General features: G+C 32.1%; 5 protein-coding genes and 1 non-coding gene across 9 annotated transcripts; 4 read left to right on the forward strand and 2 right to left on the reverse strand.

Annotated features, from left to right (window-relative positions):
• The first annotated feature begins 3,325 nt into the window (after positions 1–3,325).
• LOC112728458 (piezo-type mechanosensitive ion channel homolog) lies at positions 3,326–24,903 on the forward strand. Of its 3 annotated transcripts, none has more exons than XM_025778595.3 (21): positions 3,326–3,717; positions 4,610–4,690; positions 5,315–5,474; positions 5,574–5,731; positions 7,358–7,514; positions 7,628–7,814; positions 9,541–9,656; positions 11,401–11,485; positions 12,393–12,608; positions 12,692–12,869; positions 13,947–14,075; positions 14,232–14,405; positions 14,524–14,757; positions 14,956–16,494; positions 17,152–19,634; positions 20,055–20,450; positions 21,644–21,802; positions 22,838–23,344; positions 23,646–23,793; positions 23,904–24,048; positions 24,330–24,903. In XM_025778595.3, exons 1-21 carry the CDS (start codon positions 3,669–3,671, stop codon positions 24,463–24,465), a joined length of 7,437 nt encoding a protein of 2,478 aa, XP_025634380.1. In that variant the 5' UTR covers positions 3,326–3,668; the 3' UTR covers positions 24,466–24,903. The 3 variants fall into 3 exon arrangements, with proteins under 3 accessions (XP_025634380.1, XP_025634381.1, XP_072065946.1); XM_025778596.3 differs by having other exon boundaries at positions 3,407–3,717; positions 11,354–11,485; XM_072209845.1 differs by lacking the exon at positions 11,401–11,485 and having other exon boundaries at positions 3,425–3,717.
• A 904-nt stretch (positions 24,904–25,807) lies between these two features.
• Positions 25,808–27,742, reverse strand: LOC112728459 (methyl-CpG-binding domain-containing protein 4). The gene is made up of 2 exons (XM_025778597.3): positions 27,509–27,742; positions 25,808–26,407 (listed from the first exon to the last, which is right to left on the reverse strand). Exons 1-2 carry the CDS (start codon positions 27,560–27,562, stop codon positions 25,916–25,918), a joined length of 546 nt encoding a protein of 181 aa, XP_025634382.1. The 5' UTR covers positions 27,563–27,742; the 3' UTR covers positions 25,808–25,915.
• Positions 27,743–34,777: 7,035 nt separating this feature from the next.
• LOC112730627 (putative E3 ubiquitin-protein ligase RF4) lies at positions 34,778–39,383 on the forward strand. Its single transcript, XM_029290887.2, has 4 exons — positions 34,778–35,027; positions 35,426–35,468; positions 35,707–37,680; positions 38,531–39,383. The coding sequence occupies exons 3-4, from the start codon at positions 35,764–35,766 to the stop codon at positions 39,080–39,082; spliced, it is 2,469 nt and encodes an 822-aa protein (XP_029146720.1). The 5' UTR covers positions 34,778–35,027; positions 35,426–35,468; positions 35,707–35,763; the 3' UTR covers positions 39,083–39,383.
• Positions 39,384–39,898: 515 nt separating this feature from the next.
• Positions 39,899–39,980, forward strand: TRNAS-UGA (transfer RNA serine (anticodon UGA)). Its single transcript has one exon. It is a non-coding gene; the product is annotated as a tRNA-Ser (tRNA).
• A 6,143-nt stretch (positions 39,981–46,123) lies between these two features.
• Positions 46,124–50,717, forward strand: LOC112728461 (uncharacterized). 2 transcript variants are annotated; one of them, XM_025778599.3, is made up of 5 exons: positions 46,124–46,928; positions 47,467–47,726; positions 49,441–49,648; positions 50,021–50,150; positions 50,266–50,717. In XM_025778599.3, the coding sequence occupies exons 1-5, from the start codon at positions 46,344–46,346 to the stop codon at positions 50,544–50,546; spliced, it is 1,464 nt and encodes a 487-aa protein (XP_025634384.1). In that variant the 5' UTR covers positions 46,124–46,343; the 3' UTR covers positions 50,547–50,717. The 2 variants fall into 2 exon arrangements, with proteins under 2 accessions (XP_025634384.1, XP_025634385.1); XM_025778600.3 differs by having other exon boundaries at positions 46,125–46,922.
• Positions 50,718–66,356: 15,639 nt separating this feature from the next.
• On the reverse strand, positions 66,357–68,804 carry LOC112728463 (probable LRR receptor-like serine/threonine-protein kinase RKF3). Its single transcript, XM_025778601.3, has one exon. The coding sequence runs from the start codon at positions 68,651–68,653 to the stop codon at positions 66,638–66,640; it is 2,016 nt and encodes a 671-aa protein (XP_025634386.1). The 5' UTR covers positions 68,654–68,804; the 3' UTR covers positions 66,357–66,637.
• Between the last annotated feature and the right edge of the window lie 3,285 nt (positions 68,805–72,089).

Genomic DNA, 72,089 nt, shown 5'->3' on the forward strand with positions numbered 1-72,089 from the left:
GAGCCTATGACAAGTGTCTCCCAGCGACAGAACGACTTCGCTCGCTCTCCCGCTGCGGGGGCAACTGTTACGGATCCGACCCACGGATCCCGCATACCCGGTTACCCGGGGACGACCCGCTTCAACACGAAGGCCCAACACCGGCCCTTCAAAGCCTCCAACCCAAATATCTCTCTTATCTTAACCAAATAAGATAAGATAAGATATCCACCGTCACCTATAAATAAGAGGACCCAGGTCCCCCCAGGTATTCACCCATTCCACATACTTTCTGCCTCTTAGATCCATTCTGACTTGAGCGTCGGAGTGTCTTTGCAGGTACCCCCCATCGTTCCAGTCAAGCAATCCGGTCCCAGTTTCGCCCGCGGGTTCCCGATCCACCCTTCAAACTGTATCAGAGACTTCTCGTGAGCAAGAAGCGCCAACGTCATCGCTATCTACTGCCCTCCCATACAAACTCTCTTTTTTTAGTGCATCATCCCTTATTCCGTCGCCAATAACTTCTTCGTCCTTCCCAGTATAGCCAACGTCTCTTTTTGCAATGGATCACTGCTTATCCACATAATTAATGGTTAATTTTGGTTATTAAATTTTTTTATTAAAAAAACATATCTTTATTTAATTACGTGATGGAACATATATTTATATGTAAAATATAATATAAATCTATTCAAAGTATTTAAAAGTATAATTAAAATCATGAACATACAAATATAATAATAAAATTTGTACTCCAAACAAATAAACATATTTTTTTATCATACATATATTATTTAAAAAATAAATATATTATTAAAATTAATAACAGAAATTTAAAATGATAAAATTCAACTTTCTTACCGTATTTTTTATAGTATTTTATTTTTTTAATTTTTAATTTATTAGTACTTTATTATTTAATTAATAATTAAACATATTATTTTTATGAAAAATTATTTTTTGTATTATATTAGAGAATAGACTAATATAACAGTTTAAAAAATAAATTGTATAAATATTTAAGAGATATATATGAAATACATACCTAAAATAAATAAAACAGACAAAATAGAAGTACTCTTGAAAAATAGAGAATTATTTTTGTCTGTTTTATTTATTTTAGGCATGTATTTCATATTTATCTCTTAAATATCTATTTATATAATTTACTTTTATTTTAAAAATTTTAATATTATCTATTTTTATTTAAAAATCATTTTTACATTATTTTTTAAACTGTTATATTGGTCTCTTCTTTAAGATAATACAAAAAATAATTTCTCACGAAGATAATTTATTTAATTATTAATTAAATAATAAAGTACGAATAAATTAAAAATTAAAAGAATAAAAATACTATAAAAAATACTTATAAGAAAGTTAGATTTTATCATTTTAAACTTGTGTTATTAATTTTAACAATTTATTTTTTTAAAAATAATTTATGTACGATAAAAAATATGTTTTTTTATTTTAATTATGCTTTTAAATACTCTAAATAGAATTATTATATTATATTTTACATATGAATATATGTTCTATCGTGTAATTAAATAAAGATTTGTTTTAATAAAAAAATTTAATAACCAAACTAAACATTACTTAGGTATGTATTTCATATTTATCTCTTAAATATTTATACAATTTATTTTTTAAACTGTTATATTGGTCTCTTCTCTAATATAATACAAAAAATAAATTTTCATAAAAATAATATGTTTAATTATTAATTAAATAATAAAGTACTAATAAATTAAAATAAAAAAAATAAAAATACTATAAAAAATACAATAAAAAAGTTGAATTTTATCATTTTAAATTTCTGTTATTAATTTTAATAATATATTTATTTTTTAAATAATATATGTATGATAAAAAAATATGTTTATTTGTTCGGAGTACAAATTTTATTATTATATTTGTATGTTCATGATTTTAATTATACTTTTAAATACTTTGAATAGATTTATTATATTATATTTTACATATAAATATATGTTCCATCACGTAATTAAATAAAGATATATTTTTTAATAAAAAATTTAATAACCAAATTAACCATTAATTATGTGGGTAAGAAGTGATCCATGGTAAAAAGAGGCGCTAGCTATACTGGGAAGAGAGGTTGTGTGGGACAGTGGGAGGGCAGTAGATGGCGATGACGTTAACGCTTCTTGTCCCAACTATGTTAAGATAAGGACCAATTATAATGTGACACATAATAAAGGATAACTTACATGTTATTTTAGAGGGGGTTGGGTAGCATTCACCTATATATATATATATATATATATATATATATATATATATATATATATATATAAGGACTAATTTGATTAATTTTTAAAATTTTAGGGATGAAAATGACTTACGTCTGGACTTTCAATGACTGTTTTGATTATAAATAACTTTTTTACATGTCAAGTGGCACGTGGCATGCCACGTGTCACTCACTTGACACCTGACATGCCAAGTATCACCGATCTGACATGTCAACCAATCATCTTCTGAAACGTGGTGTTAGCCCTCCACGTCATCATATGCCACGTGGCACTTAACGTGACACGTCATCATCCAACTGACGGAAGGACTAACGTGACCAATCGTGTATCTTTCGGAACGATTTTGATTATCTTTATTTTTCGAGGACCAAAATGGAGATCGGAGTATCTTTCAGGGATGATTTTGGCTATTTACTCTAATTAAATAATTATATAAAATTTTATTTTATTTTTTATAATAAATATCTTTTTTCTAGTCTTATTTTTTTTCTATAATAAATGTTTTTTTTAAGTTTTATCTTGTATTCAAGAAATAGATTTTGTATTTTTCGTCAAACTCTAAATCATATTATGCATTTACAACAAAATTTATAACGATATAATAAGTGAGGAGTAATGTATTTGTTTTTTTTTTTTTTAATTTCCGTAGCACCAAAATGAAAAGAAAGACCGGTAGGTTAACTAACAAACTAAACGCTTATTGGGAAATATTTGGTGTTCATTTTCCAAAAATTAAAATCCATAAAACGCAAATAATTATTTAATGACTTAATGTCTTAATATATGGGAGCGCCACGAGTTAGATTTTCAAAAGCGATTGGCACCAAAATATAAATACCTAACCAAATGACCATTTTACCCCTTCATCAAACGCGCCACGTGAGCCACCTTAAAATCTTTGGCCACAAGGAACGCAATCACGAAGCCACAAAATTGGAAAACCAACACGATGTCGCATTCACTTTAATACTAAATATTAAAATATAATAATATCAGAAAAAATTAAAAAAATTCAACCATTGGACAAACGCAGCATAAGAACAGGATATATTTAAAAATTAAAATATTTTTTCCATAATTTATTTTATTTTATATTTTATTTATTTTTGTTGATGATGTTAACTTTTGTTATTGGCTTTTACGGATGAAACTGAAACTGAAACTGAAACTGAAACTGAAAGTGTGAAACCACCATTTTCGATTCTCAGGATTTGATAGCAGTTTCAGGAGATTTCTCTCTCTTTCTCAGTTCTCACTCTCTCTCCACTGGAAAGTCCTTTTCTTCTCGATTCAGAGAAAAAAATAAATCGGTTTTAAAGAGAAAGATAGAGGAATCCGAGTCTCCGAGCTGAATCTGTTTTTCGAATCTTCGATGTGATCGCCAGGTTTGTTTCCCTTCCGATTCCGATGGGGAAATTTCTCGCCGGTTTCCTTCTCCCTTCGCTGCTTCTAGCAGGTGATTTTATTTTATTTTATTTTATTTTTTGAATAATTTATTTTTCGATGTAATGCGCAATTCGTGTTTATGAACTCACAGTGAGGTGAGGTGCGAATTAGTTATATTTTTGCAATTCTTTTATGTTTTATGATATGTGCTTAGCTCGTAATGATTAGTTTCCTGTGTCACTGACGGATTTGAGATAAGGTTTTGTTAGTTTCGATGAAATGGAATTCAAAATTTACATTAGATTGCATTTGGAGAATTGTTCCTAGCGGAGCTGATATCCTTAAACAAATTCTTTGAAGTTAGAGACTTATAAGAGAGAGTTATTTGTCATTGGTTTTCGTCTTTCCAAGTGAGTGTGAGTAGAAACTAGGTAGAGTAACTATTATTGAGAATATGCATCTGTATACTGTGTGAATTCTGATACATTACTATCAACTTCTAAAAAGAATAAAGAATGACTTATATGATAAAATGCAAAAGTAGAAGCAGCCAGTTATCTACAACTTCAGAAGTTTTTTTATTGTTTTTTGAAGATGGATTTATTTATATAACATGGTTATTTTAGAAGCTTACTCAAGCATGCTACAGAAGGTTCAGAAATATATAATAACTTCTAAGTCCAGGGAAAAATTTATTGAATTTTATTGCCATAATCGAAGCGAAGCAAATACACCCTTTATTGGTGAGAATCATAAGATTAAGATTGAACATGATTATTAGAGTGGCTAACAGTGGAAGGAAGAATGTTAGATGTGTTTTTGCTCTCGAATTCTGTTGTTTGTTACCCTCTGACACTTATGTTTGCCTTCTAGTTTCTATATAATATATATAGACATGTATGGATGACTGTACTCCATTTTCGAAGTATGTGCTGATTTTTATGTGCTATGTTTTATTGCAGCTGCTCTAATCAACTGGAGTTTGATATCACTTGTTGATTTGATAGCGTTTCTTGTTATTCTGTACAATGTATCGCAATTAGGTAAGTGACTTAGTTCTTTTGTTGGCATTAAACTGCAATTTGCTGTTTCATCACAATGTGCAAATAATGTGCCTGCTCTGGGAATTCTGTATGAAATGGAACTCTTTCTCCTTTTGATTGGGTTAATAATTGCTTAACGTTCGGTTTCAGTTTTTGATGTATAATACAAGTTATGGAGTCCATATACCATTTTTTAGTGGATTTAAGGAGGAACAAAAGAAAATGAAGAATAAGATTTTTTTACTCCGGATGTATGATTGTGACAATCTATTGAGCTGCATCTGTTAAATTGTCGCTAAAACACAAAACTCTGAGAGATTCAAAGTTGCTTCTATTTGATGGAAGAGTTGGTAGATTTGTTTATCAGCTTGGATTTGGAAACTTTTTCCCTATGTATTTGTTTATCATGTTGGATGTTAAAACTTTGTCCTCATGAAAAATATTATTCTATAATCCATGGACATATCAGTTAAGTGCTATGACCATGTGTGCAGCATGTGTCGGTGTTAGACCTTGTATGATACACATGCAATAGGCATGTATGTGATGTTTATACTCTGATTTAGCTCAATATATTCATATTGTCTCAATGTTTGATCACTAGATATGTTGCTTTTTTTGTAGGATTTCATTTCCGTAGGAGGCTTTTGTTGCTGTGGCCAGTTGTTATCTTTTCTGTAGTTGCAATACTTTCTCAAGTGACTTATCTGTTAATATGGGCTGCTGAGCCAGTTTCCTGGAGTATACCTGATGCCTGGTGGGCAAAGCTCATTGGGTTTATGATGTGAGATTGATTTATTTATTTTCTTTTCAATTATTGTATGGTTCATCATTTTCGTTCCCAGATGTACTGATTAGTTCTTTTCCTGATGTACTTTTGCAGAGTTCAGTCTTGGAGATCTCCTTATGCAATTTATTTCTTGGTTATACAACTACTTGCACTTATTGTTGCTTTGATTGATATATACTGGAAAAGGTGTCTTCAGGATACATGGCAAGATTCATCCCGGGGTCATTTGTTATCAATTATTGAACATTTAGGTTTGTAAGTAGTTTGTTTGACCCTCTTGTTTATGTTTTTCTCTTCCTTTTGAATGCTTTTGGTTTAGATACAGGATATAAATAAATGGGAGAGAGAGAGTTTGTGTCCTCTCCGTCCCAGGTTTAGATAAGTACACAAAAACTCAACATATGTCCTCGGGCACATTGTTATGTTCCTATCTGGCTATTTTCAGACCCCCTTGCATTCTTCTTTGAGGGAAGCAAAATTTTCTGTATCATGTTGAATGACATTAATTACTCTGGAGTCTTACATTTTTCACTTTTCAGTAAAATCTCTAAGTAACTCTATATTGCACAAAATTGTCTATATATAATACATATGTTTTTCAACCAAGTTCCTCAACTTGAAGCATTTTGTGGTAAAGTCCCTATACTCTAAGGTTTCCAGAAAATAATGATTATATCCAATATAAGGGCTTAGTCACAAAATTTTCAAATAGGAGGACCTAATTGAAAAATATTTGTACCGTATAGGAACTTGTTTTGAAATATTTAGTCTACAATAAACCTGATTGATAATTTTATACACTAGAGACTCAATGACTAACTTCTAAGCTACAGGTCTTAATTGAAAATTTAGTAAAAAACCTTTACTAAAATAAGCAAAATCGGTATGTCTCATTTTACTTTTATCTAGTTACTTGCTTTAGTGTTTATGTACATTCATTAAGTGAAATTACCGGAGTCTTCATCTACTTCTCTTATATATAAAAGCGATTGGGAGGAGTTTGGTGCCCAACATTCCTTTCCTAAAATAACCTTTACATATATATTCATAAAAAACTTTTGCTATTCCTAAGATTTGAAAATAAGACCATTTATTAAGATGACAAAGTACTTATGCTTTCACATTTGTTATTGTTACACATATTTAATCTTTTGATTTTGGCTCTTGATATAAATATTTTTTGTTTCTTTGAGTGAAAGATTCTTAAATACTGGTAGAATATTGTTGATTTTGTATGATTGTGACAACTAAGTATTAATATTTATATCCATGTATAAAATTAATGTACTGATGAGTTTGTGTAAGTATTAATATTTATATCCATATATAAATTATATCTATTGATGAGTTTGTGTAATGATTATTTGAAGATAGCTTTTTTTTGGGTTTCTTTTGGTTTTCGTCTCTCTCTTTTTCTTAGTTTTCGTTTTGTGTAAAAGCATTCATTACTTGGGAAATGTTACAGGGCTACAAAATTATTTGCTTGAAGCTCTATTATGTACAAGTTAATACTTAATAGTGTCATTTAACTAGTTGTATATTTCAATACAGAATAACATATACAGGCTTAGCTGTTACAGGAATTGGGCATTAGCCTGTTACTATATTCACTGTTTTTAAGCTTTCCTTAGGTTTCTCTATAACTTCTTCATCCTCACCTTCTCTGCAGTGTGTTTATTTGTAATTGTCATTCTGTTTTTTCTGATGCCTGCTGTTTTATGTAAATGATGCAATTCAAACCCCCATTGAAAAAGTATGTTCTTTCAATCAACGGAAGTATCTTTTATTCATTAAAAAAATAAAAGATAAAAACTCCCAATTAAAAGTTTGTTCCCTCTTTTAAATTTGATTTTATTATTTTTATGGTTTAATTGAAGGTTCTCATCTTCGGGTGGCATCATGCTTGCTGTTACCTGCAATTCAGCTAGTTGTTGGAATTAGCCATCCTTCCTGGGACTCCCTACCTTTTTTTATTGGTAGTTGTGTTGGTCTTGTGGATTGGTCTCTAACAAGCAACTTTCTTGGGCTTTTCAGGTGATTTTCACCGATGATGTTTCATGCTCTTACTCATCCCTTTCTTCCTTTTGGGTGTATTATAGTCTCTTTTAGTGTCCTTTGCACTTATGGCTGTGTTCATTGTTCTATAGGTGGTGGAGACCTCTTCATCTGTATGCAGGTGTTGATATTTTTCTGCTTTACATATATCAACTTCCTGTGGAATTTCCAACTGCAATTCATCGGATGGCTGATATAATTGGTCTTTACAAAATTTCTGCAAATTCTGAGTGGACCAAAATTTGTTCTAGCATTTCAATCATACTTTACTACACAATGGTATGTGTCTGTTTTGTAACTTTCAATTCAAATTTCATATGGTATTAGAGTTAATGCAGGTGTAACTGAATGTACAACTGTTAGTAATAAAATGTAACTACTGCTGGATGTAATTCCTATCTTACCTCAGCCGAAGCTTGCATTGCAAGTTTCTCAACCCCTCTATATAGACTTAATGTACAAAACATTCATCAGAAATCACATACACAAAAATAGGTCAGAATTCTCTCTCTTCGCTCCTCTTTCCCCCGCCCTCACTGCCTTTTATATTATTCAAGTGAATAATTAATTACATTATGGGTTTTCACTGCGGGACCACTGTCGTACTTCTTGTGATATATTTTGTTGTTAAATTAGGCTGCGTTTGTTTGTAGAGACAGGACACTGAGACAGGGACACTGAAATACAAAATCGTGTTTGGCAGAGGAGACATAGACAGAGAAAATGTGTCCAGAGACACTGAATTAGTGTATTTTGTGTCCATCCTGACAGGAAGGACACGGAGACACTAATAAGGGACACAACTTATTTTTTATTTTTTCTTTCATTATTCTTGTTAATTTTTTTATAATTATATTTTTTATTGTTATATTTTTCATCTCAAATTTTTTGAATGAAAAAAATGAGAATAAATTGAATTTTCATAATTTGTTCTAGTTTATCACCAAACAGAATACAAGAACACAAAATTTTGTGTCTCTGTCTATCAGTGTCTTGTCCTGTCCTGTTCTTAGAAACAAACGCAGCCTTAGTGAGCCTAACATGTTGAGTGTATCACAGGTTAACAAATAGTTAGCTTTATGATCTATCGTTGAAAGTATGTAGATTGCATTCTAACCAAATACTCCAGATAGTGGCATATATGGCTCATTGCCAAAAATATTTACCTCTTTCTTTCTCCCACAACCTGTAAACCTCATCAAAAGAAATTCTGAAATTAATCCAGTGATGCGGGGGACACCCAAGATTCTCCAAAAGTGCCAAACAAAGAATTCCACAAAGAAATGGCCCTGGGCTAGTGTAAAAACAAATGCGAGACCTGTTTCTGAGTCTCCCCAACACATAACACAGACATTTGGGGCAATGGCCCTTGTAATTGTCATTGGTGTTAATTCTGTTAACCATAATAGTCCAAATAAAGGATTTGGCTTTAGAAGGAGCTTTAGATTTCCAAATGAGTTTATTGAGGAGAAAAGGTGCTACCGTGGAGGATTGAGATAAAGACTGAAAATTTGACTTGCAGGTATACAGACCCATAGAATCAAAAGACCATAATCTTTTGCCAAGGTTAGAGGTAGAGGACAAAGGGGCATTATTAAGTAGACCTAAAAGGTTACCTAACTCAATGGATTCTCTATCATTAAGGTTTCTAAAAAAGTGAAAGTTCCAATAGTAGGAAGATTCCTGTATAGATAGAAATCCCTAATAGGAAAGTTATGCAAAGAGGATAGGCAATAAAGACGAGGAAAAGCCAAGTTAAAAGGAGCATCACCTAAGCAATGATCTTCCCAAAAGAGAAATTGAGAATGATTACCAACCTTTGAAGAAAGCAAAGGTCTGAAAGTAGCGTAACCACTGGAAATAAATTTCCAGGGGACAATATCTGTTTTATGCAAAATTATATGACTGTGAAATGTTTTTCCCTTTTTTAGCTATTTGTTCAATTTTTTAGTTTGATTTTGCTGTGTCTGACACTGTTTTGTCTTATTCTTTTTCTGTGATACAGCTGTCTTTCATTAGATCTGATTTGGAGGAGATGGATTTTATTGTTTCCAGATCAGATTGTAGCCTGACTGAACAACTTCTTCCCTCCAAGCATTCGTTCTTCATTCGTGAATCAAGGTAATCAAGTGAAATTCCTATGATTTATTTTGCTTTAGTTATATCTTTCAAGAACACATTTAAATATTTCTTTATCAGTGATCAGTATATGATCTGTATGAAGAAAAAACTTGTTACCCGATTCACTTGATTGAGAATCAGCCAGAATCCATGGAACTATATTATATAAATTGTCCTTTCAAATCAGTTTTAAATTCTAGTTGATCTACCTAGAGGTCTTTGTAACCGCTGCCTCAGCGCCTCTAGATACCATGTAAGTTGATATCTCATTTGAAAGACTACTCAAGATGCAGATATGTTTTGGTAAATCTCCTCATTACCTGTTGATTTGAATTGTCATTCAGAAAGAAACTTTTGGCATGGTAGGCTATAACATAAATTGACCTATCATGACAAGGATCTTCATGCTTGAAAGTAGACTGGGTTAACTAAAAAATGATGGCAAGCTTAATGCATATGAACCATATGTTTCAACTTGAGACAGAGTGCTGGGAATATTCAACAAACACTCTCAATTTAGGATGACTTTTCCTAAGATTGTGATATAGGAAATATCTCATGATCATTATTGTTGTCTGTTTAATAGTAGTTGTTAAAATGTACAGGCTATTTCAAATATATATTTTTTCGTGCTAGTTTAATGAAAGATTCATAGTCACAGAGGGTTTCTGTCTTCCTCTCTTTGGTTTCTTGTTACAAATTCAACAGGTAGTTCTATTACGTTGATTTCCTCATTTTCCTTTCTTTTAATAGTTAGCTTTCCCCTTCGTCTTAATGAATTGTTTCTTGTTATAAAAGCTAACTATGATGTCTATCAACTCAAAATAATCTAGAGTTCTACATTCAATTTCAGTGAACAATCTTCCATTTTCAGTTACCGGAAAACATTTCAAATATGCCTTGCCTTGCTTTCTTCATTGAATGACTTTGCTCATGTGTTTAGTTAGTTGCAGGCACTATGGTAATGGTGTTCAGCAACATATTTCTCATTTAATCACTCTAAACTATTGGCATCCCTATTGTATGAATCTGTTTTGTATTTTGCATACATTACGTAATAATTATGCATGGCAATGTAGGCTCAGATTTAGGCCACAAAGACCCACAAACATTTAACCACTACAATAACAAACTTTCATATACAAGCACGTACGTTCTATCATGTGAAACCATGTGCAAAATCTTTTGAGCTTGAATATTTGTTTTAGGTAAGGAGAAGATATTCAATCAGCCAAATCCCAACATGAGATTGGTCAAGGTAGTAGGTACCTAGGTTCCTTAACCACACCTCAGGTTCAAGCCCAAAGAATGATTAAAATTCTCATTGGTTACCTCGCTCCTTTTTTTCTGGACATCAGTTGGGTTGGGCCAGGTTGGTTGGGTTCCTTGTAGTAGCATCATGATGCTGATGGTTGAATTTGGACAAAAAACAGATGAGAAGTAAATATATGCCTAGTATAGTGAAACATATTCTTCAAGAATTTGTCTATTTTTTAAGCATTCTATATCAGTAGCATTTGTCCGATTTTTCAGTTGATTAGAAATTTGTTAAGAGCTTTTTTCTTTGAGATTATGTTTCAAACTGCGGTCGAAAGAAAGTAATTGCTTGTTTTAATCATTTATCTCTTTCCTTGAATATTTTAAGTCTTTTGCTTCAATTTTGTTACAAGATTTATTTGTTTATTTATTTTATCAAGGAATATTGAATGTGGCCTTCTGCTGAGTCCTTTAATCAAATATGCAGTTCTGGTGTGAAGCACACAAATGTTTTACTCAGAGGAGGTGTTTTCCGGACTTTTAGCATCAACTTTTTCACGTATGGTTTCCCGGTATATATTCCTTAAAACGTATTATAATCCATTTAATGTTATTAACAATGATCTTAGAGTCATTACTGTAGTTTCTACCATTGATATTTATTAACTTCTGCAGAGTATGAAAGTTCACTTGAGCAAATTCATTTAGTCTCTCTCTCTCTCTCTCTCTCTCTCTCTCTCTCTCTCTCTCGTGTGTGTGGATAATTACATTCTAAAATTTTGAACTTCTAGAAAATATTTGCAAATTTTGGAGCAGCTGACTACATTAATTGGTTAATTAAGTCAATCTGTGGTTTATTGTACGACTGACGACTCTTTGCTGTCATTTGATCTTTGAAGTTAACTCCACATAGTTGGAAAAAGGCTTGGCTGCTTTTGTTGCAGTAACTAACTGTAGTAGTATGCTTATGGCTTATCCACCTAACCACCCATTGGACACTGTTCGCTATTAGTACAAGTGATTTTTCCTAAGTAGGCGTAATGTTTAGAAGTCGTGAATGGCAATTATGCTGTTCATTTTTTTTTTATATGGGTTCAAGAATGGAAATTCTTTTTATTCTGTTTTTTGTTTGTTTCTTGTTTGTTTGTTTGCTTTTCTTTTTTTTCTTTTAACTTTGGGGCAACTCTACTAATGGGACTTTCATATTAGGTTCTCTATCATGAAATTAAACTTTACAAAATAAAATGATTTCTTTCATAATTATATAATTTCAATCCAAACAGAAAATCTCATAGTAGTTGTGCTAATGGAGACCAACGTCTTCCATGAATGTGCTTTACTGTGCACATAACCTTTTTCTAGTTATCCCTGTGATGCATTTGCAGCTACTTGTTTCTGGTGTCATAAGCATATGCACTAAATCGTGATTTAGTAATGATTTGATTATCAGTTCCCTAAATCATATATAATTTTTTTCAGGTCTCCTTGTTTGCTCTTTCCTTTTGGAGCTTTCATTTTGCAAGCTTATGTGCATTCGGGCTACTTGCTTACGTGGGCTACATTGTCTATGCCTTCCCTTCTTTATTCCGTTTGCACCGCTTGAATGGGCTGCTGCTTGTCTTTATTCTCTTCTGGGCTGTTAGCACCTACGTATTCAATGTGGCATTTACATTTTTGAATTGGAAACTTGGACGGGTAATTAAAAATACTGGATGACAATTCTCATCGAAGTTGATCCTACATTTGAATTATTTATGATATTTTATACTCGTTTGCAGGACATGAAAATCTGGGAGATGGTGGGTCTGTGGCACTATCCGATACCTGGTTTCTTTTTGCTTGCCCAATTTTGTCTAGGAATTTTGGTTGCGTTGGGTAATCTTGTGAACAATTCTGTATTCCTCTGCTTGTCTGATGAGGATGGGCAATCGTCAAATGAGCAGTGCTCAGTAGAAGGTATTAAGTTACAATGTTTTCATACATGTGACTTGTATATGCTAATGCTGCTGAGTATCTACGTGTATACTCAAGCATGTTCTTTTGTTCCAAGCTGTTCATTTTATGTGTCAATATTATATAATTTTTCCAACTTATAATTTTCTTGTTAACTTTCTCCTAGCTCCTATGTACCATTATATATTTTTATTTTATATAATTTCACACCGTTTCTAGTATGGGAAGAGAATATACAAATCCCTCGAACTTATATCTTTATGCAAAGTACTACTTTGACTTCCTAATTGTTCCTTTAACTTATATCTTAATGGATCCATCAATTTGCTAATTACTAATGGTAAGATATTTTCCATTCATTAATATAAAATATTAATTTGTAATATTATTCATCAGATTGTATAAAATTAGTAGTAATAATAATAACAATAATAATAATAATAATAATTGTATGTTATAATTTATTTTGGTTTTCAATTTTAGTAATTTTTATTATCAATTTAGCTATATGAGAAGCATTTAAGACTTGAACAGTAAATAAATTGATCAATAGTTTAAGTTTGAAGTAAAATGATATTACCATTTTCATCCCTGCAAAAATCATACTTTTTTTTTTGTTTTAGTCCTTGTAAATTTTTTTGGTTTTGTTTCACTCAGTCTTTGCCATTAGTTTGTCTCCATTAAATACTGACGTGGCAGATGAAACATGTTAGCATTTAACAAAGACAAACTAATAGTAGGGACCAGGTAAAACATGTTAGCATATTAACAAAGACAAACTAATGGCAGGGACCAAAATGACATTTTAAACTTTTTTGGACCAAAACTCCAAGAATGAAAATAAAAAATAAAATTACAGAGACCAAAACCAAAATTCATGAATATGGGGACAAAAAACCTTATTTAACTCAATCTTATTTTTGTGATCAGTCTAGAAGAAAAACCACCTTAATTGTTTTGTGATTACTTGATCCTGATTCTTTTCTGTTTTAGGTGATTTATTTTGTCAAAAATTTTGGCTGAATACGTTATATTTACTTTCTATTTGTTGCTTTCATATTAATCCTTCTTAATCCACAGAGAAGGGAGAGACTAAGGTTTTGATTGTGGCAACAATAGCATGGGGACTTCGCAAGTGCTCTCGGGCTATCATGCTAACATTGATCTTTCTTATTGCCATAAAGCCTGGTTTCATCCATGCTGTATATAGTATGTTTTAACAAACCCTTACATGTCTGTTTTACATGCAAATAGTCCATTTCAATGATTTACCTTGATTCTTGTACACCATTAATTTAATTCTGGTCTATCAAAGAGTTTCTTTTGCTAGTTTGTTGATTAGCTTCTATTCTGTCTGTTCCTCAGTGATATTCTTCCTGATATATCTTTTGAGCCACAACGTCAGCCGAAAGCTACGACAAGCTCTGATTCTTCTGTGCGAGATTCATTTTGCACTGTTGTACGCTCTTCAAATTAATTTGATCTCTAATGCTTTGGAGAAAAAAGGTTCTGTAAGCATGGAAGTTGTAATGCAATTAGGTATTGATGGAATTTGTTGGTTTATACTTCTTAATATTATAACAATAGCATGTGTCACTTGCAGCATATTAAGCAATACGGAAGGGGAGATTCACTGTCTTTCAAAAATTTGTTGCAGGTCTCGTTGGAGAAGATAGTGACTGGGATTTCTTGGAAGTAGCTTTGCTTGGTTGCTTCTGTTCAGTCCATAACCATGGTTTTGACATGTTATTTTCATTCTCAGCAATCATACAGCATACCCCTAGTGCCCCTATTGGATTTGGCATCTTGAAAGCTGGTCTTAACAAATCTGTTTTATTGTCTATATATTCATCCTCCTCTGTGAGACAAAGTGATGACAGTTTCTCTTATGGTACCTTTCAAAAGTGCTCTTATTTATCTGGAATGACATTATTTTCTATACATAGTGAATAGCACTGTTATATGTAAGATAAATATATGATTATATTCCTAACAATTTGTAGGGAACAATGCTATATTGCTGTAACTCCTTTTGGCAGCTATTGTTTCACTGATTGTCATCCATATTTCATCCTGTTCATTTTTACAGAAAGAAGAATTGCATCATACCTCAGTGCAATTGGGCAGAAGTTCCTCTCTATATACCGATCTTGTGGCACCTATATTGCTTTCTTGACTATTCTTCTCACAGTATATATGGAGAAGCCCAATTACATAGCATTTGGTTACATATTCCTTCTTCTGCTGTGGATTACTGGAAGACAACTTGTTGAGAGAACAAAAAGGCCGCTTTGGCTTCCATTGAAAGTGTATGCAATTTCGGTGTTTATCTTCATATATAGCTTGAGCAGCTTCACAAGTCTAGAGATGTGGTTATCCAAGTTGATTGATCTCTATTTTTATCTTGGATTTGACCCAAAAGCGTCATCTTTTGAAAATGTTTGGGAGTCTCTGGCAGTCTTGATTGTTATGCAACTTTATAGCTATGAGAGGAGACAAAGCAAGCTGCACAAACAGGCTTACATGGATCAGTTGGAGCCAGGGAAAGTTGGGTTTATCAGGCGATTTCTTATTTGGCACAGCCAAAAAATCTTATTTATTGCCCTGTTTTATGCATCTTTATCCCCAATTAGTGCATTTGGTTTCTTGTATCTGCTTGGATGTGTTATCTGCTCCATTTTACCAAAGACGTCTAGTATCCCATCCAAATCATTCTTAGTATACACAGGGTTTCTGGTGACTGCTGAATATCTTTTTCAAATGTGGGGTAAGCAAGCTGAAATGTTTCCTGGACAGAAGTACTCTGATATATCTCTCTTTCTGGGATTGTGTGTATTCCAGCCAGGCTTTTGGGGTCGAGAATCTGGATTGAGAGGAAAAGTACTAGTTATTGTGGCTTGTACCCTTCAATACAATGTCTTTCGGTGGTTGGAAAGAATGCCAAATACAGTCTTGAATAGAGGACACTGGGAAGAACCTTGTCCTTTGTTTGTCTCCTCGGAAGATTCATTTCAGCATATTGATACATGTAATGAGGCAAGTAAAACGTCATGCAATTCACATCATCCAACTGAGATTCAAGAAGGGGATTCTAGCAAGACACTAAGAATTATAACCGCTGGTCATTCCCAAATACCTGATACTCCAAGTTCTAAAACAAGAGGTTCTGACAGCAATAGAAGAAAGTATTTTGGATTTATCTGGGGAAGTAGCAGGGAGAGTCACAAGTGGAACAAGAAGCGGATTGTTGCTTTGAGAAAGGAGCGGTTTGAGACCCAGATAGCAGTCTTAAGAATATATTTGAAATTTTGGGTGGAGAATATGTCTAATCTATTTGGTCTTGAGATAAACATGATAGCATTACTTCTTGCAAGCTTTGCCTTGTTGAATGCAATATCCATGCTGTATATTGCACTGTTAGCTGCTTGTATTCTTCTGAATCGGCATATTATACGCAAAATCTGGCCTGTATTTGTCTTCCTGTTTGCATCTGTTCTCATCCTTGAATATTTTGTCATCTGGAAGGATAGTTTACCTTTTAGTTCGCATGTTCCAAGCGGGGTTCATTGTCATGACTGTTGGAAAGCTTCAACTCGACATTTCGATTATTGCGAAAAGTGTTGGCTAGGTACTTCTCTCCTCCTTCTCTGAATTGCATCTTTTTGGAAGATTTCATGGTAATGCCTTTATATTTGGTTCTATTGGTGAAAGTATTTAGTGTAAAGAGGTTTCCTTTTTAGCCTGAACATTTGGTTCATTATTTCTTTATCATTCAGACAAGTGGATAGTCCTATTTAAAAGTAATAATAATAAAAAATGTTAATGAAAAACTAAATCATTAAAATTTAGTATAAAAACGAATTGTATAATTTAGTGTTAGTTAATTTATTTATCATGTCTACAATAGTTATCTGTTAAATGTTAGATGAAGGGTATAATTGAGCAAAAGTAATTATGACAACAGTAGATGCTATTCTATCCCTTTGTTAGTAGTAGATAAGTGGAGAAGCTAACTTTCAATGTTAATGGAAGGGCACAATTGGCCAAAAGTTATTCTTACCAAGGTAGTTATTCTATCCTACCGTCATTATTAGTAGAGATATTTGAATTATACGGTGTTTTCTTCCTAAATGTAGTATGTCTCTGGTACAACTCAACTAGTGACATCTGTTTGCAAAATTTGAGCTTTCCACTGGTGTATTTAAATATGATGCATTATTTAAATATTATTTTGTGCATTGAAGCCTTCAATAAACTGTTCATTTCATTGGTGTTTCTATTGAAGGACTTGTTGTTGATGATCCCCGCATGCTGATCAGCTACTTTGCAGTCTTCATGCTGGCTGGCTTCAAGCTTCGGGCTGATCGCCTTGGTAACTTTTCAGGATCATCAACATATCGTCAGATTATGTTTCAACGTAGAAACACATTCATTTGGAGAGATCTCTCTTTTGAAACCAAGAGCATGTGGACCTTTGTCGACTATTTGAGGCTTTACTGCTATTGCCATTTGTTGGATCTTGTGCTTATTTTAATATTGATTACTGGTACACTCGAGTATGACATTTTGCATCTTGGTTATCTTGCATTTGCTTTGGTATTCTTTCGCATGAGACTTGAAATATTGAAGAAGAAGAACCAAATCTTCAAGTTCTTGCGCATTTATAACTTTGCTGTTATTATTCTCTCTCTTGCTTATCAGTCCCCTTTTGTTGGTGGACCAAGTTCTGGGAAGTGTGAGAAGAATTACATTTATGAGATGATTGGCTTTTATAAATATGATTATGGGTTTCGGATTACTGCTAGATCTGCAATCGTAGAGATTATCATATTTTTGCTTGTAGCACTTCAGTCATACATGTTTTCCTCTAAAGAGTTTGATTATGTATGTCGATACCTGGAAGCAGAGCAAATTGGTGCTATTGTGCATGAACAGGAGAAAAAGGCGGCATGGAAAACTGCACAGTTACAACAAATTCGTGAAAGTGAGGTCAAAAAGCGACAGCGTAATATGCAGGTTGAGAAGATGAAAGCTGAAATGCTCAACCTACAAGTACAACTCCATAGTTTGAACACGTCAGCCAATTGTATTGATGGATTTTCTCACAGTGGTGAGGGTCTAAGAAGGAGGCGGAGCAATTCTATTATTTCAACCCATGACATTAGAATCCCTGACAAAGAAGAACAGTTTCCTGAGAGACTCGATCATGCAATGAGAGAGGATTCTGTTCTCCCAACTGAACTTGAATCATCATCTACTTCCATGAATGTGGAAACTTCATTCACAGAGGAGTACATGAAGCATTCAGTGGATTCTCCTGTGTGTGAAATTACTGAAATAGATATTGACAACAATTCTAGTGATTCGGACAAAAAGGGGAAGGGGCAAGCAAAAGAACACCCATTGAGATCTGCTGTGCAACTAATAGGTGATGGTGTTTCCCAGGTACAGTCCATTGGAAATCAGGCAGTTAATAACTTGGTGAGCTTTCTGAATATATCTCACGAAGATTCTGATTCAAATGGGCACACAAATGTTGAGGATCAGATATATGACGAGATGGAGAGCCAGAAAAGCCGTGATATGTATGTGGATCGATCTTCATCTGCACTATCTGATAGGAGTTCAGAAGCTGCAAGTCTGCAGTTAGGAAGGATCTTTCGTTATATATGGTACCAGATGCGCTCCAATAATGATATAGTGTGTTACTGTTGTTTTGTTCTTGTGTTCTTATGGAACTTCAGTTTGCTATCGATGGTGTATCTCGGGGCTCTTTACTTGTATGCATTATGTGTAAATACAGGTCCAAGTTACATCTTCTGGGTTATCATTTTGATATATACAGAAATTTACATCTTACTCCAGTATCTGTACCAAATTATAATTCACCACTGTGGGATGAGTATTGATCCTGTCCTGTTACGAGAATTAGGTTTCCCAACACACAAAATTATGTCTTCCTTTGTTGTCAGTTCATTACCTCTCTTTCTTGTCTATATTTTTACCCTCATCCAAAGCTCCATAACACCTAAAGATGGTGAATGGATGTCATCTATAAACTTCAGGTTTAAGGGGAAAGATCTCCATCGAAAAGATGATCCTGCTCGATATAACTGGCAAGAGAAGGTAGGAGATCTACTGAATCAGATGGCTAATATGGTTAAAATGATAATCAGAAGCTTCTTTAGATACTGGAAGTCACTCACACAAGGAGCAGAATCTCCTCCTTATTTTGTCCAGGTGTCTATGGATGTCAACTTCTGGCCAGAGGATGGGATTCAACCAGCAAGGATCGAATCTGGAATTAATCAGTTGCTCAGAGTTGTCCATAAGGATAAGTGTATGGAAAAGAACCCAAACCTTTGCCCTTTTGCTAGTAGGGTTAATGTTCAAAGCATTGAAAGAAGTCAAGAGAATCCCAATGTTGCCTTGGTTGTTTTAGAGGTTGTCTATTCCTCTCCTGTAACTAATTGTTCGTCAGCAGAATATAACTTTTCTTTAACTCCAGCCGATGATGTAGCGAAGGAAATCCTGAAAGCTAAGCGTGCAGGTTTTGTGGAAGAAGTGGGATTCCCTTATCATATACTCTCAGTTATTGGTGGAGGCAAGAGAGAAATTGATCTGTATGCATACATATTTTGTGCAGATCTGATTGTATTCTTTCTTGTTGCTATCTTCTACCAGTCTGTCATAAAAAATAAAAGTGAGTTCCTTGAAGTGTATCAGCTTGAAGACCAGTTTCCGAAAGAATTTGTCTTCATTTTAATGGTATATCTTTAATTTGTTTTTTGATTTCATCCTTCTTTTATTTTAACTTGCCTGGAAAAATTTAGTTAGAGTTATATTACTAAACTAAAAATGGGGTCAGCCATAACCTAAATTATTTGACCCGAATATTGAGTCAACAAAGCAGGCCAAGTATGATAACATTTATGTAGTTCTCTAATAATTTATGCTCTGTAAAAGTGTCCTGGACCTTTGAAATAGTTCAGTTTATTATTCCTTTCTTGTTAAATGGAATGGAATTTTAGATTCATTTTTTCCCCTTGAATGACTAAGTTCTTCAATGGCATGTTTATGAAACATTTTTATATATACGTGAGAATGGTCAGATGATTTATTTGTTATTTTGTTGCTAGAGTTACCATGTCATATATTCTTCTTATAAGAGTTTCTTCTTCTATTCAGGCTATCTTCTTCTTGATTGTGGTTGATCGAATAATATACCTCTGCTCATTTGCCACGGGCAAAGTGATTTTCTATATTTTCAACCTCGTGCTCTTCACATATTCAGTTACGGAATATGATTGGCAGTTAGACCCATCCCAGAAACATGCTGCTCAGTTTGCTCTCCGTGCTATTTTTTCAGCAAAAGCACTTTCTCTAGCACTTCAGGCTGTACAAATTCGTTATGGCATTCCTCACCAAAGCACATTGTATCGTCAATTTTTGACTAGTGAAGTTTCACGGATCAATTACTTAGGATATAGGCTTTACCGTGCATTGCCATTCCTTTATGAATTACGATGTGTACTTGATTGGTCATGCACAACCACATCCCTCACCATGTATGACTGGCTGAAGGTAAGATCTGTAAATATTCATTTGTAAATCAGGTATCTTCATATGCTGAAATTGCATTGTATTTCAGAATGAAAATGCACTAGGGAATTATCTGTATATTTCTTGCTTTACTTCTTGACTGCAGGAAAGCTGTTTTAATACATAGGCAGTCTACAACTTCTGAGTGCTGACATTTTAATCGTCATGTTCCTTTTGGAGATTGAATTTCAGCTTTATTTTTTGTTGTTTTTTGCCTCCTCTATTATGTCCCTGCTCCTCTAATTTTAATTGATTTTGTGGTGTTGTGTGCTTCAATATTTCTGCCCTTGACAAATTTTGCATAACGTCATTTATTTTTCTGCCCCAAATAGCTGTCAGGAAAATAAACACTCACTTAATGATATCAATAAAAATTAATTTAAGTTCATATTGAATGAAATTCTTTTGCTACACATCATTCAGTTTAAAAATGAATGCTACTTGAAAAAGTTATGATGATTCCACTGGTAAAAGATAGTCTGAAGGTGTTGAGTCCCACACTAACTAGGTATTTGTCTTCATATGCCCCATAATCTTGAGATGATATTAGAGACTCATAATTTCTGGGAAACCCACAAATGTCTTTTCCTTTGCACTTCATATAGCAAAATCTAATCCTAGGCACGAGAGGGTGTGGTAAGTTACATCAACTAAGCATATGACCTAGACAATCTTTATAGTCACTTGGGTAGTCCTTCTTAAGCTAGTCTTTGGGAAGGAGTTAATCCCACGTTTGACAGTTGTAAGTTATAGAAGCAGTATTTGGTAATTATGGTATGCACATTTCATTTGATAGTATCAAATACAATTTGTTGATTATGGTATGTACATTTCATTTGGTAGTATCAAATACAATGTAGAAGGTTTCTGCTGTTGCTGAATTCATTAAATTGTTTCTGAAAGAGCAAAATGGAAAACTATGACGTTGCATTATGAATTTTAAAACCATGTCATTGATAAGACCTTTTTCTTTTTTTCATTTCAGCCTTTGCATGTCCTTTATAGATCATAGCCATCTGTTAAATCTCATAAACGGTGGTAGCAACACTGTTAGTTTATCTTATATCTTAAATTCATTTGGAAAATAATATTTTTCAAGTTGTGATGTTTTCTGATTATAAATTCCACTTGGTTCAGAAATTAACCTATGCATCCTTTTCCCCTCTCTGTGATAGCTGGAGGACATAAATGCAAGTTTGTACCTTGTCAAATGCGATTCAGTGTTGAATAGAGCTACACACAAGCAAGGGGAGAAGCAAACGAAAATGACCAAATGCTGCAATGGGATATGCTTGTTCTTTGTATTAATTTGTGTTATATGGGCTCCAATGCTGGTAAGTAGACAACTGAAGCCTTTGATTTCCTAATTTATTAATAGTAGCGGTATCTTTTTCATTCAGATAACTTAATTTTCAGACACATCAGTTTTATGCATTTGCTAGTGTTTGCATATATATGACCCTCAGTTTAATGAGTAAAAAGGTGGTCTTATTCTTATTACTGCTTAAATAGAGTTTAATTAAATTTTGGGTTTTGTGTGCTCTTATTAACGTTTTAAAGATGATAAGTTTCAACTTCTCAAAACTAAGGGGAGCTTTGGAGAAAGGGTTAAGTTGTCTCCATGTGATTTTAATGTCACAGGTTCGAGTCGTGGAATTAGCCACTGATGCTTGTTTTCAGTTAGTCTGCCTACATTTCCGTGACCCTACATAACACAAGATGCTTGTGTACTAAACTGCTTTTCTTCTTCAACTTCTCAATACACTAAATACATTGAAAACTTTAAAATAAATAAAATCTATAATATATACTTTTCCCATGAAAATTTATCATTTTAGTACATCTTAACAAGTGTCTCTAGGGTACTTGATAGCAAAATCAATGTCTTATTATCTTCTCTTTTTTGGGGGTTTTTTTGGTTTTTTTTGGGGGGAGGGGGGTACCTGACCCTATATACATGTCACAAGGTAAGAATAAGTACACACATAATTTCAAAGACATAATTAATAATGGCAATCATAGCTACACCTACACATCCCAACGTCACACATTCATTGCATGCATAATTTCTAAGGGTAACATTCCAGTGAGTACGTTTTGATGTTCCCCATAGTAGTTGGCCTTTATATTACAAGACTGCAGGTTGGACGATTGATCTTATTAACTTGATTTTACTTCTGGAATTGGATGATGTGATTGTCATATCATTTAAGAACCTAAGTCTGCATTATCATTTTACTGAAGTTCAATGTAGAGTTTGTGCATTTTATCAAGTATGCTTACTCATGCATATACTTGATCCTTGGATCACGATAGCATGTAACAATTCATTGATGTTTGTTTATGTTGTTTGTTTCTTTTGCTTACAGATGTATAGCAGTGGTAACCCGACAAACATTGCCAACCCAATTAAAGATGCCAGCTTTAAGGTTGATATCAAGACAGTTAGTGGAAGGTTGAGTTTGTATGAAACTACTCTGTGTGAAAGAATCGAGTGGAATAAACTCGATTCTGATGCCAATCTTGATCCTCATGGCTATTTGGACACATATAATAAGAATGATATCCAATTGATATGCTGTCAAGCTGATGCTAGTACATTGTGGCTTGTCCCAAGTGTTGTTCAGACAAGATTGATTCAGTCCCTTGATTGGTATGATGACATGGAAATTTTTTTTACCTGGATACTTTCAAGAGACAGGCCTAAAGGGAAAGAAGTGGTGAAGTATGAAAAAGCTGTTGATCCTCAGTATCTTCCAAGTCAATCTGATGTTCAAAAGGTTCTGAATGGCTCTATGACCAGCTTTAGGGTTTATAAATTTTATCCGAGATATTTCCGTGTTACTGGTTCTGGTGACGTTAGAAATTTGGATGAGGTAACTTGTCTTCAGCTTTTTCTCTTTTCCTCTGCTATTGAGACTTTTTTATTTGTTTGAAAGTAATACTCTAATAGCGTATCGGCATTTCCTATGTGACTGGTAGAAGCTGATTATCTTCTATATTTATTGCTGTAATCTTCCCTCTAACAAAGCAACCTTTGCTTTTAATATACAATTTAGTTCTAAAATCATAGGGAGGAGACATGGCATTCATTTCTCCGATTATTATGATATATTTTGTACCTTTTGCCTCATATGCTCCTAAATTATTATTAAAAAATTGAATTCAATTTTTCAGGATAGCACTGTCAGTGCTGATCTTGTTTTACATCGTGAGCAATTTGAGTGGTGGGCCTTCCAAGATATTCAGCCATCAAATTTGAGTGGATTTTGTGGAGGCCACACAGGACCTGTAGCAATCGTAGTATCCGAGGAGACGCCACCACGTAAGTTGGCCGGGGAATTTGTTTAAAATATAAGTACATGTCATATTTCACTGTTTTATCTATAATATGCTATTATAATATTTCTTAAGAGTATCTTAATACTTCTACAGAGGGTATTCTTGGTGATACACTCAGCAAGTTCAGTATATGGGGGCTCTACATAACCTTTGTTCTAGCTGTTGGACGTTTTATCAGACTCCAGTGCTCTGACTTAAGGATGAGAATTCCCTTTGAAAACCTACCTTCGTGTGACAGGTACTGCAGATTTATTTCATGAAGATGTAAATCTACAAAGTTCTTCCTCCATTCTCATGAGAATTTGTTGATAACCTTCTAGACAAGATTTGCACCTTGTGTAATTGTATCAACGAGTACTATAGAGTGAAAGAGTGTATCATTGGCACGTTATTATTCGTCAATTTCACCACAACTGAAGTCACTTAACATGCATCATTCTCCTAGGGGATCATTAAAATCCTCTTCAAGAAGCTTCTTGTGATAACTTACATTATTGTTGTTCCATGATTCTGATGTAGGTTGATAGCCATCTGCGAGGACATATATGCTGCAAGAGCGGAGGGTGAGCTTGGAGTCGAAGAGCTCCTTTACTGGACACTGGTGAAGATATATCGGTCACCACACATGCTGTTAGAGTACACCAAACCCGATTAGACAAGGTTGAACACTACCTTCTGGTTACTAACAACTAACAAGGGGAATTGATGTTCACACATCTGGTTTGACTGCCACGCATATTGAAAGAGGTGCCACCAACGTTTTGTTGGTCAGAACTCGGAGTAGGACACGTGTCAAAGCTCTCGGGATAAAGATTAACCGCAGTGTTACCAGACTTCTGTTGCCGCAGGCATTATCTGGTTTTGGAGCATTTTAACAGATTGGTGAGGAGCAGGCGTTGTGATTTGAGATTTGAGAATGTATTTATACACGACATTGATCTTCATTATTTTTAGGGAGGATACAATGTACAATGCAGCAGTCAAGGTTAGTTAGAGTCTTAGAGAGGAAAATATATTTGTTTTCCAAGAACAATGTCTTCATTCTCCGGATCTCTCCTTTTCTTCAATCACAAAACAGTATGATTATCGAGAATTGATTAATCATTTAACTAACAGCGTGACTAATTTACAAAATCGAGATAAAACTACAAAGAACCTGGGAGAAATTTATCAGGTTAATGTGGGTGAAGTTAACTATTGTTGGAGCCATGTGATCGTCCAATTTTATTTTGTGGTTGTTTAACCGTTTCCATTTTGGTCTCTATTCTAATTAAACTGTTTAATTGTTTACTGAATTATGAAATTTGCTTTTTATTTTATAATAAATAAATATTAAATAGTTGACGTGAATGGATACTAGTTCTTCAATAATCGAAGCTCTCAATTATTAACCACTTCCCATCTTGTGTAACCTTAGAGTGCCCATGTTCTAATGCCATGCTAACACTTTATTTTTTTCAAAAATATTCCTAACATTTCATTTTGTTCAATTTTGTAATGTAACCTTCTACACTTGTGTATTACTCTCCCTTAAGCTAGCTCTCAAAGTAGAATCAGAACCAAAACATGTTCTGCATTAATACCCTGAGAAAGATATATGATTATTATTTAACCTATCTCACCTTACAAGCCTTTTAATAGAGTTAGATTCCCGATCTTAACTGTGTTGTTGGTCTTTATATTTTCACAAAATTTTTAATTAAATCTCTATATTTTTTTTAATTGAGTTTTTGCACCAAAAATTTTTTAATTAGATCTTTACACTTTTTTTTTTATTTGGATTTTTACACCAATTTTTTTTTAAATTGAGTCCCTATAAAATTAAATCAATTACTGCTAAGAGGGACCTAATTGAAAAAAAAAATGGTGTAAGGACCCAATTAAAAAGAAAAAAAAGTATAAGAACCTAATTGAAAATTTCGCAAAGTAATTAAACTTTTTTTTAATAATAAAAATAATCGAGACAAATCATAAGTTGTCGATGTGCACTATTGGTGTTGGTTAATCCTAATATATTGAAATGTGCTGCCACCAAAAAAGTTACCATAACATCAAAAAAACCATAATCACCATCTATTACAACATGCAAACTAGCATGATATTTCTCAAGCTTCATCTTTGACTACCACCTTAGGCCTTTTGGTAGCTGAATCCTTCTGCTCAAAATACTCCGGGACGGTATCTTGCATTACCTTTGGGGATGAAAAATCAAAATCTGTAACAGACACGCCTTTGTGTTCCGGATGATCTTTCAGATACGCCGCAATTTCATTGCGGGTTCTTAGCTTTTTCCCTGTGGGAGTGATGTAGTAAGCATCCAACTTAGAGTAATCTTTTCTCAGCACCAAGGTTCTCCTGAAACCTTCTGGAGCCTTAGGGAGGTTAGGCTTGTCCATGACCCATGTCCGAGTTGAATCATATTCCAAATCAGCAGGGTCATCACAGGACTTGCCCCTTTTACTGCAATAAAATGGTTCATCAATGAATTTGCTTCGAATCTCCTCAAACTCTTCCTGAGTATCAATCACTCTCCATTTCATGCAATTCTTGCATTGTGCAGCATACTCATCAACTGAACCAAGGCTTGATCCTGATCTCTGTCATAAAAATTTGTCAACAGTTTAAAATCATCAATCATTTCAATTCCATGATTAACATCCATTAGTAAGTTTTAAGGGGTAAAGTATGTGTTTTGTCACCAACGTATGTGATTTTTTTCAAAAATACCCCTAACATTTAGTTCCATTCAATTTTGTTCCAAACGTTTTTTATTTGTGTCAAAATTACCCTTAGACGTCAATTACATGTAAAACATTAGGGATAAAATTGAAAACTTCTTGGGGTAATTTTGACAAAAATCGAAACGTTAGGTACAAAATTGAATGAATTGAAAACCTTAAGAACAAAATTGAATGAAATTAAATGTTATGGGTATTTTTGAAAAAAAATCACAAACGTTAGGACAAAAAATATACTTCATCCATAAGTTAAGAGTCCAGTTTCTGTTTTCCCTTCTTGTTTTCACTTCTAGTATTATTTTTTGTTTTCAAAATTATTGTAAAGTGAAAGTGAAAACATAAAATATAAACAGATTTTGATTGTTTTTAATTTTTCTTTCACAAAATCAATCAGTATTTCAGCCTTACAAATATGCACTATTTCATATCAATTTTCAATCTATGCTATCAACCTACATTTCTATGACAAAAGCTGTTTTTCTTTTGGTTAAAAAAAAATCTGGTATGAACTAACTACCCATATGAAACAGCAGCAGAACAATATATATCTATTGCTCATTCAAATTCAGCGGAATGTAATTATATCAAACAATTTGTTCCTCATTAATTTACTATCCTATTATAAGCACATTCAAAACAGCATATTCACCACCAAATGAAAAAAAAAATTCATCAGCAAAATTCAGCCAAAAAAAAAGGAAAAAAGAAAAAGGCAGATTCATACCCATATTGATCACACACACATAATCACTCACAAGAACAATTAACAACATTGATGAAAAGAAATGCAATTTTTCACTTTGAATCCATACAAACTTAAGGGAAATAAAATGAATCATAAGAGTTTGAAAATTTGGGTATCGCAGGAGAGCGAAACCTAAAACCCTAAGAAATTAGAGAATGGGTATCGGAAACTAATAAGAGAAATTGAGAGGAGAAGATTAAAAAAAAAAATTATACCTTGGTGGAAGTAGATGGGGTTTTGGAGTGAGAGTTTTCTTGAGCTCCCTTCATTCGTTCAGAGAAACAGATTCACCAAAAATTTTCTTGGCTTCTCAATACCTCTCCCCGCTAATAAGAATGAAACCATATTCTAATAATTAATATGGTTTTTTCTGTAATATTTTAAATTTTAATTTTGTAAATTATCCAAATAAAATAATTTTAAACATACATTTTGTTATGTAATGCAGCAAATTTTAACTATTTTTATATTAATCATATAAATAAGCATTCAAAAATATTAATAGAATGGAATAATTATATAAAATGTTTTAAACTTTAATATATCAAAATTAAATTCCTTGTAAATACAAATTTTTTATTTGTCTGATCAACTTAACAAGATCTTTTTTTTTTTGGACACGACTAACAAGATATTTTTAATGCGTCAATTTTTTTTGGAAGGGTCAAGTATACTGGAGGCCCATAAATCTTACCAATTGAAAAATTGTGGTGACTCCCAAAAATGCGAAAGATTTGGGAATTAGAGATCCATTTTGAACTAATTTAGCTCTTTTAGATAAGTTAGTTTGACAAATTTTATATTGTTCAGAATATATAGAAATTTTAATTTAATTTTCCTAAAATATTTAATTTAGTCTCTTCTATATTACAAAATTAAATTTTGTCCCTTCCTAAAATTTAGTCTAACTCCGCCACTGATCCAAACAAATTTTGAGTGTAACTTTTGGGAGCAAAATACAATAAGAACCAAAACCAATTTATAGTTTTCTAGCATTGGATACAACTGATTAAATAATTGCAGTTCGATTGGGAATTACTGAACTTAGATTTAAGAGAAACCTTGCAACCTCCAATTTTTGCATGAGGTGTTAGTCTGCGTTGATGAAAATCATTCTGCATTGCTTTAGGAACTAACAAAAGGCCAAAAACATTTAGAAGAAATTAAATTTTGATCTACAGCACTTGAATCTAGTTTTTTGGATTAATAAATGTAAGAGTACCAATGTGTTCTTATTTTTTACTTGCATTTGGTGGATTTGGAAGGACGAGAATAATAATGTATTCAATCTCAAATTTTCAATAAAGGCTAGTTCATTGATAAAGTGATGGTATTTATCTATGCTTTAAACAATGAAATTTGTAATATTTTTTCAAAAAAAGTACTTCATGCTGCTCACTCCATCAGTTTTACTTAAATGGGTCTTCTAAAGGTTTGGTTAAGGTAAATTGTGATGCAAATTTTTTATGATAGTAATGAGACAGAATTTTGATGTGTTATTAAAAATTTAGATGGTTTTCTGATTAAGAGGTTGCATGGAAACTCTCCTTTATGTGAGTTATTCAGATGTGAGTTATTTGCAATGTAGCAGAGATTACTATTATTGTGGGAGACTGGTCATAAAGAAGTTGTTTGCAAAATTGATTGCTTGAAAGCCTTTAATTTGATTAGTGATTAAAATATGGGTGCTCATTGTTTACTGTTTAGACAAGAATCTGGTTAGCAAAATTTAGAAGATTTTAAGTGGAGATGGAAGACTAGCATTGATCTTATTCAACGGAATGCCAACAATATTATTGACGCCATGGTGATTGGTGAGATGTGATGTTGTAAACATGAGCCCTCAAGTTTAGCTCCTCCAACTTTGGAAAGAGTTTGGAGATCTTTTTCAGCCAGACATATCTTTGATGAGATCCTTTGGTTTTTTTTTTTTTTTTTTATGAGAAATTCTCCACGCACAAACATTTTCACGTACAAGTAATTTATTTCTTCTTTTTTTTTCTTTCTCCATTCCTCCTCTTTTTCTTCTCCTTCTTCTTCTTTTTTCGTGCCTCTTCTTCTTCTTCTTCGTTTTTGAAGTGTTTCATCTTCATCGTCGTATTTCTCCTCGTTCTTCATGACTGCACGTTTTTCATCTTCTTCCTCCTCATCTTCTGCACATTCTTCTTCTTCTTACTGCACGTTCTTCTTCTTCTTCCTCTTCCTCTTCTTCTTCTTCTTCTTTTCTTTCGTTTCTTGCATTCTCTTTCTCCTTCTTCATTTACGTGCTTTTCTCTCTGTTTTCTTTCTTCGTTATTCTCAATTTCCATTGTTTTTTGACATCAAGCTCTGAAATCGTTTTTGAAGAAGAAGAAGCAGCAGAAGATGAGGAGAAGAAAGAGAAAGAATTCTGAATTATGCATAAGGTGTACTTCAACGAATTTTGGGTGTATTTCTTAAATTCTTTGGGTGTATTTTTATAATCATTTGGGTGTATTTTTATAATCGTTTGGGTGAATTTTTATAACCGTTTAGGTGTATTTCTGTAATTGTTTGGGTGTATTTCTGAAGTTCCATTATCTTCAAAACGATTTCAAAGCTTGATTTCATAAACCATGAAAATCGAAAAAAACGAAGCAAGAATACCAGTGATAAACGCAGATAAAACAACAAATGAAAAGGTAAAGAGAGAACGCACGAAAGAGATCAAATTTGGCAATAAACTCGTTTTCATGGAGGAAGAAGAAGAAGAGTAGGAGAAGAAGAAGGAGAAGAAGAAGGAAGAGGAGGAGGAGAAGGAGGAGCACGCCATGGAAATCGTATATGGGTTCAGCGTGTTTTTTGTTAAGTTTCTCCCAACTTGTATGATGACTTGTAAACCAAATAACTTGTATGTGTAGCACTCCTCTTTTTTTATTTATTTTTTACGATATTTCCCAACACAATAAGATAAAGTGGAAGTAGGCCGGCCAAACTATCCGACGAGAGCTCGTAGCTCTGTTATGTTAGTTTTAGGCTCGACTTGACTCGACTCGTTTTATTAAACAGATTATGTTTGAATTTTTTAAAAAGCCTATTAGTTAAAAAAGTCGCGTGACACGCCTAAATCCCCCACAATCAATCCACAAGGCTTCAGGCGATAGCAGTTTCTGCTTTAGCAGCTTGAATCCATCGGCGAGCAGTCCAGTGATTATCAAATATCCTTGGATTCCAAGGGGCCTTTCACAGAGCATTTTTTGCTTTATTTAATTTAATGGATCTCGAACTTGAGTGAAAGTCAATGCATTTTTTGAAAGGAGGTCTTGAAAAAAAAGGCCTTCCCTGCTATAGGTTTAAAAAACCCTACAAAGCTCGCAGGCTCAGATCGTCAAAATATTTTATTGTAAAAATAAATTATTTTTAGTTTCACTTATATTAAACACAAAACATAAAAAAAAATCAATAATCAATATTAGTTAAGATTGTAACTTTTTTGTTAAAAAAAGAAAATTTATAGATTGTAAATATGATTATAATATGTGACTAATGATTAATATATAAATGAATTTTTTTTATAAATTATGAATTTTAAATTTTAAAATACATTTAATGTCCATTTATATTTCAAGTGTATTTTTTTGAGTTTTAATTCATGAAAAAGACTTTTTAAATAGGTTCGTGGATTTGTCAGATTTTAAATAGATCAAACTCGAGTTAAAAAAAAAATCCTATGAGAAATATTAAGTATAGGCTAAAGCCATCTATTTATAACATGTGCCAAACTTGTCAAAAACAAAATTCGGCTCGATTTGGCCTATTTTTATTTCTATCAACAGATAAAGGACTAATTTGTTGTGGATCGAAATTCTATTTAAAAGTTTGCTGCTGACTATTAAATTACTGCATGTACAAAATCGATTTCGAACTCTCGACACTTATTTAAAAAGAGCTTTTTTCTCTATACTCTACTAGTCTCAATAGTGTTATCAACGCCAACTTTGCAAAAGGAATATTCCTATCTTTGTTGCCTGCTTCCATTTTGGGTTCCTAGTAACTAGACCTAGATCTTGCATTTTGTTTAAAACATGTATGCTTGAGATTATGCGGTGCACCAACCAATCATTGTAACATTAGATGTTATATAAGCCTAATATAAGTAGGGGTACTTTTAATCTCAATTCAAGTGTGTGCTCTTAATAGTCTAATTGTGTTTATTCAGAATAATCTTTTCAGCTGTTGATGGTGTGTTTGAACTTTGAAATGGAGGGGATATCAGAATAAAATAAAAAAATTAAGAGATAAGAAAAACTAACACATCATTGCAATCATGATAAAACAATTCAATTGATAAGTTTCCTAAAAAATATTTTTAAGATTGTGAGAAATATAATTGAATGGTAATTAGTAGGGCTGAAAGTGAGTTAAGTTAGCTTATGAGTCAGTTCGAGCTCGATTCGTTAATAGCTCCATAAGCTAAACTCGTGACTTGCTGAGTCAAGTTTGAGCTTGGAATTGAACTCACAAATTAAATGAGCCGAACTTGAGTTTGGATAAATTCAACTGATTAGCTCGTAAGCTGACTCGATTATATATATATATATATATATATATATATATATATATATGTATATGTATTTATAAATATAAAATTTTAAATAATTAATAAAAAATTTACAATTTATGGATAGATAAACAATATATAGAATTGATTTTTTTAAATATTTTTAAAATATTTAAATTATAACTTGTTGATATAGAATTATAGATTATATTCTTATTATTTGACCCGGTTCGTAAGCTTTCGGTGAGGCGACCTTGAACTTAAGAAATAGGCTCGACTGTTAATGAGAGTCGTGAGCCAAGTTCAATTTTTATGAGTCGAACTTAAGTTTGGTCTAATTCGACTCACTTTCAACCCTAATAATCGGTGTATAAAGATAATATTTCTCCAAATACTATATTAAAGTTAAATTACATTATAAATGTTGGCACGTAAAGAAATACTAATGAGTTTTTAATTTTCAGGACATAATAAGAGGAATATAACGTTGAAAAATTGGCAATTTATTTTAAGGATTAATGCTGAATACAATGCACTGAGACATTATTTTTTATTTATTTATTTATTTATTTATTTTTTTGTGTATCATATCAATCTTTCTTTTTAAGCTTAGATATTCACACACGCGATTTGGATTTTTATGTTGCAGTTACCAAACCACCTTGAATTCCAGGTTAGCAACAAAACAGGAAAACATAATTTTGGTCAATGTTGAATTAATTAAAAAAACAAAAGGGATTGACTGTTATACATCATATATATGGGGTAATTTTGGCATATTTATATAGTTATATTTTTGCATAAATTTTACGTGTTGTAAATTTTTTTAATTAAGACATTTTATAATAAATTAAATGTCTAAAATTTTATAAAATTTGGAAATAATTTGATATTGTATAATATTACTTCTTTTTTGTACACGATGTTTTATTATTACCAAATAATTTGTATTCGACTCCTCTAAAATACATAAAAAAATAAAAAACATATAACAAGGAAAAAAATAGATCATTTAGTAAATCTTATATTAAATACAATAAAAATTCTTAATTAATTAAATGTACTTATCTAACTTGTCATTTTTATACTTTCCTATCTTTTGCAGGAGTCAAATCTCAATAATCTTTCCATACATTGGCATGGAAATTGGTTGTGGTAGTATCAAAGAAATTAGGGTTGGTGAATTGAATTCCCACCTAGCTAAGGTGGCTATATAAAATTATAAATGCCAAAAAAATATGATGGTTTATGTGCAATTTAGATATTTTAAAATAAAAAATTAATAAAATAATAAATAAAAAATTAATTATTATTAATTTTATAATTTTTATAAAATATATATTTTATTATTTTAATTTAAAAATAATTAATTTTTTATTTTATTACTTTATCAATTTTTTTTTACTTTAAAAGATATAAGTAGGTTTATATGTATGACTTATTCATAGAGTGGTAGCTAAAGCCTAAACCAATGACCGTTGCCCAATAGCCGCACTACACTCTACATACCCTTTTACCTTCTAAAATTGCTAAATCATTCATAATATATATAATTAATTTAAGTTAGTCTAATAATTAATTTATTAATCTATTTAAATAAATATTAAAAATTTAAATTTTATTTTTTGTATATAGTAATTTATTGATTAATGATAAATTATTAAATAGTATCATAAAAAAATATTTAATTAATTTTTAATATAATTTTTTTTTATATAAATGATTAGATAATTTTTTGTATATATATAACATGATTAATTTCCTTAACACTATTCCTACCCAAATAAGTGTACTATTGCATTTTATTATACAAAAGAAAAAAAAAGGACTATTAGTATGATTTAATTCAAATTTTATTATTTTATAGGTTCTCATAATTTTATTAAATTTTTAGTCAAATTTTTATAATTTAAAAATTAATAATTAGATTTTTATATTAGATAATATTTTTTACTTGAATTTTCGCAAATTATTTTCTGAAAAAATTAATATTGATCTAATTACAATTTTTATTTAGTACAAAAATTTAATTACAATCTTTTTGAACGATAAAAAATTAATTTAAAATTTAGTAAATTTATAAAGACTAAAAGAATAATTAAATTTTTATTTTTATTTTATGAAAATGTTTTATGTTAGTAAAAGTATTATTTTCTTATAAATTTAAATAGTTATTTAAAATAAGAGTAATGTTATACATCTAAAATTTCGTATGAATCTAATTTAATTAAATTAAATAATAAAATTAAAAATAATGTTAGTTATAATTGATTTTTATAAAAAATATCAATTTAATTGAACTTGATTAATTAACAAAAAGACTTGAATATATAGTATTATTCTTAAAATAATAAACTTGATTGAATTATAATATGAAATTATTTATGCTATTAATAAGTCAAAATCCTAGTAAGGAAAAAAAATTAATATTAGAATACCTTTTAATTTCTTTTTTGTTTTTTCACTGCTTCATGATATTTAATAGTAATTAATATTATATCATTTATTTTGACGAGAAAGTATTAGATATTCTTTTAGGGTAAAGTATATTTTTTGTCCCTGAAGTTTAGCAAAAATTTTAAAAATACTTTTAAGTTTTATTTTGTTTTAATTTTGTTCTAAAAGTTTTCGATTTGCATCAAATATACCCTTAACGGCTAAATTTTCAAAAAAATTAAGACCAATCTAACAATAATGCATGAAAACTATGCTTGATTTGCTTGTGTTGAGGGTTGCTCTTATGAAATTGTTGTTGAATTAGTCTTAAATTTTTTGAAAAATTAGCCGTTTGAGGTATATTTGATGCAAATCGAAAACTTTTAAGACAAAATTGAAACAAAATAAAACTTAGGGGTATCTTTAAACTTTTGTCAAACTTCAAGACAAAAAATATACTTTACTCTTTTTTTTTTATTACTTATTCGTTATTTACATAAATAAATTAATCATTCATTCATATAAATGCAGAGTGGACCTTTCATTTGCCACTCCAAAACCCAAAACCCAAAGAGAGTGTGTGAGTGAGTGAGTGAGTGAGTAGCAGACACACACAACACAAAAACGCAGACTGAGAAAACCAAAACTCGCCACTCTGATTCCTTCAACCACCAGAACAAGAATCACCCAGCAAGAAAGAACCCATCTTTTATTATTATTATTTGGGTATCAACGTTTTCATAGCTGTGACGGATGCAAACATTGTTTGCTGTTTCAGGGTACGATTTTGTTGTTATTTTTGGTTCCTTTTCTTGTGAATCTTCAAATTAAAGGTTTTGACCTTTTCTGTGATTTTCTCCTCAATGTGGGGGGCGTTAACTCGTCTTCATTTTGATGATTTTTTTATTTATTTAACTTTTGTTATATAAAAAAAAGTAATTCAGTGTTTTTTCTCTTTGATTCTTGAATCGGTTAATTTTATTTTGTTTTTTCTGGGAAATGTTGTGTCAGTGTTCTATTGGCATGTGGTTACACTTGTCTTTCATGCTTGCATTCTGTGTTGGCTTTGATGTAAGCATTGCTCAGAAGGTGTTTGTTTTTATGTGTGTTAGTTCTAACAAGCTCTTTTTTAATTATTTTTGTTTCTTTTCTTCTGACTTTTGAGTTATTGATGCAGGAGATTTCTCATTTTGGGTTCAATTCTTCAGTTCTTAGCAAAGGTATGATTTCTCTTTGGGTTCTTTTTTTATATGTTTACTTAACTTTATTCTTTTTTTTAATGGTCTGATGCTGATTGAAGTGGTTCTATTGTTATTGGCGTTAGTCCTCTGTGCTTGTTCTCCCAATTTTACTGTGTCCCTATTTTCTTTTTGGATTCCCTCTAACCCCACAATCAGTTCCTTCAACCTTTTTCGGTTCATAGCTTTTCAAATTTGACATGTGGCTCTCTATTTGTAGATAGAGGATTGTTAGGCAGATAAGGGTTCTGCGGGGTTTAATCTAGTTGTTAGTGAAATGGATAAAGCGGTTGATTCCAGTGGTGAGAATAAGCAGGATCAAGGGTGTAAGAACAAGCGAAAATCGGTTGATCCTTCCGTAGCTGTTACCAGTGCCCCCACATCTTTGATTGAGTTCCCTCGGTATGAATTATCGTCGGAGCTTCCACAAAACTTAAATGGTACTAATCCATCTGAGGTAGTATCAGATTGGTATAGAGTAGAATCAGAAATGCGTATGAACGAGCTTGTGGATTGGAATGATCCTATTGCAAACCAGCTTGAGGAATTACTGTTGTCTAATTTGCAAGCTGTTTTTCATGCTGCAATCAAGCAGATTGTTGAATTAGGATATGGTGAAGAGGTGGCTCACATGTCCATTTCAAGGAGAGCCTTGTACATAGAGGAAGGAGACCCTGTCTCAAATATTGTACAAGATACAGTGAATATTCTTAAGGGAAAAGATATTGCTGGTTCGGATGTCGTGTTTGAAAATTTTCAGCATTTACTGTACTACACCATGTTGGAGATGATCAGTGTACTTCGCGAAGTTAGACCGTCCTTAACAGCTGGCGAAGCAATGTGGCTTTTGTTGATGTGCGACTTGAACATCTCACTAGCCTGTTCAGCAGAAGATCGCCCGAGTGGTGTTGTTCAGAATGGGGAAAGCTCTTCTGGTTCTTCTGTTCCCCAGTCAAAGCCAGAGGTTCAAATCTCTGAATCTGACATAATTATTGAGCCAACTGTCCCAAAGGAATTGCCCCATAGTCACCAGAACAAGTCTGAAGCACCTAAGTTCGGAAGTTTCCAGAATGCCCCGAACAGTCAAAGTCTTCTTGTTTCAGAAGGGGGAAAGCTTCATAAGGGGAATGCTTCTTTGCTGGTCACTACAGAGAAATCCACAGGAACTTCAGTGGGTCCTGCTAAGGAATCTAAATCCGGGTCTAGTTCCAAGCGCCATAACAGAAAAGAAATAGTAGCACTTAGGCAGAAGTTCCTTCATATGGAGAAAGCTTACAGGGCTTGTGGAAAAGGTGGTTTTAAATCAGGGAAACTTACAAGTGTAAGTAGTTTGGTTGTTGAAAAAAGAATCAAGCAACCATCTGAAATTCCTAATCAGCAAATGAAGTGTGGTTCCTCAAATTCAACAAGCACAAAAGGAGTTCACTCAGCTGATGCAGCATGCTGTGTTTCGACCAATAGTTCCTCTACTTCAAATGGAAGAGGTAACACCGGAACATTACCTACAAAAGATGCAACATCTGCTTCTACTGTAGTCAATTCTACTACAGTGTCGGACACTACATCCAAGCCTAAGTCTGAACCTAGTTCCACTGACAATCAAAAGATTCTTGATTTCTGTGCCGGCATTCCTTATGATGAGTCTTTGGGTAAGTATGTGCCAAGAGATGAGAAGGATGAACTAACTTTGATGTTAATAGCTCGCGTGCAAGAATTGCAGTTTGGGATGCAAAGCTGGAACAACTGGACAAAACAAAAAGTTATGCAAGTTACTGAGAGGCTCGGAAAAGTGCAGAGTGAGCTTAAAGCTCTTAGGAAGGAGAAGCAAGAAGCCGACCTATATAAAAAAGATCAGAAACTTTTGGAGGAGAATGCAGTGAAGAGAATCTCTGAGATGGAGAATGCTATGGAGAATACTAGAAAGCAAATTGAGAATGCTACTTCTGCTGCAGTTGAGCTAGAGGCAGAGAACGCTTCGCTGAAGAAGGAATTGGATGATGCTAAGTTGTGGGTTCTAAAGTCGATGACAAGCCATCGACAAGCACTTGAGAGAGAGCAGATTGTTCTTAAACAGCTTCAATCATGGGAGAGCCAAAATGGTTTGCTTCGAGATGAGCTTGAGGGAGAGAAGCACAGTTTATCTAACCTACTACAAGTGCTACACAAGGAGAAAAATCTTCTAGCCAACATTGAGGTATGTGCCTTTGAGTAAGAAACACAGCATATTTACTATCTTGTCTACATTGATTTCACTGTGCTCGGTTTGTTATGAAATCTATTAGCCTGACAATCTAACTAACCTTATCACCAAACCGGAATTAATGCACAGGCTCCTTAAACTGACATGGATACTTTATGTTGACCTCCTTTTCACAATGAAACTAATCAATTTTTAATTTATGTATAGATGCTTGGAATTTATAGTTTAGTACTAGAAACATGGGTGAGGTGCTATAAGCTAATGCTACCTGAAGGTTTTTCCTTCAGTCTTCAGCTGTAATTTTCATTGTTAGGCCCTTTAAAATGTTATCTTCCATTAAATTGAGTTCAAGGGGTTCTGAATTCTTTTGGAGTGGCTCTGAATTCAAGGGGCATATTTGTTACCATGTGAAATGTAGGGTTAGTTTAAGTTTCTTGGTTTATTTGATGATTTGATCCAATCATGCTTGAAACTGAAGTAAGATTTTTTTACTTTTTAATTTATGTGTTACAATAGTGGTGAGAGGGGATTGAATCAATTCATCAGGTATGTCTTTGGTGATCCATTTTATGTCAACTCTAATTAGTTATATAAAAAAAAGGACCTACTTTACAAACAAAGGGAAGGTTGTTTCCTGGGAACCTTGTAACCTTGCAGTTCCCGGTAAATGGCCGGGAAAGAATATCCATCCCTTACGGGAATCAAACCTGTGTCTTCGACATGAAAAGACGATGTGCTAACCACCGGACAATTACCTTGTTTAAATAGCAAGATTTTTGTTATCCTTGTTCTCATTTTTCATATTTGGTACTTGATTGGCCTATAATTGTTGTAAACCTTACAGGGTAGACTGGAACAAGAGAGAGCTGTGAAAGAAAAGCTCCTTGCACAGGCAGCATCCATTAGAAAGGAAAGACAACAACTCGAAGCGCACATCAAATCTGAAGAGGATACTATTAGAAAAAGGGCAGCTAATGATATGCAGAAATATGTGGATGATATTGCAAGGCTTGAGAAAGAGTTGATTGAGTTAAAAATAAAATCCGAGTCTGAACAAATAGCAGCTCTTCGCAGGGGTGTTGATGGTAAAAATGACAAGTTCTCCAGAACCAGCAAGAATACTCCTACGGTGAAGGAGAACAAGAAATCTAATGCGTCCCAAACGATGGTTAGCAATCGAGATAAAATGTCTACCGGAAGCTTGAGGCGAGAGCAGGAGTGTGTCATGTGCCTATCAGACGAGATGTCAGTGGTTTTTCTGCCTTGCGCGCACCAGGTTGTTTGTCAAGACTGCAACGAACTCCACGAGAAGCAAGGGATGAAGGATTGCCCTTCATGTAGGACCCCAATCCAACGGAGGATTCATGCAAGATTTGCCGGACATTCGAGGGTGTAGCTTGTTTCGCCAGACATTTGAAGTTCATTTAATCATCATGGCATTCCGTGTCCCTGCTCCATTTATTAATTTAGTTCTGACTTTTGAGTTTCAAGCAGTTCATAGTTCATAGTTCATACATGATGTGTTTCCCTGTTTCCAAAAACACAGACAAAAAACAGCATAGAGAAAGAAAGAACTGCCCTAACTCCATAGAGGCAGTTAGATGTAAAGTCCCTTTTTTATGCTTTTACATTTATAAATATAATCAGTCTCCAATGAATTTCAATATGACAAAGGCTCAGATCAGTTTGTTCAAGCATTTTTACATGCCTGGCGTGTTGGATTTTCCAACTCTGCTCCAGTTTCTTTTGATTCAGATAGTCCTCCACTCTTCATATATTCTTGAAAAATGGGTTATTGATATGTTTGGTTAAGGTTAAAATTGGTTGGAAAGTACACTCGGACTCATTCATGAAAATTTTCACTTGAATCAATACAAACAACTATACTTTCCTCACAATCTTATAAAATGTTTCACATAAGAAACATGGATTGTGTTTCGGATAAAACAATAGTGGTGATGTGGGGTATGTGTTATGTGTAGCTAAAGGTGTGGATTGTGGAATCTGATTCTGAATGTGAAGAGTACAAAAATATCATGAAACATTTCTAAACTTATGTAGATAAAGACACATTCTTCTTTTCCAACTTAATTACATGTTTCAATTTGATCATCAAAGTATCAAACTGTTCTTTCATTTAGTATATAATTATTTATCCTTGCTGAAACCTTTATTAGTTTATAAATTATTTAAGTTATCAACCTCAGCAACAGTTGATATGTCCGAGTGGTTAAGGAGACAGACTTGAAATCTGTTGGGCTTCGCCCGCGCAGGTTCGAACCCTGCTGTCGACGTTTTTAATTAATTTATTTTTTAGTTAATATTTGCTCTGATATAAGACTTGTAAAATTCACTGCTATTTTTCTTCTTCATGTAATTAAATATATTCTTTTTGTTGTGACTTAATGAGTTCTTAAAAGTTAAAACTCTCTTATACCATTTGAGAATCACGATGATGAGAGAGTTAAGAGGAAAATTCAAGAATGAGATAAATGTAGTAAAATGTAAAATTGTAGTTCACATCTAACTGCCTAACAAACTAAATAATAGTATCTGTGATAGCCATTAATGGCACTCTCCTAAATCTTCAATATATATGCTCATCAATGCTGTCAACTTGGGGTGCTCAATTACCTGTCTTCCAGTAATAATGTATCATCAACACTATAAAAAATAGTGATTTTATTTATTTATTTATTTATTTTGGAACGAAGAGCCGTTTAGATCAGCCATTGTAGTAAATGAAATAATAAATGATGAGTTTTCTGGTCAGGTCACTAAAATATATAAGAATAATGCTAAGAAGATAATAATATAAAATTATGTTATGTTATTTAATTTAATATTTATAAATTTAAATGTATAATATTTATAATTATATATTTATTACATTTAATATTATTAAGTATTTATTCCAACAATAATTAATAAATTCAAACAAAAGCTAAAAAAAAGTAAATTATGATTATCTATGGTTTCCAAACTATGATCCCCAACAATTTTCAATGTATAATTAGCTTAATCAAATACTTTTGAATGTCTATTGCAAATGTTAATACATTTCAAAATAAAAGTAAGAAGTGAAGTAACTTGTTAAAGATTAAAAAAACAAAAATAGAACACTTTAAAATTTAAATTCTAAATTTTATATCTCAATCTTTAAATCTTAAATTTAGACTATTGATATAAAATATAAAAAATAAAAAAACTAATATTTATTTAATTAACAAGGGATGAAATATCCTTACCGAATGTGTACATATTCAGAAGTTAAATTAACATTTCTAATAAAAATACCGTTTTAAACACTTGCTTAGGTAGTTTTACAAGACTGATAATCATGGTCATTATTAAGAGTGAAAAAAGAAAACACTTATAGAAGAGAAGCTTCAATTGACACCTCCAATCGTTTTCATATTTATTGATATTGATTTTTGAATAGTGAGTGACCACAAATTGGGTAGAATAAATGAATGATTATTATTTTACCATGCAAAGGACCTACTAGACTCATTCACATCCTGAAATAGTGAGATTAGGTTAAAAGAAGCACTTGTAATGTCTAAAAATGTGACAATGATAAGGATAAAGAAATTTGTCAATTCAATAAAATCTTGCTTTGTGAGCTTCTAATAATACCAACTCAATGCATTTGACATAAGATAATGTTTGTTTTTAGAAATTGAGACTAAAATTAGAAGATGAAAATTTAATATTATATTTAATGATCAGTTAATTTAATTTTGGAATTCAAAATTTTAATTCTTTTAATATTTTCAAAAAGCAAGAACACAGAAAAATTAAAAAGACGAAAACTGAAATTTTAATAATATTTCTTTTAAAAAAAAATTCCTCATTTAACTTTTCAAATTTTAAATTTATCTATTAATCTCTATATCAATCTCTATCTCTCTTTCAAATTCAGTGCAAGGGCCACATTATTACTCTATATATCAACACACGTGGTGCCTTACCTAATATATGTTTGTTCTAATTAAAATCAATGATCATCATGCATTGACTTCAATATTTGTCAACATATTGGTGTCGGTTTTCACTTTCTATGGTACCATCTTCACTCTTGTGCAATTTAGGGATTAGAATCACTCAAATTGTGAAGAGGCCATATATATACATCATGAATAGGCCATTCTTTGTGTCTTTATCTTTCCAAAAATCTTATTCTTGTGCTTCTTTCCCTATAGAAAGTGACACTACATGATGAGTAGTGCTACATTATAGTGGAAAATTATGTATATTCCTATGCCAAAGTGCCTCTTGTGTTGTGTAGGGTACATTTTGAAATAGATGTCCCTAATCCCTCTATCTTTTATTCATTAGCTTTATGCATGTATTAGTCAAGTGTATAGTGTAGTTTTGCTTCAAAATGGATTTGAATATTCAAATTTTCTTTTAGAAGATGTCACTTCCAAAACCATATTATGGCTCTCTTAAAATTTGTGGACATAGATAATGAAATTTCATTTGCAAAAATGTATTATATATTGTTACGGTCCAGTCCAGCTGACACCCTGTCTAATCCAACCCAGTGTATACGACTACCCGACCCGAGCGGCTGATTTGATGGGTGTTGCGCGTCCAGACCACGACCCGGACCCTATCCTCCTGCAGCCAGCTACCTGACAGCTGGAAAATGAAGCTTTCAAGAAAGGCACCAATCCAGTAGGACCCGCCCTACTGACAGAGTATATATGGGGAGGGCCCTACCCCTCCCCCACGGTACGTCACTATCCCATTACTCTCATAATCATATGTGCCATCTCTAACTTGGGCGTCAGAGTGTCATTGCAGGTGGCGCCCCTCTCACACCGCAGCAGCTCAAGAGGTCGTGAAGTCTCTGCCCTCATTCTCTAGACCCAGACCAAGGCTGGTTCTTACCATTGCAACTTTAGAGCTCCACCGACTCGTCTGGAACCCGAAGAACCGAACATATATATAATTTAACGGAACAAATCAACATAAGATGATTCTTATTTTATTTTCACTACTACAAAATTTATAAGTTTATTGTAATAGAATTTAATTTTAATATACTAATATGTAAATAATTTTACACGTATGTTTAATTATAATGTTATATGAACAAAAATAACAATTTTTTATATTAATCGTACGGAATCATTTAAAAAAATAAATATAATTAAATAATTGTATAAAATAATTTACACTGTCAATATATCAAAATTGAACTCATCGTAATAGTATTTTGAAACAATACAAATAAACTCCTCCGTGGATAATACTAGACATTTAAAATGTAAAATTTATAGGATTGAACATTAACAAACATAAAATAACGTCTAAAATCATATTGAATTCCAAAATGTTGGACTTCAAATGATCACTAGTCTTGTCATATCCCTAATATGAACCATGCTTATTCAGTTAAAAAATAGGTATCATATATTCTTGTCTAAAATTCAAGAATAGTTTAAGATGCTAAAAAGAATAGGTATCCATATAAGGGTTAGTATGAAGAATTATTTACCACAAGAGGCTTATCTTCTTCTAGCAGATGTTATATCCCATGTTTTATATCTTCATGAATAATTTTCAAATCTGAAAAATCTAAGTCATAGGAGTATATATATTAGGGGGAAAAACATTGAACATAAGAACAGTGTGGCACAGAAAGGTGAACTGGCCTCTACAAAGGTGTTTGGATCCATTCCAAATAAATTTCCAAGGTTGAGATGATGAGGTCCCCACGCCAACTCAGATTGAATGGGATTTTCAATTATCACTGAACAGAAGTTTTCACATATCAATAGGAAGAGTGTTTTTTTAAGTATTTATAAAAAAAAAGTTTATTCCAATATTATTTAATATAAATACTCAAATTAGTCTATAAACAATTTTAGAATAGACATTTTGCTCTTTAATAATTTTTTATTTGTCTTCCAGAAATATTTTCGTCAAACAAATTGATCTCTATGCCATTTTAAAGAGAATTAATTATCTTACAAAAATATTTTTTAAGAATCTAATTATCTTATAATAAAATTTGTTAAAAATTTATGGATAAAGTATATTTTTTGTTTTACAATTTTCTTAAGTTATATTTAATTTTGTCTCTAACGCTTTCAATTTAAGTCTAAATTATCTCTTGACGTTAATTTCATATAAAACGTTAGGGACAAAATTAAAAATTTTTAAGAGTAATTTTAACACAAATAAAAAATATTAAGGATGAAATTGAATTAATCGAAACACTAGGGATAGATTAAAATTGAATGAAATTAAACATTAGGAGAATTTTTGAAAAAAATCGTAAATGTTAAAAATAAAATGTATACTTTATCCAAAATTTATTTATTTAATATATAGATTAAAATTTTAATTAAAAATAACGGAAAAACTAATTAATTTGACGTGAGTAATTCTTGAGAAGTAATAAAAAAAATTATTAAAGACTAAATATCTTATCTAATATTCATGAGATCAATTTGTAACTAAAATAAGATACTGCCAAAAAAAATCCATACTAAAAAACTGTCACAATTCTTCAAATCCAATTAGTTAAATATTTAATTAGTAGTAATCAAAATACAAAATGATAAATGCCAAAAAAAGCACAGAGCAACATTCAATCTGAGCAATATCTGACACAAAATCATATTTAAAACAAAACACCTTAAATTTTTTTTTTTTCTCTATAATGGTCAACACTCATATTGAACTCCTTAATTGGCTTTAGGATATTAGTAAAATTGTAATAACTAATAAGGGTAGATTCATGGGAGATAGGAACGGCGGTTTTCTTGTGAAATGTAGTTCCAAATAAGAATAACCTCACTTGCATGCCCATGAGGACCAAGAGTTGTTGGCTCATTAATTATTATAACTACTATTATTATATGGATTTATCTATTTTATATTTTAAGAACACATATTAAAATTATAAACTAAAAAAATAGATTAAAAATATAAAAAATTTAAGTTTTGAATATAATTTATTTTATATTTATTAAATAAAAAAATTTAAAATTTTTCATTAATAATAAACTTATCATGTATCTTTAAAATACATATTAACTAAACTCTTCTTTTCCTTTGCTCTTTTCCATTTTATCCATTGACTTGTTACTTGTTAGTTTATCATAGTCAAACTAGGAAAAATAAAAATGATATTACCTGCTTTAAGAGCAAAGTTGGTGGTATACAAATAACTAAAAGTGGCTTCATTGTGTCCATTGTATTTGTACAATCCTCCAGTTTGTTCAATTGGATTTTCAATGCAAATTATATATTTAAATTATATTAGTAGTAAGCTTTGCATGTGTAAGCAACATCTAAACCAAGCTAATCCTCTATATTTTTATTTTGTAGTGGTTGGAGAAAATGACATTGGCAATAGACATTTTTTCCATCTCATCTTTTGCTCTTTTCTCACCCCTCTTTTGTTTTGAGCTAAAGAGTTGGTATTTCCTAACAGCTATTTTTCTATTTCAGTAGATTTCCTTTGGAGAATAGAAATTGAAAGAAAAGAGAAGTCTTTCGAAAATAAAATAAAAGATGCTAAATGGCACCAATTCAATTCCAAGAATGTCCTTCCCCCTTTATAACTCCTTTGGTTATAGAAACTGCTCATGTAATTTTGGATTATGGGATGCAATCCTAGTAATATTAAGTGATTATTTTTAAGTTCTAAATTTCAATATGACAAATAAAATTGTAATGCATAGCAACACCTTTGATTTCTCTTTAAGAAAAAGCAAACGGCCGCGAAGAAGAGCCCGACGGTGTCGTTCGTTTTCGGTCTAGAGGAGAATAACACTGATGAGAATTTTTTTTTGACGAACCAACGACGGTGAAGAAGATTCAGTAGCAATGATGGAATTGGTTGGAGACTAAACGACTGTAATGACAACAGAAAATTTGAAAGAAAAGTTAGTGCTTTAATAAATTAAGGTATAATAAATGGTTAAAATTTTTAAATTATTGAACGAGATTTATTTGTTGGGTAATTTGGGTGGAGTATTTTTTTTTTAAATTTCATTGGGCCAAATTTTCAGTCCATTATTTATATTGTTCAGATTTTTCGTTGTCTATTTAAAGAGCTAAAATTTTAAATGTCCAAATATAATGCTGATTCTCACGCTCAAATCCTCTGCTCTAATAATTAAAGTAGAAAAATTCGAAATTTTAATTAGAATTAAAAAATAAATTAAGTATGTAACACGTGAAATTATAATAAGATTTAAATCGTAAAATTAAGATTTAAATCGTAAAATCAATTATAATTTTATAAAATGGATTGTCTCATTTAAAATCATAATATCAAAAAATTTTAAGAGTTAAATCTAACTTCGAAGTACCATTCTAATAATAGATTAATTTGGATGAGTTGCCAAAATGCAATGTCCTTTTCAAAAGGTTTCCTTTAAAAAAAAATGAAACTTTCATCTATAAAACTATTTCCAAATTCCAACTGAAAAAATTAACTAATAAAGTGTAAGCTCACTTCTTCTTCTCCTTCTTCTTCTTCTCACTTCCAATCACAAAAACCCATGGAATGAAAAACAAAAACAAAAGGCAGAACTGAAAAACACAAAACAGCTTCAACAACTTCTCACTACAAACACCACACAAAAGGAACATTCTCTTATGATCCCAACACCACCCACTTTTCCACCATGCTCAAGCTCCTCAACACCAAGCTCCGCCGCTTCTTCCTCCTCCGGTGGTGGCCACTACGCCGCCGTAGTTCAAGGTGCAAAGTAGTTATCACAAAGAAGCCCAAAAACGACAACCCAAAACCCCAAACCGACCCAAGCTCGAATCTTTCCACCATTTCCGATCAAAACGCCCAAATGGGTACTCAAAAACACGAAAAACCAATTCGCATCGCAACCTTCAACGCCGCACTGTTTTCCATGGCGCCAGCGGTTCCACCTCAGAGAACAGAGAAAGCTCAGAACTTTGACGACCAAAACGGCGTCGCTTCGAAACAACGAAGACCCTTTGACCAAAATTCGAGGCCAAAGTCAACGAACGAGAAACCGAGGAGCATTCTGAAGCGTTCTCATTCTCACTCTCCCCTTCATCATCACATACCCTGTTCTGAAAACAGAGCACTCTGCATCAGCAACAAGCATCAACAACAACCACAACACCACTTTTCGAAATCGAAGCTAAGAGTTTCCATTAATTTACCGGATAACGAGATCTCCATGCTGAGAAATCGCCAACCGAGCTTCTCGGAGCACGAGAAGGTGGTGGTGAGCTCTCACAAATTATTGCATGTGTCCAAGAGAATTTACAAATTTACAATCACTCCTGCTAACTTTTTTAATGCAAAATTTTGTCGTTAAAGATTGACATAAGTTGTTATAAACATAAAAAATACTATGTATAACTATAATTATATATAATTTTTTAATTTATATTTTAATATATTTTATATTAATAGTTAATTTCAATAACTAATTGTAGTATATAACGGTTGTATGAATATTTCCAGAACATACATTAAACTGTGTTCTTAAGGCTGTGCTTGGATTTCTTAAGAGAAAAGAATGTGAGACACTTTTTCTGTCCCGATACAAAGCTTCATGGAATTCTTAAAAGTCCGGATAAAAAAATCTGTCTATCTTTATCTCTTCGTTTTTGTTTCTATTTAAAAATCCAAACACAAACATGGACACCTAAAATATTGGTACATTAATAAATTATTAAATTTTGTGAAAATTGTGGCATTTATGTAACATATTTAGTGTTATGCAATTGAATGGTTGTATTGCCATTTGTGCAAGATAGATTGCGGCGCGAAACGGGTGGCAGAGGAAGACGGTGGTGGAGGTGCTGAAAGAGGTAGGTGCAGATATATTGGGTTTGCAAGAAGTGAAGGCAGAAGAAGAGAATGGGATGAAGCCACTTTCAGATTTGGCGAAGGCATTGGGAATGGATCACTTTGTGTTTGCAGAGAGTTGGGCACCTCAGTTTGGAAATGCTGTCTTATCCAAATGGCCCATTAAACGTTGGACTTCCATCAACCTCTTTGATCACTCTGATTTTAGGTTTGTTTTCCTTTTTAGACTTTTTATTTTGCTTTGGTAAATTTAGAGAAAACGACAAATAGATACTGACCTTTTAACTCGAACATAAATAACTTTTTGAATAATTGAAAATATAAAAACGCTCCTAACTTTTCAAAATACTATACAGTTAAGACTTATTTGTCTTCGTATATTTTGGACGGAAAAACTTAGATATCTCGCATTTTAAAGGGTGAGAGATGTTTTTGTATTTTTAATTAGTCAGGATTTATTTGTTTTTGAGTTAAAAAGTATAGGATCTATTTATCTTTTCTTTAAGTTTAATTTTGGACATTATTTCTTATCAAGTTTAGTACATCAAGTAAATAATAATTAATAAATATTACAATCATGTTATACATGTATACTGAAAATCAATTATCAGTATAAAATATATGTTAAATTACAAAATACATATTAAAATAATTACGTTAATCGTTCATTAAAATAATATATGTTAAAAAAATATATGTTAATTATATTCTAGTAATTACAAAATACATTTGCTAAAATATATGTTAAAAATATATGTTAAAATATATGTTAAATTACAAAATACATATTAAAAATAACTAAAATAATACGTGATAATTGATTTTTTGTGTAAGCTTAGTATTTTTATAAATATTAATACTCCTGTATTTTTACTTCTTAATGCTTGTCGCTTTAGCAAAATGTTTGGTAGTTTTATAGAAATCAAAATTTTAGGTTAATTAATATACTTTTATATGTTATTATTTAACAAAAAATATGTTTTCTTTGCTATGATCTTTAAAATTGTGTCAACAATATAATTGAAAGCTTAATGATGACTTTTTTTTCCATTTTGTGTATAACAATATAGTAGTTTAAAATTGTGTCAACAATAAAATTGTATGTTACCGCATTAGAAAAAATATTTTGACTTAACCGTTCGATATATTAAAAAGTTCTACAAATACAAATATATAATTAAATGATGGTGTAAAACTTACAAAAATTTTGAAATTTTGTATTTTTACCTCATATATTATAATTCTGGAAATATAAATCTTACTAGTTAATACTTTTTTATTATTTTATACTGCATCTGGCAATTTTGTGAAGGAATGTATTGATGCATTATTTATCAATCAAAATAATATTTTCCTTTTTTTTCTTTTTCTTTTTCTTCTCTCTAGAGAACCTTCAGCATTTTCTTTTCAGAAAACTTCAGATTCTAGCAAATGCCAACAATGCTGGGTTGTAAGCTGCATAAAAATTAATTTAAAGTATGGTATCTAGGAATTTTATATGGATGAATTTTAGGTACAATTTGTCATTATCTTTGAGGATATGCTGCCATTTGAAGATACAACTGGACTTAGAATTTGTCTGGTTTCAAAGGATAGTCAGAAACTCAGAATAGAATAGAATATTATTCCTATTATTGCCAAGTTCCATCATAACAAAATTCAAGAAATTTTTGTCTTACTTTCATCTAATCTTGCTCATTACTAGTATCTATTAAACAATGAAAAAATGGATGGGATAAGAAAATAGAAAATATGACCTAAATCCTTGTACTCTTTGTGGACACCCCACTCTATTTCCTTTTAATTTTAGTGTGGTCCTCATCTTAATGCTTAAACTCTTGTACTTTTTAACCTTTGCATTGGTTGACACCTAATTTTTTGGCGTATAAATGATGTCTCGAACGGTAATTTCGTGGCGGCAGGAATGTTTTGAAGGCTACTATTGATGTACCTCAAGTAGGTGAACTCAATTTTTATTGTACTCACCTTGATCATCTTGATGAGAATTGGAGGATGAAGCAGATAAATGCAATAATTCAATCTAATGATGAGCCTCACATCTTAGCAGGAGGCCTTAATTCATTGGATGAATCAGATTACTCCCAAGAAAGATGGACAGATATTGTTAAGGTATATGTATCCAAAACTTTGATTTATTTTTTAACTTTTTGCTTTCTCGCGTTAAGGTAGGGTTTGGTTAGTAGACTAAGATAGAGCCGATGGATACGTTGAGGACAAAAAACATAGTTGCTTAGAAAATATGGAGACGAATTTTAAGATAATTTATGTACTTCTAAAATAGAGAAACGCGAAATGTTGAGGAAAATTTTTAAGCAAATTTCTAAAAACATGTAAAATTACTATCAACTATTAGGTCTTAGTGTCTTTCTTGAGGTTTTCTCTTGGGTTAGATTATTGTTAAGTGAGATATTACTCCTGTTTCACCACCTGAACCGTAAATCCTAAATCCTATTTTAAAAAATTGGTTTATTTTGTATACAGTACTATGAAGAGATGGGAAAGCCAACACCAAAAGTTGAAGTGATGAAATATCTCAAAAGTAAACAATACACAGATGCTAAGGACTTCGCCGGAGAATGCGAATCTGTCGTCGTGATTGCCAAAGGCCAAAGTAAACACACAAAATTTCTTCCTTTTTAAGATTTAAGATTCCTTGAAATTTCAAATTTGAACCCCTTACGCTTCTAAACTTTACAAAATTCAACTTGTGTTCTCATTCCATGCAGGTGTTCAAGGGACATGCAAGTATGGAACTCGAGTCGATTACATATTATCGTCGTCGAATTGTTCGTATAAGTTCGTCCCCGGGTCCTATTTAGTCCTCTCCTCAAAAGGGACTTCAGATCATCACATAGTGAGAGCTGATGTGATGAAGGTAAATAGCAATAATGAAGGAAATAATGTGACAAGAAAAACTAAACAAGAAAGAAAACAGAAAGTTATAAGAATAACACATGAGACTCCCTCTAAAGGTATATGGAAAACACACCATGGAGAGATATATTAATTTGCTTTATTCTATTTCCTTTTTATGTATAGTTCGAATTAGTGTTATGAATTTTTGAATTTTTGGAAATGGGGTTAGTTTTGGTTTTGTTGGTGCTTCCTAGTCCTATGTTTCTGTATATGGTGTTCTTCAAATAGATTTTGGATAATAATAAGTGTGAGATGTGATCTATGGCTTTTGTTTTTACCCCTCCAAATTTTTAGAACTTTTCATTAATCATTTCAAAAAGTAGTCTTTAGAGTGAATTCTTTGACAATGTTCACATATTAGAATAACAAAGTCACATATTACTAAAAAAGTCATATATATTATATATATTGTTTTATATATTTTTCTTAACAAAATAATTATTTATATGAGAATAATCTAATTTTTTTACTGCAGAATAATTAAACTTTGTTATAACAATATAATTATTTTTTTTATAAATATCTTCTACAATATATCACAAATCAATAAACAAATCTATGCAAAATCTCCTGTCACAAATAAATTGAGGCCACCATTTATGTTAAAAAAGATATATTTCATCTGAATTAACTACAATAGTAATTCTATTTCTTATCCAAGGATTATTGATATCTAACTAACTATGCATTAATAATATTAGTGAATATGATACACATTTTGCCATATGAAACTATTGGTATACACTTCTTTTTGTCTACAACTTAGATTCATCTTACTAATAAATAGATTTTTCATTAAAAAATAAAAAAAGTAAACATCCATCAAAGAGAAAGAAATAAACATGTATGACTAAAATGAAAAATAGACTTTACTTTCTAGAAAAATAGATATGAAAGGCTGTTAAACATAAGCAACACTAAAATATTTTTATGTAAGTTATACAAACTTATTTCTCACAACAATTAAAAATTTCTTTTAAAAAATTGTATTGTGCCCGCTTTAAATTTTATATCATTTTGGTCAATGATATTGTTTCAAAATAAATAATTCCTACTCTTGTCGATATTCTTTTTTATGAAAAAAATATTTGAAAAAAAGAAAATTGAACCTCTTTCTTCCCCAATATTAGATACCATTATTAGTGCCAATATGCTTGGTCCTATAGGGTTTCGGCCCTACTTTATAGGACAAAAAGAACAAAAAGTCCTATATTTAATAAGGCCAAATTTTCAAAAAATCTTGCGGGACCAAAAATTTTCATGGGCCAAACATCATAGGACTATCCCATGGATAATCCTCTTTTTTTGGTTGCTTTTTTAATCTCTATTTTAACCATCTCTATCATATTTAAACAATCAAAATTCCATTGACCAAGTCCACAAAATAAACTCTATTTACAAAGTTAAAAAATAAAACAATATTCCAAATCAAATTTTCTAAACATTCAAACTTTTACTAAACTGATTTATTCTTCAAAAACTAAAACGAAATTCCAAATCAAATTTTTCAAACAATCAAATTTTTACTAAATCGGTTTATTCTAATTTCCTATTATATTGACAAAGATGGCTTAAAATATCAGGTACAAGATGCTACCCTAAACTGAACTATATCACCCACGATGAAACATATAACTAAATCAAGACTCCGATAGTCTTACTGTTGATCAAACCCTTACTGTTGTTCTCTCTGCCTCTCATTTTTCACATCAGTCTAAAAAATATTTGGTCCTACAGAAGCAGTCAAGTGAAATCACTTACTAGAACAACTACAACAACAAAAAACTAAATATAACACCACCATCTTCTTCCAACAAAGCTATCTACCCCGTGTCCTTTCTTGTGTGCATTATATTAACAGAGTTTTTCTTTGATCTGCCAGTTGCCACTGTCCATTTTTGACTGGGATCAACAACACAATCCTCTTTGACATGGTCGGTAGCACTGCACTTTTCACATTGTAAGTTTTGGGATCCATCTTTAGGTACCGTGAGAAATGGCAGTCCATTATCGTCAAGTACATAAATATTTATGGGACACAAATATTTATGGCACGTGTCCCGTCCGAATTATCTTTGGCAAGATTGTACTGAACTTCTGTGGAAGCCTCAAGAATACGATTATCAAGTTAATCCTCTCTGGAAAAGGAAAGGTGGTCCCTGTAGTCATAGGGTATTATTATCCCTTGTTGATTCCGATCGTACACAGTCACTCTCTCGTAGAGAGGTATATCCAAGTATTCCGACATGTTCTAAGAAAATAGAGGAAGAGAAAAGTATAGAAGGGTATATAGACTTAAGAGAGCAGAAGGAGGAAGAAGAAGGGAAAAGTTAGTGAGTAATATCATAAAGAGTGCGAGAGTATAAGGGAGGAAGAAGAATGGGGAAGTTGGTGAGTTATATCATAAAGAGTGTGAGAGTAGAAGGAGAAAGATGAAAGGGAAAACCGGAAAATTGATATGATTTAAAAGATCTCCTCTATCTTACCAATATGTATTAGTATCAATATGCTTGGCCCTATACACAATAGGGCCAAATTTTCAAAAAATCTTGCGGGACTAAAAGCCCTTATGGGCCAAACATCATAGGGCTAGCTCATGGATAATTCTCCTTTTTTTGTTGATTTTTCAATCTCTATTTCAACAATCTCTATCATATTTAAATAATCAAAATTTTATTGACCAGGTCCACAAAATAAATTCTATTTACAAAGTAAAAAAATAAAATAATATTCCAAATCAAATTTTCTAAACATTCAAACTTTTACTAAACTGGTTTATTCTTCAAAAACTAAAACGATATTCCAAATCAAAATTTTCAAACAATCAAATTTTACTAAAGTGGTTTATTCTAATTTTCTATTATATTAACAAAGATGGCTTAAAATATCGGGTACAAAATGCTACCCTAAACTGAACTATATCACCCAAACGATGAAACATACTTAACTAAAATGCTACCCTAAACTGAACTATATCACCCAAACGATGAAACATACTTAACTAAATCAAGACTTCGATAGCCCTTATTGTTGATCAAACCCTTACTGTTGTTTTCTCTGCCTCCCATTTTCTACATCAGTCTAAAAAATATTTGGTCTTACAGAAGCAGTCAAGTGAAAACACTAACTAGAACAACTACTACAACAAAGAACCAAAGATAACACCACCGTCTTCTTCCAATAAAGCTATCTACACCCGTGTCCTTTCTTGTGTGTATTGACAGAGCTTTTCTTTGATTGCCACTTTCTATTTTCGACTGGGATCAACAACACAGTCCTCTTTGATATGGCCGGTAGCACCGCACTTTTCACATTGTAAGTTTTGTGATCCATCTTTAGGTACCGCGGGAAATGGCAGTCCATTATCGTCAAGTACATAAATATTTATGGCACGTGTTCCGTCCGAACTATCTTTAGCAAGGTTGCACTGAACTTCTGTGAAAACCTCAAGAATACTATAATCAAGTTGATCCTCTCCGGAAAATGGAAGATCCTCCCTGTTTTCATAGGGTATTATTACCCATTGTTGAATCCGATCATAAACAGTCACTCTCCTGTGGAGAGATTTATCAGAGTATTATGACATATTTTAAGAAAATAGAGGAAGGAAAAAGTATAGAAGAGTATATAGACTTAAGAGAGCAAAAGAAAGAAGAAGAATGGGAAAGTTGGTGAGTTATATCATAAAGAGAGCGAGAGTAGAAGGGAGGAAGAAGAAGGGGGAAGCTGGTGAGTTATATCATAAAGAGTGTGAGAGTAGAAGGAGAAAGATGAAAGAGAAAACCGAAAAATTGATATGATTTAAAAGATCTCCTCTATCTTACCAATATGTATTAGTGTTAATATGCTTGGCCCTATAGGGTTTTGGCCCTACTTTATAGGGCCAAAAGAACAAAAGGCCCTATACTTGATAGAGCCAAATTTTCAAAAAACTTTGCAAAGCTAAAAGCCCTCATGGGCCGAACATCATAAAGCTAGCCCATGGATAATCCTCTTTTTTTGTTACTTTTTCAATCTCTATTTCAACAATCTCTATCATATTTAAACAATCAAAACTCCATTTACCAGGTCTACAAAATAAACTATATTTACAAAGTCAAAAAATAAAACAATATTCCAAATCAAATTTTCTAAACATTCATACTTTTACTAAACTCGTTTATTCTTCAAAAACTAAAACGATATTCCAAACAATCAAATTTTTGCTACCCTAAACTGAACTATATCACCCAAACGATGAAACATACTTAACTAAATCAAGACTTCGATAGCCTTACTATTGATCAAACCCTTACTGTTGTTTCTCTGCCTCTCATTTTTCACATCAGTCTAAAAAATATGTGATCCTACAGAAGCAGTCAAGTGAAAGCACTAACTAAAACAACTACTACAACAAATAACCAAAGATAACACCACTGTCTTTTTGCAACAAAGCTATCTACGCCCGTGTCCTTTCTTGTGTGCATTGACAGAGCTTTTCTTTGATCTGCCAGTTGTCACTGTCCATTTTTGACTGGGATCAATGACACAGTCCTCTTTGACATGGCCGGTAGCACCGCACTTTTTACATTGTAAATTTTGTGATCCATCTTTAGGTACTGCGTGAAATGACAGTCCATTATTGTCAAGTACATAAATATTTATGGCACGTGTCCCACCCGAATTATCTTTGGCAATGTTGTACTGAACTTCTGTAGAAACCTCAACAATACGATTATCAAGTTGATCCTCTCTAGAAAAGGGAAGATGGTTCCTGTTGTCATAGGGTATTAATGTTATTACCCCTTATTGTCACTCTCCTGTAGAGAGGTTTATCCAAGTATTCCGAGATGTTTTAAGAAAATAGAGGAAGAGAAAAGTATAGAAGGGTATATAGACTTAAGAGAGCAGAAGGAGGAATAAGAAGGGAAAAGTTAGTGAGTAATATCATAAAGAGTGCGAGAGTATAAGGGAGGAAGAAGAAGGAGGAAGTTGGTGAGTTATATCATAAAGAGTGTGAAAGTAGAAAGAGAAAGATGAAAGGAAAAACCGGAAAATTGATATAATCTAAAAGATCTCTTCTATTTTACCAATATGTATTACTGTCAATATGCTTGGCCCTATAGGGCTTTGGCCCTACTTTATAGGGCCAAAAGAACAAAAGGCCTTATACTCAATAGGGCCAAATTTTCAAAAAACCTTGCAGGACCAAAAGCCTCTCATGGGCCAAATATCATAGGGCTAGCTCATGGATAATCCTCTTTTTTTTGTTACTTTTTCAATCTCTATTTCAACAATCTCTATCATATTTAAACAATCAAAATTCCATTGACCAGGTCCACAAAATAAACTCTATTTACAAAGTCAAAAAAGAAAACAATATTCCAAATCAAAATTTCTAAACATTCAAACTTTTACTAAACTGGTTTATTCTTCAAAAACTAAAACGATATTCCAAATCAAATTTTTCAAACAATCAAATTTTTACTAAACCGGTTTATTCTAACTTCCTATTATATTGACAAAGATGACTTAAAATATCGGGTACAAGATGCTACCCTAAACTGAACTATATCACTCAAACGATGAAACATACTTAACTAAATCAAGACTTTGATAGCCTTACTATTGATCAAACTCTTACTGTTGTTCTCTCTTCCTCCCATTTTTCACATCAGTCTAAAAAATATTTAGCCCTACAGAAGCAGTCAAGTGAAAGCACTAACTAGAACAACTACTACAACAAAGAACCAAAGATAACACCACCGTCTTCTTCCAACAAAACTATCTACGCCCGTGTACTTTTCTGTGTGCATTGATAGAGCTTTTCTTTGATCTGCTAGTTGCCGCTGTCTATTTTAAACTGGGATCAACAATAGAGTCCTCTTTGACATGGCCGGTAGCATCGAACTTTTCACATTGTAAGTTTTGTGATCCATCTTTAGGTACCGCAGAAAATGGCAGTCCATTATCGTCAAGTACATAAATATTTATGGTACGTGTCCCACCCAAATTATCTTTGGGAAGGTCGTACTGAACTTCTGTGGAAACCTCAAGAATACGATTATTAAGTTGATCCTCTATGGATAAGGGAAGATGGTCCCTGTTGTCATAAGGTATTATTACCTCTTGTTGTCACTCTCCTGTAGAGAGGTTTATCCAAGTATTCCGATATGTTTTAAGAAAATAGAGGAAGGGAAAAGTATAAAAGGGTATATAAACTTAAGAGAGTAGAGGAAGAAAGTAGAAGGGGGAAGTTGGTGAGTTATATCATAAAGAGTGCGAGAGTAGAAGGGAGAAAGAAGAAGGGAGAAGTTGGTGAGTTATATCATAAAGAGTGTGAGAGTAGAAGGAGAAAGATGAAAGGGAAAACTGAGAAATTGATATGATTTAAAAGATCTCCTCTATTTTACCAATATGTATTAGTGTCAATACGCTTGGCCCTATAGGGCTTTGGCCCTACTTTATAGAGTCAAAAGAACAAAATGCCTTATACTCAATAGGGCCAAATTTTCAAAAAACCTTGCAGGGCCAAAAGCCCCTCATGGGCCAAACATCATAGGGCTAGCTCATGGATAATCCTATTTTTTTGTTGCTTTTCAATCTCTATTTCAATAATCTCTATCATATTTAAACAATCAAAACTCCATTGACCAGGCCCACAAAATAAACTCTATTTACAAAGTCAAAAAAGAAAACAATATTCCAAATCAAATTTTCTAAACATTCAAACTTTTACTAAACTAGTTTATTCTTCAAAAACGAAAATGATATTCCAAATCAAATTTTTCAAACAATCAAATTTTTACTAAACCGGTTTATTCTAATTTCCTATTATATTGACAAAAATGACTTAAAATATCAGGTACAAGATGCAACCCTAAATTGAACTATATCACCCAAACGATGAAACATACTTAACTAAATCAAGACTTTGATAGTCTTACTATTGATCAAACTCTTACTGTTGTTCTCTCTGCCTTCCATTTTTCACATCAATCTAAAAAATATTTGGTCTTACAGAAGCAGTCAAGTGAAAGCACTAACTAGAATAACTACTACAACAAAGAACCAAAGATAACACCACCGTCTTCTTTCGACAAAGCTATCTACGCCTGTGTCCTTTCTTATATGCATTGACAGAGCTTTTCTTTGATCTGCTAGTTGTAACTGTCCATTTTTTACTGGGATCAACAACACAGTCCTCTTTGACATGGCCGGTAGTACCACACTTTTCACATTGTAAATTTTGTGATACATCTTTTGGTACCGTAGAAAAAGGCAGTCCATTATTATCAATTACATAAATATTTATGGCACGTATCCCGTTCGAATTATCTTTGGTAAGGTAGTACTGAACTCCTGTGAAAATCTCAAGAATACGATTATCAAGTTGATCCTCTATGGATAAGGGATGATGGCCCCTGTTGTCATAAGGTATTATTACCCCTTGTTGATTCCGATCATACACAGTCACTCTCTCGTGGAGAGGTTTATCCAAGTATTCCGACATGTTTTAAGAAAATAGAGGAAGGAGAATGTATAGAAGGGTATATAGACTTAAGAGAGCAGAGGGAGGAAGAAGAAGGGAAAAGTTTGTGGGTTATATCATAAAGAGTGCGAGAGTAGAAGGGAGAAAGAAGAAGGGGGAAGTTGGTGAATTATTTCATAAAAAGTGTGAGACTAGAAGGAGAAAGTTGAAAAGGGAAACCGAAAAATTGATATGATTTAAAAGATCTCCTCTATCTTACCAATATGTATTAGTGTCAATATGCTTGGCCCTATAGGACTTTGGTCCTACTTTATAGGGGCAAAAGAACAAAATGCCCTATACTCAATATGGCCAAATTTTCAAAAAATCTTGCAAGGCCAAAAGCTCTCATGGGCCAAACATCATAGGGCTAGCTCATGGATAATCCTCTTTTTTTTTGTTATTTTTTCAATTTCTATTTCAACAATCTCTATCATATTTAAACAATCAAAATTCCATTGACTAGGTCCACAAAATAAACTCTATTTACAAAGTCAAAAAATAAAACAATATTCCAAATCAAAATTTTCAAACATTCAAACTTTTACTAAACTGGTTTATTTTTCAAAAACTAAAACGATATTCCAAATCAAATTTTTCAAACAATTAAATTTTTACTAAATTGGTTTATTCTAATTTCCTATTATATTGACAAAGATGGCTTAAAATATCAGGTACAAGATGCTACCCTAAGCTGAATTATATCACCCAAACGATGAAACATACTTAACTAAATCAAGACTTCGATAGTCTTACTGTTGATCAAACTCTTACTATTGTTCTCTCTGCCTCCCATTTTTCACATCGGTCTAAAAAATATTTGGTCCTACAGAAGGAATCAAGTGAAAGCACTAACTAGAATAACTACTACAATAAAGAATCAAAGATAACACCACCGTCTTCTTCCAACAAAGCTATCTACGCCCGTGTGCTTTCTTGTGTGCATTGACAGAGCTTTTCTTTAATCTGCCAGTTGTCACTGTCCATTTTTTACTAGGATCAACAACACAGTCCGCTTTGACATGGCCGGTAGCACCGCACTTTTCACATTGTAAGTTTTGTGATCCATTTTTAGGTACCGCGGAAAATGGCAGTCCATTATCGTCAAGTACATAAATATTTATGGCACATGTCCCGCCCGAATTATCTTTGGCAAGGTTGTACTGAACTTCTGTGGAAACCTAAAGAATACGATTATCAAGTTGATCCTCTCTGAAAAAGGGAAGATGGTCCCTGTTATCATAGAGTATTATTACCCCTTGTTGATTCCGATCGTACACAATCACTCTCCCGTGGAGAGGTTTATCAAAGTATTCTGACTTGTTTTAAGAAAATAGAGGAAGGAGAAAGTATAGAAGGATATATAGACTTAAGAGAGCAGAAGAAGGAAGAAGAAGGGGGAAGTTGGTGAGTTATATCATAAAGAGTGTGAGAGAAGAAGGGAGGAAGAAGAAGGAAAAAGTTGGTGAGTTATATCATAAAGAGTGTGAGAATAGAAGGAGAAAGATGAAAGTGGAAACCGAAAAATTAACATGATTTAAAAGATCTCCTCTATTTTACCAATATGTATTAGTGTCAATATGCTTGGCCCTATAGGGCTTTGGCCCTACTTTAAAGGGCCAAAAGAACAAAAGGCCCTATACTCAATAGGGACAAATTTTCAAAAAACCTTGCAGCGTCAAAAGCTCTCATGGGCCAAACATCATAGGGCTAGCTCATGGATAATTCTCTTTTTTTTTTTGTTGCTTTTTCAATCTCTATTTCAACAAACTCTATCATATTTACACAATCAAAACTCTATTGACCAGGTCCACAAAATAAACTCTATTTACAAAGTCAAAAAATAAAACAATATTCCAAATCAAATTTTCTAAACATTCAAACTTTTACTAGACTGTTTTATTCTTCAAAAACTAAAACGATATTCCAAATCAAATTTTTCAAACAATCAAATTTTTACTAAACCGGTTTATTCTAATTTCCTATTATATTGACAAAGATGGCTTAAAATATAGGGTACAAGATGCTACCCTAAACTGAACTATATCACCAAAACGATGAAATATACTTAACTAAATCAAGACTTCGATAACAATCAAGTCCTTACTGTTGTTCTCTCTGCCTCCCATTTTCCACATCAATCTAAAAAATATTTGGTCCTACAGAAGCAGTCAAGTGAAAGCAAAAACTAGAACAACTACTACAACAAAGAACTAAAGATAACACCACCGTTTTCTTCCAATAAAGCTATCTACACCCGTGTCCTTTCTTGTGTGTATTGACAGAGCTTTTCTTTGATCTGCCAGTTGCCACTGTCCATTTTCAACTGGGATCAACAACACAGTTCTCTTTGACATGGCCAGTAGCACCGCACTTTTCATATTGTAAGTTTTGTGATCCATCTTTAGGTACTGCGGGAAATGGCAGTCCATTATCGTCAAGTACATAAATATTTATGGCACGTGTCCCGTTCCGATTTATCTTTGCCAAGGTTGTATTGAACTTCTGTGGAAACCTCAAGAATACGATTATCAAGTTGATCCTCTCCGGAAAAAGAAAGATGGTCCCTATTTTCATAGGGTATTATTACCCATTTTGATTCCGATCGTACACAGTCACTCTTCCCTCTTCCGTAGAGAGGTTTATCCAAGTATTCCGACATATTTTAAGAAAATAGAGGAAGAAAAAAGTATAGAGGGGTATATAGACTTAAGAGAGCAGAGGGAAGAAGAAGAAGGAGAAAGTTGGTGAGTTATATCATAAAGAGAGCGAGAGTAGAAGGGAGGAAGAAGAAGGGGGAAGTTGGTGAGTTATATCATAAAGAGTGTGAGAGTAGAAGGAGAAAGATGAAAGGAGAAACTGGAAAATTGATATGATTTAAAAGATCTCATCTATCTTCCCAATATGTATTAGTGTCAATATGCTTAGCCCTATTTTATAGGGCCAAAAGAACAAAAGGCCCTATACTCAATAGGGCCAAATTTTCAAAAAACCTTGAAGGGCCAAAAGCCCTCATGGGTCAAACATCATAGAGCTAGCCCATGGATAATCCTCTTTTTTTTGTTGCTTTTTCAATCTCTATTTCAACCATCTCTATCATATTTAAACAATCAAAACTCCATTGACCAGGTCTACAAAATAAACTCTATTTACAAAGTCAAAAAATAAAACAATATTCCAAACCAAATTTTCTAAACATTCATACTTTTACTAAACTAGTTTATTCTTCAAAAACTAAAACGATATTGCAAACAATCAAATATTTACTAAATTGGTTTATTCTAATTTCCTATTATATTGATAAAGATGGCTTAAAATATCGGATACAAGATGCTACCCTAAACTGAACTTAAACTATATCACCCAAACGATGAAACATACTTAACTAAGTCAAGATCTCGATAGCCTTACTATTGATCAAACCCTTACTGTTGTTCTCTCTGCCTCTCATTTTTCACATCAGTCTAAAAAATATTTGGTCCTACAGAAGCAGTCAAGTGAAAGCACTAACTAAAACAACTATTACAACAAAGAACCAAAGATAACACCACTGTCTTCTTCCAACAAAGCTATCTACGCCCGCGTCCTTTCTTGTGTGCATTGACAGAGCTTTTCTTTGATCTGCCAGTTGCCACTGTCCATTTTTGACTGGGATCAACAACACAGTCCTCTTTGACATGGCCGGTAGCACCACACTTTTCACATTGTAAGTTTTGTGATCCATCTTTAGGTACCACTGTAAGGCCCACATCGGTTGGAGAGGAGAACGAAGCATGCCTTATAAGGGTGTGGATACCTCTCCCTAGCATGACGCGTTTTGACGAGTGAGTGTGGGGGGCTTTGGCTATCATCCCTATCGTCAAAGGCAAAACCGTGAGGCCTTGTGTGCCAAAGCGGACAATATCGTGCTAGCGGGTGGTCTCGGCTGTTACAGATGGTATCAGAGCCAGAACCCGGATCGATGTGCCAGCGAGGGCGCTGGACTCCCTTAGGGGGTGGATTGTAAGGCCCACATCGGTTAGAGAGGGGAATGAAGCATGCCTTATAAGGGTGTGGATGCCTTATAAGCATGTCTGGGCTGTTACAACCACGAGAAATGGCAGTCCATTATCGTCAAGTACATAAATATTTATGGCACGTGTCGCGCCCAAATTATCTTTGGCAAGGTTGTACTGAATCAAGAATACGATTATCAAGTTGATCCTCTCTGAAAAAGGGAAGATGGTCCCTGTTGTCATAGGGTATTATTACCCCTTGTTGTCACTCTCTCGTAGAGAGGTTTATCCAAGTATTCCGACTTTATCCAAGTATTCCGACATGTTTTAAGAAAATAGAAGAAGAGAAAAGTATAGAATGGTATATAGACTTAAGAGAGCAGAAGGAAGAAGAAGAAGGAGAAAGTTGGTGAGTTATATCATAAAGAGTGCGAGAGTAGAATGGAGAAGAAGAAGGGGAAAGTTGGTGAGTTATATCATAAAGAGTGTGAGAGTAGAAGGTGAAAGATGAAAGGGAAAACTGGAAAATTGATATGATTTAAAAGATCTCCTCTATCTTACCAATATGTATTAGTGTCAATATGCTTGGCTCTATAGGGCTTTGGCCCTACTTTATAGGGCCAAAAGAACAAAAGGCCTTATACTCAATAGGACCAAATTTTTAAAAAACCTTGCAGGGCTAAAAGCCCTCATGGGCCAAACATCATAGGGTTAACCCATGGATAATTCTCTTTTTTTTTTTTGTTACTTTTTCAATCTCTATTTCAATAATCTCTATCATATTTAAACAATCAAAACTTCATTGACCAGGTCTACAAAATAAACTCTATTTACAAAGTCAAAAAATAAAATAATATTCCAAATCAAATTTTCTAAACATTCAAACTTTTACTAAACTGGTTTATTCTTCAAAAACTAAAACGATATTCCAAATCAAATTTTTCAAACAATCAAATTTTTACTAAACCGGTTTATTCTAATTTTCTATTATATTGATAAAGATGGCTTAAAATATCGGGTACAAGATGCTACCCTAAACTGAACTATATCACCTAAACGATGAAACATACTTAACTAAATCAAGACTTCGATAGCCCCAATGGTTATTTTGAAAAATCAGACTTCAATTCAGAGCCAAGGGTCACCGTTAAGACGTGAGATATATCAAAAGACAGCCATGATATAATATAAATAAATAAACTATATACATACATAGCCACATCCTATTACAAGTTTACAACATAATAATAATGCAACTCTGGACAAAAGGAACGAAGATGGAAACAATAAGTTTAGTAAGCATGCTCTTGGTACTAGGCATGATAGGTGATGACTTTCCAATGGATTACCTAGAAGGTCAGAACACTGCATGAACAAGTGTTGGGATTGAGCCATTAAAGTGGAACATGCAGTTAGTAGGAGTTGCTCAAAGATTCTTGAGATACCCAGAAGAAGAAGCTAAAAAGAGAGAAACTCAGAAGTTAAAAAGTTGGAATGAAGAAGACGACGTTAGCGTAAGAAAATTGATGGAATACATGTGGAAATGACACTGATTCACCAAAATGAATGCTTTTTTTTCTTTGCAAAATGAAAACAAGAAGCGATAGAAGAGTAGAAAACTGAAATTGCAGATAAGAAAGAAAGAGAAGAAGAAGAAGAAGAAGTTACAGAACGACGAAAACGAGCTACAGAGCAATGATGTTCAATCTGAGAAGCGAGAAGTAAGTTCTGCTCTACACGGTGGCATCGAGAGGAAAAGAGTAAAAGACAGAGACATGTTTAAGACTTTTAGGGTCAACCCTATTTCAATTATTTTTTTGGGACTTCATTAGGGACAGAACCTTGTAAGATGTATTTTTATAATTTTAGGGCTGTGAGTTAAAATTAAATTGAAGAATTTAGGACTAGTCCTAGAGTCTTGGATTATATTAACACCACTAGGTACTATTAACACACTTGCACTACACACTCATCCACTAAAAATAAGAGCATACGGAAGTATGGAACAATACTGTTTAGTCTTTTTGTTGGAAATCTTTGAATTAATATTTGTTGGAGAAAAATTCAAAACCAGGGGAATTCATTGTGAGTTGTTTTTTTTTTTGGGGGGGGGGGGAAGGGGCGGTATAGTTTGTTAATTAGTTGGTTTTTTTTGTCTACGTTAATTAGTTGTGTTTGTTTCTTCTAATTAGTATCACCATTTGTTGTTAATCATACTTGGGCCTGGCCTGCTTAGTTTTGAAGCCCAACCCAATGTCAACATCCTTTACTATTTCTCTTATAGCAAAATATTATTAAGTAAAAAAAAAAATAATTAATCATCTTACATTTGTTGAGTAGTCAGTTCATTTCTCCGCTTGTGATAGATTATTCCTTGGCCTGTCGAGTTGGAGAATACTGTAGATAATCAAAAATAAAACTAATTAAAAAATGAAAACCGAAAATTATAATATTAAAAAATGTATATGTAGTATTTTTTTTTTTTTAATTCTAATCATCACTAGCATGGTATGCTAATTGAGGCAAGGGATCTTTTCTCGACATATTTGGGCCCATATTTTATTCATGTTAAAGGCAAAATTTTGATTTTTCATGAACAATCTTGCATTTCTTTATATATAAGATATAACTCGTCTGTCACGATTAATTCTTAGGCTTTTATCAAAGGATGTTAAGACAACACAAAAAAAGAAAAGAAAAAAAGGATGTTAATGTTCAATTGTCTTAAAATACCATCGGAAAAAAAGTTGCATTGTGCACTAGTTAAACGTATTTTTATTCGTAATATCAAAGAATATGGTATTAATTAAGTTCTAAATTTTAAATTTTAATTTTAAATATTAAAATTTAAATTTAAAATTATTATTTTTAAATTGTAAATTCTAATAGTATAAAAATAAAATATTAATTAAAAAATATTATTTATACACTAAAATTAGTGATTAAAATCGACTATTATATATATATATATTATTTAATTTATTTTTAATATGTATTTTATATTTTAATATATATTTTACACTAATAACTTATATTAATGACTGATGTTAATATATATCTAATATAATTGTATTAATTAATATTAGTGAAAAATATTGATTGCTAGCCAATGAGTTATAGCTCAAATGGTATAATTTTTTCATATTTATCTAAGAGATCGCGGATTCGAGTCTTCCTATATATATATATATATATTGACTGCTAACATTTTTCTTCAACATTTCTCTCCTAATAATTATAGTCTTTTCTTTGTCTAAGGGAGGTTTTTGTATTTTCGAACAAGAGGTCTTAAAAGAAAATGAGCTTAGTTATTTATTATTTATTATTTGACTAGTTCGATATTGGCGAGCTACTAGATTTCAAGATATTCCATCATAATTTTCTAGAATTTCTGGTATTTCAATCACGGCGGTTTGAATTCTTAAATTTTGACACTGAAATTAATTAAAAAATAAAACCAGCCACAATACTGAAAAAGTGAAGATTATCATTGACTTATTGTCAATTAGTATTTTCAGAATAACACCAATCAAATCACATCATAAGAAAAGTTTTATAAACACTTATTTATGTCGGCAAATGTACCAAATAGTACATGAATTATTATGTTATGTGAGAACCATTTCTTATACTATCCAATACTCATGTGCAATAACTTAAACCACATATTAATAATTAAAAAAAAAAGTAATATTACACATAAATTTTTTTAATGACAACTACTCATAATTAATGTAATCAGATGCAACCTGTATTAACCCCAAAAAAACAAGCAAAAATGTTTCGCTTTACTTGACAGAGACATTAAACATTAATACCAGCTTCTCTTATTTTAATTTCAGGGGAATGACAACTATGATTTCATAAATATATTGCTCTTCTCTTCTTATTTATTTTATCTATCATAATTACTTTTTAGTAAATTATTTTTTGATTTTCTACTATATTCTCAATGTGATACAATATTAAATTCATCACGAATATAAATTTTATTTAAGAATTTATAATTGACCAATTTAAATTGATTATTTTTTAGTAAATCATTAAATCAATTTGTTTAAATACAAAATCTATTAGTCTATTACTATCATTTTTTCTACATCCTTATATTAATATATTTAAGAGTTTAATTAATATGTGTCTTTAGATTTTATTACTAACAAATTTTTTAATTTAATAAATACAAAATAAATATATTAAGAATTTAAATTTTGTATCTTTTTTCTATAAAAAAATTAATTGATAACTTCACCATCTATCCTTAAAAAAAAATTGTATCTTTTGTACACCTATTAGCCAAATGCTATATTTAAATATAAGTAATATATAGTAACAAATAAATATGAATAGAGAGCATATTAAACATGCAATTATGCCGAAAGGTGACAACATGATATAGTTAACAAAAACAAAACCGAAGTGTAATTGGCATTGAAAACAACCTACCAAACCAAAAATCATTCCTCTTCTTACATATTTCAAGATTCTCAAAAGTGTAAAATTGAAAAATTAGGTCTAATATCTAGCACTAGAATTCATGAAAACTTGATCAAAGTATAGCTCAAAAAGAAGTATCAAAATATGTACATTTGATTCTATAACAGATAAAAGAAATTAAATTATAAATGTATAAACAAAATGATGCTAAAACTAGCCAGAATTTGAAGAAGAAAAATCTCATTCTTCTATACTCAAAATCTTGGAGCTTGAACTTCCATCTTCCTTAGAGTTATTAGAAGAATGCTTATCACTTCCAATTGTATAAGCTTGGTACCCTGTAGGACTAGATAGTCCACCAGAGCCGCCGCCGCCGCCACTACTACTGGCCGATCTCTCGATATCAAGCCTTCCGGCCACCAGAGGGATCGGCCGATCCGGTATAGCCGGCACCATGTTCTCCTCATTATCTTCAACATCTTGATCCGTTTCCATCATCTTAACAACTTGATCCATAGTAGGCCTAGCATACAATTGAGGATGAGAACAGAGCACACCAATCAAAACATATTTCTCAAGAATCTTGGGTGACCCAAGTTCAGGCATTCCATCTTCAATCACATCTAAGGCCTTGTTTGATCTAACCATTGACCATGCCCAATCGGTCAACGCAGAAGGTTGACCGTCATTGCTCATTGAAAGTGCTTTTTTTCCACTTAGAAGCTCAAGAAGCACAACACCAAAGCTGAAAACATCACTTCTCTCTGTTAATTGACCATACAAAGCATATTCCGGAGCCACATAACCCATTGTTCCTGCTACCCTTGTGCTCATATGTGTCATACCTTCAGGATTAAACTTTGCAAGACCGAAATCGGCTACCTTAGCCTCGAATTTTTCGTCTAAAAGAATGTTACTTGCTTTGATATCTCTATGAATTATGGAAGGTTGAGCACCATAATGCAAATAAGCAATTCCTCTAGCAGTTCCTAGTGCAATCTTTTGCCTAATTGGCCAACTAAGCTTATTATTAAGCCCAATTGAAGAAGAACCGCCGCCAAATAAATGGTCATGAAGGCTACCATTTTTCATTAAATCACAAACAATGATTCTTTGGTACCCTTCTAAATTTGTTGTGGCACTGCAATATCCTCTTAATGCAACAAGATTCACATGTCTAACACTTGCAATAACCTCAACCTCATGCTTGAAGCTGGAATCACCAGCAGCAGAACAGTTCTTGAACCTCTTCAATGCAACCTCAGTTCCATCATTTAGCAACCCTTTGTAAACGTTGCCATAACCTCCTCTTCCAATTATGTTATCTCTTGAGAAATTCTTAGTAGCTTTCTTAATATCCTCAATACTGAATCTTATCAAAGTAGTGCTCTGATCCATAGAAGAATAATCCAAACACATAACACTTGAAGAAGAAACCAAACCCATTTCAGCAACACTAACATTTTTACCACTCAACTTTTCATTCAACTTCCACAATCCCAAAGCCACGAAAACCAAACCCGAAACAGAAATAAAGGTGACAACGACAGAAACAACAATCTTCTTCTTGTTCTTCTTGTTGTTAGAATCGCCGAAAGGCGTGAAATCAAGGGAGAACAAGCACTTTGCAGTGCCAGGGTCAGAAGGGCCAAAAGCGTTGCTAAAAGCAGCAGCATAAACAGAAGGCAGAGAAGTGCAATCACTGAGGTTCCCAAGATATTTACCAGAAGCTGGTAAAGAAGACAAGCTTGTAGTGCAGAGTGCGCATGGCGAGTTATTCTCAAGGGACTGGTTACAACTAGTATCCACATTTTGAAGCACGGAAGAGGATACCAACGATTCAAAGCGTTGCCTTGTGGTGATGTTGACGCAACCTTGGGAAATTGAAGCGTTGGAGAATCCGCATGAGGATTGAATATGGAAGGTGGGGTCGAAGGAGTTGATGTAGGATTGGAAGTTGGACCAGCACGAGACGGAGGCGGAGAGGGGTGGCATGAAGTTGTCGGTGCGGCGGAGGAGGTCGGACTGGAGGAGGCGGAAGGATTGGCGGATGAACTGGCACTTGGTGTTTGTGACCGTGGTTCCGGAGGCGGCGGAGTAAGAGGTTGGGGTGTTTCCGGTGCCGGTGAGGGTGTAGAGGATGGTGAAGTTAAGAGGGCATGATGATGATGAGGGTGGTGGTGGTGGTGGCGGTTGTTGGGAGAGGGATGGTAGTGGGAGAAAGAAGAAGAAAAGGAAGAGGGGTAAAATGGTCATTTAGAATAATGGTGGTGGTGATGAGTATTGAGTAGTTGTTTCTTGTTTGAAGAAAGAGTTGGAAATGGTGGGGTTTTGAGGCTTCAGAATATAACCACATGTTTGAGTGTTTGACAATTCACTTTATACAATCTTAGCTTATTATGTAATCAAAGGTACTATAATGTAACAATTCCATTACGTTATTAATAGTATTTCTGTCTATTTCTGTCCACTTTTGTTTTGATCGTGTTTAATGAAAGTATTTTTGTAGATATGTCTAACAAAAATATTTTTTATATAACTGTGTTTAATAAAAATATTTTTATAGATGTATTTTTTAGATATGTCTCCTTATACATGTATTTAAAATATAATAATTAATTATTATTAGCAATAAGTTAGCAAATAGTATATTAGTACCCTATACTTTTTCATAATGTAAACAACAAAAACTAGCACAATCACAAGTATTATATTAAGTTTAAAAATGTTATTTATATACCATAATTAATAATTATATATTTGTGTATAAATATATATTTAATTTGTTTTTAATATATATTGTATATTAATAATTAATTTTGATATATATTTATTATAATTATTTTGAGTTAGACTTTTAGTTTTTTATTTACTAAAATATAAATTTAAATTATAAAAAAAAATATTAGTAAACTAACACATTTTAATATCAGTTAATATTTTAGATTAATATTTTGTTTTGATATTATTAAGATTTAGGGTTTATAGTTTATAAATTGATAACCTAATTAATATAAAAAAAAATTATTGGTTAGATATTAATAAAAAATAATAAATTTTATTAGTTATGTAGTACTACTCATAAAAATAAATTATAAACTTTAATTTCAATAATTGGTGGTACTTGAGAATTAACACTTAGTTACCTAATTTTTTTTAAAAATCTTTCTTTGATTTTTTGTTTTGCCAACAATGTTATTTGCTTGTTAAAATAGATATAACGGATAATGTTACAAAATTATCACAATTTATTATTTTTTTGTTAACAGTTAATTAATAATATTTAAAAATGTTGGTTAAATACTTAAATATATATGATGTTAAATTATTGGACTAAAAATATTAATCTAATGGCTAAAAATACTGATTAACATGAATTAAAGTTACTGACGTTTAATTTTTTTTTTCCATTTATAAATTAGGTCAGTGCAAATGACGGGCAATTTGATCTAATTGTACCAGTGTAGTGGTTGAATTGATGTCAAATTTTTTTAATGTCCATATCAATAACGTTGTAGAAATTTTGCGTGTAAATGAAAGTTGCATTTAGATTTTACTCTTAGAAATTTTATTGATCAATTCGATTGAAAAGAAAAATATTGATTTTTTTATGAAAGAATATATAACTTTAATTACGTCTAAGAGTTAATTAGTTTTTTCCCCTTAATACTAAGAAGAGAAACTACCTTAAACAATAACCACGGAAAAACATTGAAATTCATCCATTAAAGTGCTTAGAAATCAATAAAAAAATACTTATTATATTAGAATTATCATATTTAACCATAAAAAAAATTGATAAATCGATCACTATTCTTTTATTTTGAAGACAAATAAATCATCGATTAATTAAAAATACAAGAGTGTCTTACGTACACATTTTCTAAAACGCGAGATATTTAAGTCTTTTCAAATAATTTATTTATCTTTATATATTTTAGATTGATAAATAGTCTCACATTTTAAAAAATAACAGAAAATTTTAAATTAATAAAAAATTTATGTATCTTCAAATTATAAAGATAAACATCTATGTATCTTATTTCTCTAAAAATAAATATCCAATCATGCATTAGTGTAACAGAAGAGGGAGGATAACCACCTTAGAAAACACCTGAAAAAATGACTTAATAGCGAGGTGTTAAATTATAGAATCATATGTGATAATATTACTTTATTTTATTATTTATTTCTTTTGAGAGAGCTTAATAATTGGTGGTTGACTATGGAGGGAAGGTGTTATATTGGTATGGAATAAGAAGCTGAGAGCAGCCAATTAAGTTGACTAACTTAGGTGAATATGAAGAACAAAATTGGAGGCACACAATTAATCAAAAAGGTTCCTTCCTCGAACCCAACCTTTGATTAAGTTTGTGTGAAATTGATGTTTTATACTTTTATTAATGATTGAATTATTCATCATCATGTTTTTTGGTATGCAAATAGAGATATGGTATCTATCACTTTACTAGTTATCCACTATCCACTATCGATTCATCTCTTCAACTTTGTCTTTTTTTTGTCATTTTCTCCTATCTATTCCTTTTTTTAATATTATTTTAATAACATCTCTTTTATTTTTTTTCCACACAATCTAGAAGGTAGTCTCTAGTCAACAGTAGATCACAAATATTAATTTGCTACTTACACGTGCAATATTAGCCATCGAATCAAGCCTAAGAAAATTGAAAGGAAAAATTCTTCAACAATATATATATATACACACTACGTAACTAGGATCTTATTATCAAGAATTATGATTCTTTTCCAACCTCAAAATAGACTATTACTAAATAATGGAATAGTGTTATCGGCGTGGTTAAGAGAATTGGATCAAACCTTTCATAGTTCGATTCGACTAATCCAAAATCAGTCATTAAATGAGTCTAATTTTTAAAATTAAAATTATTTGACAGTAAATTAATTAAAAAATAAAATATAAATTAAAATAAATTATTATTAATTTTTTTAAAATATATTTTATATATAAATATATTATTTTATTATATCTAATTTAATTATAATTAAATTTTAGTTAAATTTTTAAATTTCTAACTTTATTGGTTCGTCACAAATTCGGTCTTAAGAATCTTCGTTATTTCTTATCATTCTATCAAAGATCAATTGTTGCACAAAAACAAAACAGATTTGAAAATTGATCCATGCATCTTATACTAATTACTATTAATTGAGTCTCTAATTACTGCTCACTAGTGAACTAAATTCAAATTATATACATTATAATTCATTTTGCATATGTGTAACTGTAGATAGTCGTCTGTGACAAAGACTCAACTCGAGTGAACTTTGTAAATTAAGCAAAAATCGTCTATTGTCTGAATTTGTGCAATTGTAGGAGTTTTATTTATTTATTTATTTGGGTAACTATGTCTTGTCTCAAATCCCTATAATTCTTAAAAATTTTAGCTGAGGATTTATCTCTTTTTTAAATTTTATTGTGTACAAATTTATTTAATAATTAAATGATTATATATGTCTCTTTTGTATTTCACTAAAAAAACAACTCTTATTTTTAGCCAAAAAAGACAACCTTTTAATAGTTGTATATTTAGTTTAGAGGCAACATTTATATGAGTTGCATAATTAGAAGAATAAGCAATGTTCTCAAGGATTGCATATCAATATGACAGATAACACTTTAGTAGGTAACTAATTTAAATTAATAGGTAAC

This window comes from Arachis hypogaea, chromosome 12, assembly GCF_003086295.3.
Source record: "Arachis hypogaea cultivar Tifrunner chromosome 12, arahy.Tifrunner.gnm2.J5K5, whole genome shotgun sequence".
In the NCBI taxonomy this organism is placed as follows: domain Eukaryota; kingdom Viridiplantae; phylum Streptophyta; class Magnoliopsida; order Fabales; family Fabaceae; genus Arachis; species Arachis hypogaea.

Excerpts from the sequence above, each read along its gene's own strand:
- LOC112728458 (XM_025778595.3), top strand. The coding sequence starts at position 3,669 with ATGGGGAAATTTCTCGCCGGTTTCCTTCTCCCTTCGCTGCTTCTAGCA. Across the intron at positions 9,657-11,400 it reads TTCTTCATTCGTGAATCAAG|TTCTGGTGTGAAGCACACAA; the intron begins GTAATCAAGTGA and ends TCAAATATGCAG. Across the intron at positions 21,803-22,837 it reads TTATATGGGCTCCAATGCTG|ATGTATAGCAGTGGTAACCC; the intron begins GTAAGTAGACAA and ends TTTTGCTTACAG.
- LOC112728459 (XM_025778597.3), bottom strand. The coding sequence starts at position 27,562 with ATGAAGGGAGCTCAAGAAAACTCTCACTCCAAAACCCCATCTACTTCC. Across the intron at positions 26,408-27,508 it reads CCCCATCTACTTCCACCAAG|AGATCAGGATCAAGCCTTGG; the intron begins GTATAATTTTTT and ends TTTTTATGACAG.
- LOC112730627 (XM_029290887.2), top strand. The coding sequence starts at position 35,764 with ATGGATAAAGCGGTTGATTCCAGTGGTGAGAATAAGCAGGATCAAGGG. Across the intron at positions 37,681-38,530 it reads ATCTTCTAGCCAACATTGAG|GGTAGACTGGAACAAGAGAG; the intron begins GTATGTGCCTTT and ends TAAACCTTACAG.
- LOC112728461 (XM_025778599.3), top strand. The coding sequence starts at position 46,344 with ATGCTCAAGCTCCTCAACACCAAGCTCCGCCGCTTCTTCCTCCTCCGG. Across the intron at positions 47,727-49,440 it reads TTTGATCACTCTGATTTTAG|GAATGTTTTGAAGGCTACTA; the intron begins GTTTGTTTTCCT and ends TCGTGGCGGCAG. Across the intron at positions 49,649-50,020 it reads GATGGACAGATATTGTTAAG|TACTATGAAGAGATGGGAAA; the intron begins GTATATGTATCC and ends TTTTGTATACAG.
- LOC112728463 (XM_025778601.3), bottom strand. The coding sequence starts at position 68,653 with ATGACCATTTTACCCCTCTTCCTTTTCTTCTTCTTTCTCCCACTACCA.